The sequence below is a fragment of the Myripristis murdjan genome, chromosome 14 (genome assembly GCF_902150065.1).
Source record: "Myripristis murdjan chromosome 14, fMyrMur1.1, whole genome shotgun sequence".
Lineage (NCBI taxonomy): Eukaryota > Metazoa > Chordata > Actinopteri > Holocentriformes > Holocentridae > Myripristis > Myripristis murdjan.
The window spans coordinates 13088645-13149592 of NC_043993.1; the positions used below are offsets into that span (position 1 = coordinate 13088645).

Here is a 60948-nt window from a genome sequence, read left to right on the forward strand (position 1 = left end):
ATCTGTGATTGACAGAGATAAGTGTAACACAAGTCAAATATGTCATTCCTATGAAAAATGTATGTAAACTTTGGACCAATCAGTAATAAGATGCATCATCTCTCAGGTTTCAGCAAAATCAAACAGGCGGTAAAGCAGTTACATTCAAATTTTTAAAAACTGACATGTAATTTTTGTATTTCTAAATTGACTGCACCTAGCCATGCAGTCTACCTTTACAAACATTTGAGAAAGAATGGGTCATTCTAAAGAGCTCAATAAATTCCAGTGTGGTACTATAATAGTAATTCATGAAACTTCTTCCCTCTTAGATACTCCACCAACTGCATAGGCGGAGTTTGAAATTTGCGCTGGCAAACATTTTTTTTTATTATTATTATTTTATTTATTACAATACCAAACATAATGTAATTCAGATTTATTTCTGAAAATAATCTTATTTTATTGCATTGCTTAAATGTTTATAGATATGTATACAGAAAAAAAAAATATTGGACCTATTTTTGACTCAATGTAGTGACACATTTCAGACACTAGGGGGGGCAATGCCCCCCCTGCAGAGCTCCAAACCTCCTCTGGCATTAACATCAGCACAGAAACTGTGAGCCGGGAGCTTCATGGCATGGGTTTCCATGGCTGAGCAGTCGCATACAATCCTCACATCACCAAGCACAATTCCAAGCTGCAGATGGAGCGGTGTAAAGCACGCCGCTGCCGGACTCTGGAGTGGTGGAAACATGTTCCGTGAAGTGACGAATCACACGTCTCTATCTGGCGGTCTGATGGATGAGTCTGGGTTTGGTGAATGCCAGGAGAACGTTCCCTGCCTGACTGCATTGTGTCAACTGTGAAGTTTGGTGGAGGAGGAATAATGCTATGGGCTTGTTTTTCTGGGGTCGGCCTCGGCTCCTTAGTTCCAGTGAAGAGAAATCTTAATGCTTCAGCTCAACAAGACATTTTGGACATTTGTATGCTTCAACTTTAATAATAATAACTTGTGGAAACAGTTTGGGGAAGACCCTTTTCTGTTCCAGCAGGACTGTGCCCCAGTGCACAAAGCAAGCTCCATAAAGGCATGGCTGGCCAAGTTTGGTGTGGAAGAACTTGACTGGCTCGCACAGAGCCCTGACCATAACACCATCTGTGGTGACTATCAAAAAACAAACTTAATTAATCATGAGGTGGCATGAGGAATGTCTTTACTTTGACTCCAGGAAAATAAACACTTTTCAAAAATGGCTTCCTTTGGGTGATGTTCCCATTTATTGCAACAAAAATAGATAATAATAATAATAATAATAATAATAATAATAATAATAATAATAATTACAAAAAAGAACAAAACTTTTACCGCAAAAGTAGATGTTGGCTGCAGGGGCGCCGCGAGGAATTTTGGGCCCCATGAAAAAAAAATACATATATATTTACTCGATGGTTTAATAATTTTATATTAGTTTTAACCTATTTTTTGGGGCCCCTGTATTCCCCCATATACGGCGCTCCTGGTTGACTGCAACACAAAGGCGGTGGATTGTGGCTGGATTTTGGCTGGAGGTCAGTAAAAACTGTGTGCTTCCCACTACCATTCAACTCAAAGTGATTTCAGCTTCATTTAAAGCACCTGTGTCTGGGCGGCTACCAATTAACCCAAATAAACAGAACTAAACAGAACTAGAGTACACCCTTGTGGTCAAAATAAATCACTAACACCTACACTCAATAAAACGGCTCCTATACACCATCCAACACCTTTGGGACGAACTAGAACAGAAATTGCAAGCCAGCCCCTGTCTTCCAACATCAGCGTCTGTCCTCACAAATGCTCCTCTGGATGAATCAACAAAAATTCCCACAGACACACTCCAAAATCTTGTAGAAAGCCTTCCCAGAACAGTGGAAGCAAAGGGGGGACCAACTCCATATTAATGCCTATGGTTTTAGAGTGGGACATCATAAAAGCTCCTGTAGGTGTAATGTGTAGGTGGCCCAATACTTATGTCCATACAGTGTACATTTGAGGTATAAGTTTGAAATTGTGACCTTTACTTACTAATCTTATTAGGCCATTTGGTGTGATTTTTCAAACTCTGTCCAAGTTTCATCAAAATCAGAGCAGTGGTGTCTGAATATCACCTGAGTTACATTATCATGTCTGGACAGACACTAACCTCCCTATAGTGTCCCCAGGTTGTGGCACTGTCTTCTTTTGTCTTCAGTGTATTTCTAATATTATCAGCCCAGCTTTCAGTGAATAATTTCCAATGAGAAACACACTGTCTTCATTTGAAAACTATAGACTATAGACCATAGAAACTGTAGAGACAGAGGAGTACAGAGGACTGATAATCACCTGAAGCTCGAAATCAGCAAAACAGGAGGCCTCCTTTCATGGTTGTGATTCAGGGAGAGGAAGTGAAGTGAAAATGCTGAGCTATGGCATTGAATAATGGCCAGAAAAGTGTTTTTTGCATACCATTATGATGTCACCAAAATCTAATCAGTTCATCCTTCAGTACATGTGGGCATTAGAAATTCCCTTCAGGCATTCCTGAGATATCATGTTAACAAAAATGTGCCATGACCTTGTCCTTTGACCACCAAATTCTAACCAGTTCATCCTTGAGTCCAAGTGGACAAAAGTTGTGCCAAATTTGAAGAAATTCCCTCAAGGCTCTCTTCAGATATCATGCTCACAAGAATGGGACATACGTACGTAAGGGAGGGACGGACAAACAAGAAAAAGTATTGAAGCCGAGATAAACTGAACACACAACTTCAAATGCTCTTTCATGGGGACTTTATTATCGTTTCTACTGGTGTGTGGAATCTTCAGTTTTTTCCCCAATTATCACTTCAAAGAAATATTTACTTCAACTAAGGTTTTCAAAGTTACAAAATAAACATGTAACAAACAAAACAAAACAAAACAAAAAACTGGGATAAACTGGCACAAATGTGGCATAAATATGACATAAATACAGCAGTGGAACCTCTATAAACAAGAGAGAGCAAATACATTCACTACACTGCCATGTAAACTCTCTTAAGTGTCTGTGCTACTATAGTATAAAATTTAGCATGAATTTCAGTTCACAGAGAATAACACCCATTCTGCTTTACATCTTTGACAAACAAAACTATAAAACAGCATAACAAAAATTAGCATCAAAGTGTTCCATACAGACTTTGCCAATAGCAAACTGGGCACATGAGGTTTTCAGTCCACAATCATTGGCAATCCTGCCAACACAATCGCACAAAATGTGGTCTTATACAACTACATAAAATCACACTGAACCTCTAGGTTTTAGTATTGTACAGAGTAATCTCAAAACAACATAAAAATCTTGGTAAATGTTCGCACCATTGGAACCAGTAGCCATGACCAGGGAAAAATAGCCTAATATTTTGTACTTTTCCCTGAGTTCCCTGACAACTCAAACAGGTATACCGCTCCTAAAAATAGTGAATACACACCCCCTGCTGTCCAATGTAAGAATCCCCAGCCAGGTTGCAGCCAAAGAGAACTTCATCCACATCAACTTTATTTCTCAGCAATATTATTATTTTACCACCTAGTTACATTCTCATCTGCTTAACTGTCAATGTCCTCGGTGACTGGGTAACTATTTTTGACAACACTAGGTGCTCCTCTGAAAAACACAGTTCCTAAACTTGCAATAATATGAGATACCATTCCAGGGCTGAGAGACAGAGACTCTAGAACTTATCTGGGCTCATGATGTGGGTTTGGGTGAGTTCCTGCATTTACTCTTTTACTCCTGCAACGGGCATGTATAGAGGTTTGGACTCCTGACACAGAATTCACGTTTTTGGTTCTGCTGAAATTTTTTTGCAGGAGCCTGCAGACTGGATTGCTGATCTGCCCTGGACTCTATCTCTCAATGACTCAGCACAGGAACCTCAACTTCCCTCAGTTCAGATTCAGACTTTACTGAAACACAGTCTCTGCCAGTGGACCTCACAGTATCCCAATTAGGATTTACACTACAGGAAACCTCCTCAATTTTAACTCCCTTCTCTGTCTCATCATCAGACCTGTCTGACTCAGTTTCCACATCAGGTTAACTAGCTGGTTTTGTCGTGTGCCTCTTTCAATTTTTGCTGATGACCTGGAAGCCAGTTAACTTTCTTGTCTCCAGGATGTTCACTTGCAAGATATGCATCGACTGGAAGATGTGGTTCCACCCCATAAAGTAAATAATATGGGGAACACCTGTTTTTGAATGTGGGGTCACATTGTAGGTATGCACCAATTCTGGTGAATTCTCAGGCCAAGATCTTTTTTTATCAGTAGGAAGTGTGTGAAAACATCCACATGGACTTTATTTGTCAATGATATTATTATTTCACCACCTGGTTTCAATAATGGCTCTGGCCACGGCTATCACCAGCACAGAGTCCTAAAATGCAAAAAAAAAAAAAAAAAAAAAAAGCGTTTCTTTAGGAACACCTGCTTATCCATGTGTATATTTATTAGTATCAACTGGGCTCAATCCCACTCTTGTCCATTCAAGGCTTTGTTCAGACTTAAGGCAAATCAGATTTGTTTCTACAAACAGATCTTTAAGATTGTCCACACTGTTACTGCAAAGTGATCAGATAGGATTTGTGTGTCCAGACATCTCAAGCCTATCCATATGGGTTGCTGTGGTAACAATGTAGACATCAGTAACTATGTATGTTGGTGAGGTGGCTTGCCAATGTGGAAGCATGAGATATACATAAACAATAGATTGCGTAGCACAGCAAATGCTTTTCCGTCTCCTCCTCCCATCTCACCATAGTAACCACATGACCTCTGGTAAATCTTATAAGATATAGCTTTGGGACAATACTTCATTCATCTCTCCGTCCCTGCTCAAGATGCGTCCATACCAGTGCAGATTATTGCAGCACTAAAGAGCAGATGGTTTTTTATTCGTAACAACATTTTTCTGTAACATATTGGGACTGTGCATTTAGGTGTTTAGTCTCTCACTGTGTCCAGATGCTTGAGGATGTCTTTTGAGAATTTTTCCAGGCAGAACGTGGCAGAGTTCACCATCACAGGATTTGACCATCTGTCTCACCAAAAGGTTCTGGGCTGCCTCATTTTGCTATGTTACTTTTGTGTTCTCCTCAGCAGCGGCACCAACATTTGCATTATTGTCACAGACAGGCGGCTGCATCGTCCCATGTACCTGCTGATCTGCAACTTAGCTGTGGTAGATATCATGTTCACCACCAGTGCCAGTACTACCATGATCTCAGTACTGCTAGTTAAGGACAGAGGGATTTCCTACTACTCCTGCATCTCACGTATGTACATCTACCACCTGGGGGACATCACTGAGTGTCTGGCTCTGTCGCTCATGGCACTAGACCGCACCTTTGCCATCAGCCAGCCACTCAGATACGCCAGTATCCTGACTAACCCTCGGATCTTTATTTTGATCATATTGTCCTGGTTAATAGGCATAGGCTTCATGGCAAAAGTGGCTACTGTGGCTGACAATCTGCCATACTGCCAGCCAATTATCAAATATGTCTTTTGTGACTATCCTTCTTTAATTAGGGCTGCCTGTGTGAACCCTGAGCCTTATTTTGTTATTGCCATCATTGTGGGTTTGTGGCTAATTGCTCAGTTTCCCTTAATCTTACTGTCATATATGAAGCTCATCTACACTGTGCTGAGACTGCCCAACAATGAGAACAGGCGTCAGCTGTTCAGCACAGTTGTAAGCCATTTAATCCCTGTGGTTGCTTATTATGCTCCAAAGCTGGTCTCTGTGCTGTTGACCAGAATAGGAGTGAAACTGAACCTGACTGAGAGGAATGCATTGCTGATTATCTCTACACTCTTACCCTCTCTCATCAACCCCACAGTCTACTTTCTACGGACTAAAGAAATAAGGTCTAGATTTCTACAGATATTGCACAAAAACAGTGTTGCAAGTGATATTAGTAAGGCAAGAAAGCACTGAATTTTTAAAGGTATAGCAGGTAAAATGTCATGGCAAATGAGAGGAGATGAGATTGTAAATGCAGGATTGCATGTAATGTTTTCAGATACCAAGATCAACAATATTAATATTAAAGTTGATGACCTGTGATTCAGTACATTCATTCACAGTATTATCAAGCTGTTGGAGGATTGAGGATGGAGGATTCACAATATGTTATAGTAAAATCAACACCCATGCAATAAGTAAATATCTAACTGACAAAACATAATGTGACAACATAATAAATACAAAAAAACAAAGTTCTCTAAGCATGATCATACAGGAATAAAATTTCATCACTCTGCGTAGAAACATTATACTTCTGCCATGAATACATCAGTGTAGTGAGAAATGCGCAGATTTTTAGTATATAAACATTGTGCATGGGCAGTTGTGTAAAAGGTTTGACTGGACTTTGACACACTTAGAATCTACAGGGTGATTTTAAGATTGAGGAGCTCAGCTGACTTCCCCTGACACTGGCAGCAAGGAATGTTATGAATGCAGATGCATGAGAGAAGAGATATGCAGGATTTTAAAGTAAGAAATGTAACTCTAGGTCTAGGCATGAGCATAAGCTAGTCCTCTTGACTGAATTTCTGCTAAAGCCTCATTTAAAATGAGGCTCACCCTCTTGTGCTGGTTTATGAGCACAAAATGGAAATGGGATTTCTTTCAGTAAACTGTGTGTGATATGATTTCCCCCTTCACCGGAGGTCAGTTCTTTCATTATGAATGGAAATCACCTCAATTTGTTAGAGAAATTGAATAGAATAATTGGAGAAACAAAGTGTATTTCATTTCAGTGATGCACTTCCACAGTAGACTACATGGTCATTATCAGTTTTGTACATATGCATGCAGACAAAAATATGAAATTTGCATTGAGTGGATTGATGTTTTTTTTTTTTTTTTTTCTGTAAAAAAAATAAATGTATATGTTCAGCTTAAGAATGACAAGCTGATGTTTGATGTGGTCTCAAGTTTTGCTGCTGCAGTTGTATATTTTTGATGGTACTGAAGTCAAGTACAATTTAAAAAACAATTCTACACACTTACTGTGTTAATTGTTTTTGTTTGTTTGTTCATCTTTGTTTCATTAATCATGTTTATATATTACAGCTGAAAAAAAAATGATATCTGGTTTCCCATTTAGCACTAATAATTTGCATTGAAATACACTGTCAGTTTCAGATTCCTTTATTGTCATTCAGACATTACATCAGAGATGCACTGCAGCACAAAATTACGATGCATTGGTAACGATAAAAAATTGGATAAACACCACAAAAATTTAATATTGTAGTTTAGATGTGGAACATCCGTGCTTAATGAGACTGTCCTGGCCTGTCAAATGGAAAATTTGGTCTCCCCAAACCACTAGGATGAGATCATCTTTCAGCCAGGTGGTCCCAAGCTGGTGTTGCCTGTGAACACGTTACTACAGTCATCTCAGAATTCATTTACAATATATTTGATGAATACAATGGCAAAGCACTGTTTCTCTTTTTACATTGGGGCAGTCATTTAATTTTAGACAACTAAATACTGCAGTATATTTTTGATAATGAAATTTCAAGCGCATTTCTAGAGAGGGCAAAAGTGTAGATTATATTTCAGTTGTCATGTTGACACCATTATTCCATAGTCACATAGCATGTATTAATGCAGATTCGGAAAGACCGGTTTATAAACAAATGCAGATATTACTGTAATGTTGGGACATCAAAAACAAGGCCGGAGTGTAGAACAAAAATGCTGTTTACTTAGCAGACTAGCAGTATAGCAAGCATAACTTCATCAGCAGACCATAACAGTATCATACGCTTCAGTAGTCGCCATCTTGGTTCACACTTTCTCTGTATTACATTTCGTCTCAACAGTATCTGCTTTACAACACTGCCACCTAGCGGTATAGACTAGTAATAATTCGGGAACACAACATCTCCTCTCTCTGTAAAAGAATATGCTCTCAATATAAAGTGAATGCCAGTAGAAGAAACAAACGAAATAAATAAATCCTTCTGTAATAAGGTAAGGCTGTAGTTGTCCTGTGGAATAAACACAAATAACCAAATACTCTTATTTTACCATTAGCATAGGTATCAGGAATATGGTAACTTTGCATAAGGCACATTAAACATGTAACAGTGCACATTTTTTCTGTAGCAACAATAATTACTCTGAACTTCAATACTGCCTAGTGCATAACCAGTAACACACTGAACCTTGTAAGCTGTCTTAGCTGCAATAACAAGTTACTTCAATCATCTCAGTTTACTTTTGGTCAACTATGGCATGACATAGTCCTTATGCCACTTGGGCTTGTATTTAACACGTGGCGGTTTGTGAGAGGGGGAATGCTTAACACCTGTATGTAGCAGTCCAGATGTGTCACAGTCTTGTCCAGCCACAGGAGGAGTGTGGGCAAGATGAGAGGCATTCCAAGTCTTCCCATCACTCAGTAAGAAAGAGTTTGGACCGATTCTCTTTCTCACAGTTGCAGGAGAAGTGAATCTGGGGTGAGCTTTAGGAACATGGTGAGGCTTCCTTATCCTCACTCTCTCTCCAGGTCGGAAAGAAGGCATGCGTGCGCCACGTTTAGCATCAGTGTAACGCTGCATTTTATCCTGATGTCTCTGAACTGCATGACGAGCAGAAACATCCAGCGGAGAGATTGCAGACGGCAGGGGAAGAATATCCAGTTTGGTGCGCATTTTTCTGCCGTAAAGGAGTTCATATGGTGAGGTAGAAGTTGCAGCATGTGGTGTTGCACGATACACCTGGAGCCAGTTCATTACAGTCTCTTTCCATGGTTGTGACTGTTGAATGGCAGTTTGAATGCAGCCTCTCAGGGTGCGATGAAACCTCTCGACAGCTCCATTCGCAGCTGGATAGTAGACAGATGTTCTACTATAGCAGATACCTTGGGTGTGCAGGAATGAGGCAAAAACTGCAGAAGACTGTGGACCATTGTCCGTGACAATGTTCTCTGGGTTACCATGATGGCTGAAAACAGATATCAGGAAGTGAATAACATCCTCAGTAGTGGCAGTATGTGAAAAGGCAAGCTCAGGCCACTTAGAATAATAGTCTGTCAGCGTGATAGCGTACCTGCAGGCAGAAACTGCTGTATCAAAGGGTCCAACAATATCAAGACCAAGTTTCTTCCACGGCCCGTGAGGTAGTGGGACTGGTTGCAGAGGAGCAGGGCAAGTACGGGCTGTTTTATCATTAGCCTGACAGAGTAGGCATGAAGAGATGCACGACTGCACCTGTGAGTCCATCTTTGGCCACCAGTAGAGGTCACGCAGGCGTTGCTTTGTGCGGACGATCCCTTGGTGACTCTCATGTGCAAGTGTGATCAGTGTGTGACGTAAAGAGAGTGGTGCGATGAGTCTTGAGCCTCTGAGGATGTAGTTATCTTTGACTGAGAACTCATCTCTGATTTTGTAGTATGGAGCCAGTACATCACTTACTGATTTAATGGAGGAAGGCCAACCACTTTCCATTTGTGAGCGCAGGGCTGACAGTTCAGGACAAGAAGAACAAGCAGAGTCAAAGTCAGCCACTGGAAGGGAGCTCAGGATAGCAGAAATCTGTGCCACCATCTCAGGTTCTGCGTCTGTAATAGAGTTAGCAGGCACAGGCAAGGGAAGACGTGAGAGACAATCAGCTGTGTAGTTCTGGGAGCCTGGTCGATAGACAACATCGTAGTCGAAACAGAGCAGGCGTGCGGACCAGCGGGCGATGCGCATTCCAGCCCGACCGATTCCTTTTGTGGTGAGTAGTGTCGTCAATGCCTGGTGATCTGTGCGGAGAGTAAAACAACGTCCCCACAGGTATGTTCTCCATTTCTCCGTAGCCCACACACAGGCGAGTGCTTCTTTTTCAACGGTTGAATAGCGTCTCTCCGTTTCAGTCAGTGTGCGGGAAGCAAAAGCCACTGCCTTCTCTGTGCCATCAGGCTGTACTTGTGCAAAGACAGCGCCAAGTCCATAGTCACTTGCATCTGTGGAAATCACAGGTCGCAGAGAAGGGTTGAAAAGAGCAAGTGCAGGACTGTTCACAAGGAGTTGCTTGACTTCCTCAAAGCTGCTTTGTGCTGCAGGAGTCCACGTAAATGTGTCTTTGTCACTGGCACATGCACGCATAGGAGACACAACTGTTGCAAAGTTGGGCAAGAACTTTGAGTACCAGGATACTAGGCCCAGAAAGGATCTTAAGGCAGCAGCATCAGATGGGGGAGGTGCTTTCAGGACGGCATCGATGTGTTCTTGGTCAGGGAAAATGCCATCTGCAGTAACTGTATGACCTAGGAAACGTAGGGAGGTCTTCCTGAAGTGACATTTGTTCTCATTGAGTACCAGTCCAGCCTCCTTAAGCTTTTGGAGGACAGTGGTGAGGTTCTGGTCATGCTCAGTAGGGGTGTTGCCATAGACGATGAGGTCATCCAAATAATTTTGGACACCTGGGAGACCTTTGAGGATGTCAGCCATCATTTTCTGGAAGGCTGAGGGAGCAGACGCAAGGCCATAGGGAACTCTGCAAAATCTGAACAAACCATCATGTGTGATGAATGCTGTGAGGTCTCTGCTATCTTCATGGAGAGGCAGCTGGTAGTATGCATTAGCTAGATCGATTGTAGAAAACAGCTGTGCACCTTGTAAGTTTGCAAACAGTTCATCCACATGTGGTAGGGGGTAGCAGTCTGTGACCACAGCTTTGTTGGTTCACGGAGATCTGCGCACATCCGTATTCCGCCAGTTTTTCGTCCTGTGACCACAATAGGTGAAACCCAGGGTGATGCATCGATTCTTTCAACCACGCCAGCTTTCAGCAAACGGTCCAGTTCTGCTGAGACAGAAGCTCTTACAGAAAAAGGCAGGCGTCGTAGTTTCTGGCGTACTGGTGTAACAGTGGGGTCAATCTTTACCTTATGCACAAAGTTTTGTGCGCAGCCGATGTCTGGTGCAGCAGGGATGGAAGCAGGTGTAGAGTTTGTGGTCAACACAGGAGCAGGTGAAGCAGTCACACAGCTGACAGCAGGAGCAGCAGAGATGCAAGCAGTAGATGCAGAGTTTGTGGTGGACACTGGAGGAAGGACAGTGTTACCTTTGATGCAGATGCTCAAGGCGTCCAGAAGATCTCTTCCTAAGAGAGGGGTGCCCTTTTTCACCACATAGAATGTAGCTGAGGCAGTGAGAACTCCTCTACTCACTTTGGTATGTAGGCAGCCAAGCACAGGGATTCTCTTTCCTGTGTAGGTCACCAGCCGACGAACAGGTGGAAGCAGTGGTATGTCTTGTAGGTACTGAACATACATGTAGTGTGGCAAAATAGACACTGCAGATCCTGTGTCAACAACCAGCTCATGCTCTTTGATAAGAGAAGCAGGTGCACTGATATTGATTTTGCACTTAAGTGTGTCTGGTGCACGGCAAGGGTTGTTTAAGTAAAGCACAGTCAGTTTAGGTAGCTGTACATCACTGGTCTTGGGTGAGCTGGATGAGCGACAAACACGGGCAAAATGTCCAACTTTATGACAAGACTTGCAAGTTGCTTTGGCTGCAGGACACTGGGGAGAATTAGCCAGATGTTTGTCAGAACCACATCTGAAACAGCTGCGGGAAGATGTAGTAGTGGCATTAGATGGCTTATTTGGACGAGTGTGCTGTTTGTATTTCTTTCTAGTGAGCTGTGGACGGGGCTGTACAGCTTGCACTGAGGCACTGTCCTTTGCTGCAATTGCTTTGGCTTGTTGAACAGCGGATTCTACTTGTGATGCAATTGTTAGGGCTTTGTCCAGTGTCAGATCTGGCTCAAGCAGGAGCCTTTCCCTTATGTTGGAGTTAGTCACATGTTCAATCAACTGATCACGGATCATTTCATCTGTTTTATCGTCAAAGCCGCATTTTGAAGCAAGATCACGCAGCACGGTCACATACTGTGCGATAGTTTCATGGGGTGCTTGTCTTCGCTGTCTAAAAGCATGTCGTTCCACAACAACATTAACTTTGGGTGTGTAGTGTTTCTCTAGAGCAGCGACAGCAGAGGCAAAGGTGTCACCTGTATCTGGTAGTGAGTAGAAAGTCCGTTGTCCCTCGGCTCCGAGACAGTGGAGTAATGTAGCTCTCCTGCGAGCTTCAGGCCAAGCATTTCCCGTTGCGTTAATTACCAGCAGATAATTGTTGAAAATCCGCAGCCACATGTCGAAGGGTATCGCCGGCTCTCCCGGGCACGGCAAAAACATCGGAGGCGCAGGCACACTTCCAGACATGTTGGGTCAGCAAAAAAATGCCCAAAAAAACACGTAACGTGAGGTTCACTCGTCGCCAAAATGTAATGTTGGTTGTGTAGAACAAAAATGCTGTTTACTTTGCAGACTAGCAGTATAGCAAGCATAACTTCATCAGCAGACCATAACAGTATCATACGCTTCAGTAGTCGCCATCTTGGTTCACACTTTCTCTGTATTACGTTTCGTCTCAACAGTATCTGCTTTACAACACTGCCACCTAGCGGTATAGACTAGTAATAATTCGGGAACACAACAATTACTTAATTTTAAATTTTATTTTGAGTCAATATCTGATAAGGGGCATATTTAATATTAAATGTAGAATTAAACTGTCATTGTACACATTACATTAACAATTCTATTGTCTAAGAGATGTGCCCCAAAAGACAAGGATGAGTTGAAAGGTAATGAAAAAAAAAAAAAAAAGATGAACTTAAGGTTATGATCCATAACTTTGATTAATATTAATTTCAGTGTCTCACTATGGGAAGCAAGCCTCACTGCGACCCTCAGAGGCTTTTATCTCATTCCGCCAGTCCTGATTGGCTGGTGAATGTGTCTGTCCGCATCAGTTGGACTGATGCTACCTACTATAAATGATGCATGCAGACGGCACCTCTTCTCATCCGCCCAACCACGAGGGGTTTTTTGGTCAGCCTTCTCGCTCATATTAATCAGTGAACCATAGTTTTGGATCATGACCTTAAGTTCTTTTTAATAATATTCATTTCAATATCTTACAATGTGGCAGTTCCTTAATTGCCAGACAAACTTATTAGGTGTCCACCAACCTACAGGGGAGAGACTCTCTGTTCCAGTTAGGACTCCAAGACCATATGTGCCACAGATCGGGCTGAGATGTGCAACATGTAAAAGTGGACAAAAGCAAGCAGTGAGGACCAGCTTGCTACAGCAAAAATGAGCTGAACAGAAACTCCCCTGAGTAAAGTTGAGGATGCAGCCAAGCCACGAGTCAAGTGTGCCCGCACACTTGTGGGGGACTACAGACCCTGATTCGTATAAGCTAAAGCAATAGGGTCCACTGCCCAGTGGGAGAGGCACTGCTTTGTGAGGCACTGCTAGGTTTCCCTTTATGCAGATTAGCCCACGCAATGAACAGCTGTTACATCTGCCTGAGGCCCCTCATTTCATCTATGTAAATGTGCACAGCACAAACTGGACATAGTGGGTATGACCACTGCCCTCCAAGGGAGGCCACAAAAACCACAAGATCAGTAGGAGAACACGAACCAACCACTTTGGGTACAAAGGCCAGGTTAGGCACCAGTGTGATCCGAACATCACCCAGGACAAACTGAATAAAGGGTGCACAGAGAGCACATGGATATTACTAAGCCATTTTGCTGAGGCCACAGCAAGAAACAACAGTCTTCAGACACAAATGTTTCAAGCCTGCTTCCTAAAGCAGTTCAAAAGGGTGGCCTTTTTGAACCTGGTTTTCCCCCCAAATCCCACGTGGAAGGTGGGATTTGGCTTTCTCTTTGTCAATCAGGCCCTGCAAGAATGACAATATCACTCCCACCGAACACTGATAAGGAATGTGTCTCTCTTTGTGTCACCATTCCTCAAACACTTTCCACTTGCAGTCATACAGAGACCTAGTGGAGGAGGCTCTAGCATTTGGAATAGTGGCAATGACTCCTGAGGGACTCCCACAGTGGTCAGATTGGGCCACTCACAGGCCAAGCCCACAGTGCCAGGCACTCTGGGTGTGGGTGGAACAGCATACCTCCCCACTGCAATAGTAGGTCCCTGCCCTGCAAGAGTTGCCAAGGCTGAGCATGCAGCATCTGATGAATCTCCACTAACCAGTACATGGCAGGCCAGTGAGGAGCTGTCAGAATCACTGCATGGCTGTGTTGTCTCACTCTGGATAAAGTGGAGAGGTGTTAGGGCCAGGGGAGGGAATGCATAACAGAGTTTGTGTGGCCTGGGATGCGCTAGTGCGTCAATGCCCAGGTGGGCATTCAGACAGCACAGGGAGAAAAACATTGTTTTCTCTTGACACAAACAGATTGACCATGGTCCAACCATAGTGCATTCAAATTTGTCCCATGACTTCCATTCCCTGTATATTGGTCTGGACAGCAGGTCCACATCTGTGTTCAGGGCCCCTGGGATGTGCATCACCCTCAGCAAGAGAAGATGCTTGTTACTTCAGAGGATCAGTGTGTGTGCCAGTCAGAGGTCGCGTTAACCGAATATTTTCCGTCATTGACGTTTTTTTTTAAATGGTGACGGAAAAATCTGAAGGCCATCGGTCATTTTGACAGATTGCAATTCACACCCCTGACCACTTGGTGGCAATGCGCATATTAATTGGCTATTGTCTCTCTTGATGCATGACCTCTTGGCTTCACTCAGAAGAAAAATGTCGCGGCAGCTGACTGTCATAAATTTCTTTAAAAAGCCCAATAACGATGTTGATAAAAGAGGTGAAAAAAGAGGGACAGATGCGATTGAAGATGAAGGACAAACTCAGCCCTCGGCCTCGGCGGAGCGAGCAAGTGGCAGTAAGGAGGTTAGGCGGGAGTACAGAGTTCAGTGGGAGCAGGAGTTTCCCTGGCTGAGGAGGGAGGATGGAAAAATGTTCTGTGACACATGTAAAAAAGCTAACATGAGCAACGGATTTGTCCGAGGTTGCACAAACATGCAGAAATCAGCATTAACCGACCACAAAAGTAGCCACAGCCACATTGAGGCTTCGAGGGTGCTCAACCAGAGGGTGGCTATGATTAAGCATGTGGAAAAATCACAGGTTGCCTGCAACGAGGCATTAAAAACACAACTTAAGGTTGTGCTACATATGGCTAAAACAAACACCCCGAGCCACCTGTATCCTGACCTGATAAACCTCTTACAGTCTGCCGGCTGTCCAAACCTCAACAGCGAACACACATACACACACCATGAGACTGTGAGTCAGATGGAGGAAGCCTTAGCTAAAACCATAACCAGCGACAATGATGATCGCATCTCCAAAAGCAAATATGTTGGTATAATAATTGATGAAACAACTAATATTACGGTGGAGAAAATGCTCATCACCTACCTTACACTACAGCAGAAAGGGGAGCCTGAAACTGTGTTTATCGGCAACCACACAGTTCCCTCTGGCACTGCTGAGTGCATCACAGGAAAAATAAAAGATGTGCTGTCGGGCCGTGGGGTCGCTATGGCTCGGGTTGTTGGACTTGGAAGTGACGGAGCCAATGTCATGGTGGGTCGAAAGGCCGGAGTTGCACAGCAGTTGCGCCAGAATGACTGTCCCTTCCTCGTTAATATTCACTGTGGTGTGCACAGGACAGCGCTTGCTGCGCGTGATGCCTCCACGGCTGTGCGTAAAGTGAGTGCATATGTCACCACTGTTAATAACATTTACACACACTACAAAAATTCCCCCACACGAACACATAGACTTCATGAACTGCAAAAAGAAATGGGGGAACACGACCTGCTGAGTCTAAAGCAGCCATCGGCCACACGCTGGCAGTTAAGGGCATGCGTGCCAACTGGGCTGCTGTGGTGTCGGAGCTGAGGGAGGAGGAAGAAGAGAAAAACTGCCCAGTGGCTAAGGGCATCAGAAAGCGTATTCAAACATACACATTCCCTGCTTTGACTCACTTGCTGACAGACGTTTTGGCCGTGGTGAACCGCATGAACCTCATCTTCCAAAAAGAGGACGTAAATATCTCGTCCATCTCACCTGTCGTGCGCATGACTCTGGCCAGTCTGGAAGACTTGATGAATGGGCCGGGTGAGGCGGAGAAAAAATTCAACGAGGCCTCACAAGACGGCAACTTCTGTGGCGTCACACTCGCACATGTAGACGCGCAGACATTTTCAACTTTACGCACAGAGTACATTGCGGAGGTAACCAAATCAATCAAAAAAAGATTCCCATCGGAGCATCTGAACATCATCTCTGACCTGGACACCGTACTCAATGCATCTCACTATCCGGGTGGTGCTGGCAGCGCGTTCAAGAGTTATGGACAGGAGGCTTTGGAGCGCGTCTGTGACCACTATGGGTCACAGACCGGTGCAGCTGATCCACTGGTGCAGAAGGAGCGCATGTTGCGGGATTTCCTACCGCTGAAGCGGGTTCTTGCAGGATCAGGAAACCCCTCGTTCAAAGAGTCTTGCCGACTTCTGATCACTTCTCTTGGAGAAATGTTTCCTGATTTCAAAACTTTGGCTGAAGAGGCGCTTGTAATTCCAGTCTCCACTGTGGCAGCAGAGCGCGGATTCAGCCTCCAGAACAACATAAAAACAGCCACGAGAAGTCGTCTGTCAGAGACAAAAGTCCAAAACCTCATGACAATAGCCTCTGCAGCAATCCCACTTGAGACATTTGATTACGCGCAAGTGGGCGCGCGATTCAAGTCCATGCGGACCAGGAGGAAGGTGTGAAACGGTGCGTTTAGGCCACAGCCGGTGAACTGTTCATATTTCACTGTTGATTGTTCATATGTAGCTACTGAGGCCACAGTCTTTTTTTTTTTTTTTTTTTTGGTCACTGCGTGCAGAGAAAAAGTTAAATATTCATCTGCTTGATACGGTTCGGATTTTTGGTTCACTTAACTTTGGACTGAATATATGAATATGAATTAAAAATGAATGAAAATGAGTCAGTCAAAATGACCGACAACGAAAAACTCTAGCGCGACCTCTGGTGCCAGTGTGTAACTGACCGGAGTGCATACCCACTTGACCATTGATATGCACCAAGGTCATTGTTTTCTGTGTCTTCACTAAAACATGATAACCTGCAAGTAACAGTAGAAAACATTTCAGGGAGAGAAATACCGCTGAGAGCCCCAAAAAATCCAAGTGGGACCCCTGGAGACTGACACTCCAGTGCTGTTTCCCAGACCGGCCCTTGTGTACCCCCACCCAGCCCAACAGACTTGCATCTGTAGTTACGACTTTCCTGGGTAGGACGGAGCCAGAGCTTCTCCTGGCCAAATTGGGGCCGTAAGCACACCATAAAAAAGATGAGGCTCACCCTCTTGTGTCCTAAGCTGGTGTTGTCATCTTTTCAGCCTTATATGATAATTGAACTGGGCTGTAGTTTGACCTGATTACAATAAGTTTTTGACTAGCTACAAACTAGGGCTGCCAGAATATCAGATTTGCATTACACAATTATTATTGTGGCCAAAATAATTCACAATGTAGAATTACTATGGACATTTGTGGAAGAATCACAGCGATAAGATGGTGCCATTGTCATTTTTTATGAATATTTGTATATTTTGGATATTTGTGGGAAGATCTGAGCCGCAGGATTTTACCAAATGCCACACAATGCTGTTGTTGTATTTGTCAAACATGCTCTCTTTCTTTGTGAAGTATGATTTGAAGCATTATGTATGAGAAATGTATTCTTTTTTCTTGATAGGCGCATTTTGTATTTGCAAAACAGTTTGTGTTTTTTAATGAAGTTATTATTATAACTAAGTTCAGGAACAGGACCACACCTCGCTCCTTCTCACTAATTCACAACACCTGTGCCTTGTTAACCCAAATCACCTGTGCCACTCCCAGCCACATACCTGCACGTACATATAAGCACGCCTAACCTCCACCTCTCCCGTTTGTCTCAGTTCTCTCAGACGACTCAAAAAAAAAAAAAAAAATTAACGAGTAAACTAAGATCGCTCACCAAAAAAAAAAAAAGGATTACGAGTTGATCCTCGACGCTTCGGACAGTGACCTGTTCGATGACCATTCCGTGGTCACCGAATCTCCTCCACCTCTGGTCAATCCCGCCCCGATGCAGTCAACTCTCCAACCATCTCGACCGCGCTCCATAGTCCGCATTCCGCGGCACAACATTGTCCACTACTCATCCTCCACCTCCATCTCCACCACCGCCCCAGAGCAGAGGCCGCAGTTGCCATCGCCACCGTTCTGGAGACAGTCGCTCGTCGAAACGGAGGTCGCCCGACCAACCCGTCTCCCGGCCGTCGACCCGCCGTCGCAGCGCGGCCCCCGCACATATCCCGGTATCGGCTCCTTCCCGTCCTGTCATCTCGGATTGGACAGTCGCTCATCTCCAGCGTGCCCTCAAGGACAGACACATTCCGTTTCGCCGAACCGACAACAAGGCGAAGCTTTTCCAACTTCCCTCTGCTTCCACCTCCACTACCGCTCCGGATGGCCGCTCTCTTCCGGGTTCCCCGCCCAGCGTCACCTGTACACGAGACGCCGATGACGTCACGACGCAGCCGACCGCTCCAGCACTCTCGCAGGGCCAGGTCGTATCTCCCCCTGTGCCTGCTCCCTCTGTGTCCAATCTGTCTCGTATATTTTCATCCTTTCTTTCATCCCTGTGTCCGCAGGCTGCACATTCGACCCTTGCACATGCATCCCCTCATCCCCACATCCTTTCCTCTTCCCTTCCTTCACCTGCAGCTACCTCCACACTTCCAGCTCCAACCGCTCCAGCAGCTCTTTCCTCTCTCTCTGGCTCCACAACCACCTCCGGTCCCGCCGTTAACTCGGCCACAGTCATTCAGAGCCAAGGTGCTCCTTCTAATGGACCCAGCCAATTTCCCACTGTTCTAACCCTGTTCCCCTCCCTTCCCCCTCCCTCCCCCTCCCTTCCCCAACACCCAAATGTTTTTTCTGTGTCCTCAGCTCTCCCCGTCGCCGGTCCTCTCGCTCCGCCTGTCTCTAACACTGCACCCGCAAGCACCTTCACTCTGGCCTCCGCCATTCCACCTGCTCACCCCCTTCCACCGGCACGCCCCTCCCCTGTTTCACCCTCCCTCCGCCAACAGATTCTGTCAGGTAACTACGTCGACCTTGCTCAGCTCCTTCAGCCTTCCGCCTCTAACTTCGCTAATCCCAGGGTGCTTTCCACATCTCTCGGTGCAGCCCAGCTCAGGCACCCTTCTCCATCCCGCGCCAAGGAACTCACGGCAGCAGAATTCGCCTTATACCGAGACACCATCTGTTCTGTCTTCCCCGTCCGCAGGGCTGAGCTCGACGACTATCTGTCCATCATCTTGGATCCGGCCCTGCGGTTTGGTGGCACTGGTTTCTACACATACCACTTTCTCTTCGCATCCCAGGCTGCAGGTCACCTCCAGCAATTTAACCAGGGCACTTACTGGGGCGTCCTCGACACCAAACTGTACTGTCGCATCTTTGCCGCCTGCTCTTGCCTGTCTTGTGATTTGTGCGGGGCACCTTCACATCCAGCTTCTGAATGCATAGTAGCTGCTCCATTTCCCCGCCCTCCCGCCCCGCCCCCACATCCTCCTTCAGTTTTTTCAAGACTCGGCCCCACTGCACCTCCACCCTCCATCACTCCCAAACTTCCCAACCCTCTTCCTGCCGCCATGCCACTACCAGGAGTTAGTTTGATTCCCCGCGGAGTCGACAAGAAGGGAAGGCCCGTCCTCTATCAGGGCGGCAGGATGATTTGCAATAATTTCAATGACCTGGGCTGCAACTCGTCCAGCTGCCGCTTTCTCTATACATGCTCCTTTTGCGGTGGCGCCCATGCTAGGCATACCTGCCCTCATAACCCCACTTCACATGCCTACTGACTACGCCAGTACCTCAAAACTCCCATACATATCCACACGCTAGAGTCTGCCCTGAAGGACCACCCTGACCGTCAGTTCGTCCATTTCCTCATCCATGGTCTCACTTTTGGCTTCCACCCTGGCATGGAAACCCTCCCCGAATCGTCCTTCACTTGCCATAACCTCCAGTCCGCCCTCACAGAACCCGCCACAGTTGACAAGCTCTTAGCCAAAGAAGTCTCAGATGGCTTCATGATTGGTCCATTTTCCAGCCCTCCTTTTCCCATCCACCGCATTAGCCCTCTTGGCATTGCCACAAGAAAATACTCCGGAAAAAAGAGACTCATTATTGATCTTTCTTCTCCTCACGGTACTGCTACTCCTAGCATCAACAGCCTCATCCCCAGCCCGGACTTTTCCATGCACTACTCAACCATCACACACGCCACCAATCTCATCCGTCGCGCCGGCCGTGGCGTCTGGCTGGCCAAGGCAGACATCACTAGCGCATTCAAAGTGCTACCCATCCGCCCAGATTATTGGGGATTCTTCGGAGTCCACTGGAAAGGCCGGTACTACTCTGCTGGATCCTGCTGAATAACTACAAACTCCCATACGTCATCCACCTTCTAGACGACTTCCTCACAGTTACCCCACCAGCCTCACCCCCGTCACACGGCCTCTCCACCCTCAAGTCAGCCTTCCACCAGCTCGGTGTCCCCCTTTCCCCAGAGAAAACGGCAGGACCCAGTACATCCCTCGAGTTTCTCGGTATCTAACTCGATTCACTCACCTTCCAAGCCGCCCTGCCAATCGAGAAACTCCACCGTATCTCCTTGTACATATCTAACTACCTCCTAGCCTCCCGCTGTACAAAGCGCCAGCTTCTCTCCCTCCTGGGCCACCTTAACTTTGCCATCCGCATCATTCCCCAAGGGCGCTCCTTCATTTCCCAACTTTTAGCCATATCTGCCACCATTCCTTCACTCCACGATTTTGTCACCCTGGACGCCGCCTGTAAGATGGAGCTCCACATGTGGCGGGACTTCCTCTCTTCTTGGAACGGCATGTCCTTTTTCTATGACGACCACCTGACCCAACCCGAAGACATTCAGTTATACACGGACGCCGCTCCCTCCATCAGTTTTGGCGGTTACTATGGCGGTAAATGGTTCGCCTCCAAGTGGCCGCCGGAAATGTCCTCACTTTCTCACTCTTCAGCCCTCTACGAGCTGTACCCCATTGTCATCGCAGCACTTCTTTGGGGGCATGAGTGGTCTTCTAAGGTCATCCTCATTCACTCAGACAACCAACCCACCGTTGACATCATAAACAAAAGCCGCTCCCAATCTCTGGACGTCATGAAATTCGTATGCAGACTGACCCTAACTTCCGCCCAACATCAATTCATCATCCGCGCCGCCCACATTCCCGGTTATAAAAACACTATTGCTGACTCCCTTTCTCGTTTTTCTTTTCAGAAATTCAGAACCTTGGCACCCAATTCGGACCTTCATCCAACACCAGTCCCTCCATTTTCAACCACAATCTTCCCCTAAACCATCAGCTTCGCCACCTGGTCAATACATCAAAACAAACAATCCTAAACAGCCTAGCCCTCAGCACTCTCTCATCTTATTACTCAGGATGGAGCTGTTTCAAATCTTTTCATAATGTACACAGGCTACCATTTCCATCCATCGACATCGTAACCATAACCAGCTTCATCACTTACTCCCATTCCGTTCTCAAGATCAGAGCATCCACCATCCAAACATACCTTAGTGGTATAAACTTCTTCGCCAATTTATTTCCCGGAACTCCAGCCCCTTCCATTACTCATACCCACGTCAACATGCTAATAAAAGGCTTAAAAAAGACAGAGCGTCCACTAGCACCGAAACATCTGCCCCTGACTGCAGACCTCCTCACCCGATGCATCCAAACCCTCCGCGCAGGTTATCTATCTCCAACCATTGACTCAACCCTCGAAGCCATGTTCCTCCTTGCCTTTTTCGGTTTTCTTTGCTGCTCTGAATTCACCACCTCCACATTCAATTACGACCCTTCACGGCATGCCAGCCTCTCCGACATCTCCATCCCCTCATCGAACATCCTCAGGTTCAACCTCAAACGAAGCAAAACCGACCAGCTCGGTCTCTCTCATCCCATTTTTCTATTCCGATTAAACTCGTACCTGAGCCCTTTTGAACCCATCCAAACATACGTTAACCATAGATTAGCACACCATGCCTCACCCCAAGACCCACTCTTCATCACTGAATCCTGCCGAGTCGCCACACGCTTCTGGTTTCACCACCACTTTCGTCAAGTTCTTTTAAAGTCAGGCATTTCACCCCATCTTTACTCCGATCACATAAAGTTGTATCGTATCGTATCGTACTCCTTTCGCGTGGGAGCCGCTTCAACTGCATCCAGTCAGGGAATCCCGGACCATACCATTAAAATCCTCGGCCGCTGGTCTTCTCAAGCATACCAGAGTTACATCCATAGCCACCTCCAAGATATCCACAGAGCCCATGCACGCTTAGTCCAGTGAAGTACTTTTGGGGATGATGAAGCAGAAAAAACTGCTCATTGAGACGTGCCCCCACCCTGAGTCTCCTCCCCCGGGTTCCCAGACGCTCCAGCCTTGATTTCTTCTTCTCTCCGCACACGCCATCCACCCTCATCAAGATTCCATCACTCCCCCCGACACTAACATCCATTGTCAACGACCCTCATCTTATCCCTTCCTGAATCTTCTTGTTGATCAAATAAACTATTTAAACTTTACACAATGGCGTGGTCCTAGTTAGTGAATGGTGTTTTGGATTTGGATTTGTATGCAAACTATAGGTCATTTTCTATAATGTGTTTTGTTTGATGGTTATGTTTTGGCACTACATCAGCTCCATGTAATCCCTTAAACACTCTGACTTGCATTTTATATGTACACTAGAAGTATTTATCATTACAGTTATGTAAATGCACTCTAGGACAATGACAAGGAGCAGAACCAAGCAGAACTGTCAAATTCCAAGATGCAGGACAACACTTGGCCAATCATCCCTCTCAGTGCAAAGTACACACCTATGGAATTACTTACCATCAGAAAATTAAATCCCAAACAGACCTAAAGAGGTTTAGTGTGAAAGTTAAACACTGGCTCAAGCAGCAGCAGAAATGTGAACATTAATTTCCTACGAAGTCATTGTCAACATAACAGCACTTTCCTAATGTTTAACGTTTTATTTATTTATTTTTTTATTGATTCAGTATATCTCATTGTATTCCAAAAGCCTGACCAGGGACAAAGACTGCAAATTAGCTGAGGCTAGACATCTTATATGTATCACATTTTCCCTTTTTTTTGTGGCAATGTTGTATCGCCCCTGTCAAAAAACATTAAAATAAAATAAAATAAAATACATAAGAAATACAATCACACAAAACATGACCTGATCCTATGATCCTATTCTGTCTCCTCCTCCCATCTCACCATAGTAACCACATGACCTCTGGTAAATCTTATAAGATATAGCTTTGGGACAGTACTTCATTCATCTCTCCATCCCTGCTCAAGATGCGCCCACACCAGTGCAGATTATTGCAGCACTAAAGAGCAGATGGTTTTTTATTCATAACAACATTTTTCTGTAACATATTGGGACTGTGCATTTAGGTGTTTAGTCTCTCACTGTGTCCAGATGCTTAAGGATGTCTTTTGAGAATTTTTCCAGGCAGTACGTGGCAGAGTTCACCATCACAGGATTTGACCACCTGCCTCACCAAAAGGTTCTGGGCTGCCTCATTTTGCTATGTTACTTTTGCGTTCTTCTCGGCAGCGGCACCAACATTTGTGTTATTGTCACAGACAGGCGGCTGCATCGTCCCATGTACCTGCTGATCTGCAACTTAGCTGTGGTAGATATCATGTTCACCACCAGTGCCAGTACTACCATGATCTCAGTACTGCTAGTTGAGGACAGAAGGATTTCCTACTACTCCTGCATCTCACGTATGTACATCTACCACCTGGGGGACATCACTTGGTGTCTGACTCTGTCCCTCATGGCAATGGACCGCACCATTGCCATCAGCCAGCCACTCAGATACGCCAGTATCCTGACTAACCCTCGGATCTTTATTTTGATCATATTGTCCTGGTTAATAGGCATAGGCTTCATGGCAAAAATGGCTTCTGTGGCTGACAATCTTCCATACTGCCAGCCAATTATCAAATATGTCTTTTGTGACTATCCTTCTTTAATTAGGGCTGCCTGTGTGAACCCTGAGCCTTATTTTCTTGTCGGCATCATCGTGGGTTTGTGGCTAATTGCTCAGTTTCCCTTAATCTTACTGTCATATATGAAGCTCATCCACACAGTGCTAAAACTGCCCAACAATGAGAACAGGCATCAGCTGTTCAGCACAGTTGTAAGCCATTTAATCCCTGTGGTTGCTTATTTTACTCCAAAGCTGGTCTCTGTGCTGTTGACCAGAATAGGAGTGAAACTGAACCTGACTGAGAGGAATGCATTGCTGATTATCTCTACACTCATACCCTCTCTCATCAACCCCACAGTCTACTTTCTACGGACTAAAGAAATAAGGTCTAGATTGCTACAGATATTGCAATGAGAGGAGATGAGATTGCAAATGCAGGATTGCTTGTAATGTTTTCAGATACCAAGATCAACAATATTAATATTAAAGCTGATGACCTGTGATTCAGTACATTCATTCACAGTATTATCAAGCTGTTGGAGGACTGAGGATGGAGGATTCACAATATGTTATAGTAAAATCAACACCCATGCAATAAGTAAATATCTAACTGACAAAACATAATGTGACAACATAATAAATACAAAAAAACAAAGTTCTCTAAGCATGACCACACAGGAATAAAATTTCATCACTCTGCGTAGAAACATCATGCTTCTGCCATGAATACATCAGTGTAGTGAGAAATGCGCAGATTTTTAGTATATAAACATTGTGCATGGGCAGTTGTGTAAAAGGTTTGACAGGACTTTGACACACACATTGTGTTTTCTTGAACTATTCTGAATGCTGACATATGAAACACTTCAATCAGGAGAGACAAGTGAATGGGAAAAGATGAGTTTGTATTACAACAGATAAGTGATGATAAAGTCTTATCATCATAAAGTCTTTGGCTCTTAGAATCTACAGGGTGATTTTAAGATTGAGGAGCTCAGCTGACTTCCCCTGACACTGGCAGCAAGGAATGTTATGAATGCGCATGCACGAGAAAAGAGAAATCCAGGATTTTAAAGTAAGAAATGTAACTCTAGGCCTAGGCATGAGGATAAGCTAGGCCTCTTGACTGAATTTCTGCTAAAGCCTCATTTAAAATGAGGCTCACCCTCTTGTGTTGGTTTATGAGCACAAAATGGAAATGGGATTTCTTACAGTAAACTATGTGTGATATGATTTCCCCCCTCACTTGGAGGTTAGTTCTTTTATTATGAATGGAAATCATTTCAATGTATTTCATTTCAGTGATGCACTTCCACAGTAGACTACATGGTCATTATCAGTTTTGTACATATGCATGCAGACAAAAATATGAAATTTGCATTGAGTGGATTGATGTTTTTTTTTTTTTTCTGTTAAAAAAAAATAAATGTAAGAATTACATTTAGAACAAGCCTGTGTTTGATGTGGTCTCAAGTTTTGCTGCTGCAGTTGTATATTGTTGATGATACTGAAGTACAACTCAAGTACAACTTTAAAACACAATTTTACACACTTTTACTGTGTAAATTGTTTTTGTTTGTTCATCTTTGTTTCATTAATCATGTTTATATATTACAGCCGAAAAAAAATATATCTGGTTTCCCATTTAGCACTAATAATTTGCATTAAAATACACTGATCTGAAAAAAAAAAAAAATCCACAGCTATTTTCCAAATGGAAAAGGATACCCCCTCTATTTGTACTGTCAGTGTCCTGAAGTAACACAAAGAAATTATGTCCATAGAAACATAGACATTTTTTTTTTTAATTACTGATTTTGTGGTGCACACCAGTAAACCTAACCTGAAGCTGTTTGCCCCGTTTAGTCCCTGTGAGTGAGAATTTAACAGCTTAACTATTGTAGTTTAGATGTGCTTAATGAGACTGTCCTGGCCTGTCAAATGGAAAATTTGGTCTCCCCAAACCACTAGGATGAGATCATCTTTCAGCCAGGTGGAGGCTTGTGAACACATTACTACAGTCATCTCAGAATTCATTTACAATATATTTGATGAATACAATAAATGGCAAAGCACTATTTCTCTTTTTACATTGGGGCAGTGATTTTAAACAACTAAATACTGTAGTAAATTTTTGATAATGAAATTTCAAGTGCGTTTCTAGAGAGGGCAAAAGTGTAGATTATATTTCAGTTGTCATGCTGACACCATTATTCCATAGTCACATAGCATATATTAATGCAGATTCGGAAAGACCGGTTTATAAACAAATGCAGATGATATTACTTAATTTGAAATTTTATTTTGAGTCAAAATCTGATAAGGGGCATATTTAATATTAAATGTAGAATTAAACTGTCATTGTACATATTACATTAACAATTCTATTGTCTAATGCCCCTTTTCCACCAGAAAGAACCTGGTGCTAGTTCGGAGCTGGTGCTAGAGCCAGTGCTTAACTGGTGCCAACAAAGAACCGGTTTGCTTTTCCACCGGCCAACAGCCAAGCGGCGCCAAGTCAGAGCCACGTCATTACGTCATCGTAAAACGTGATCACGTGGGTGTGCGAGACACTCGCTTGGAATCACAACAACAAACATGGACGACCCACCGTAGTGATGCAAATACTGCTCGTGTGTTTACAAGCCTACATTGCGGCCCAGAGGTGAAAAACGCAATTATATTCGTATTCGTGGTCGGAACGAACGGTGAGTATGTTTAGCTTTACGTTTATAGCGATTGCTGCTCCCGTTTGAGTCTACTCCGCCCACCAATGACGCGGTGGGCCGCGTCATCGGTTCTTCCTCTGGCTCCTGTTTAGCCCCTGCTCGGAGTCGGTGCTTGCCTAGCACCACTTTGGAACCAGTTTGGCACCAGTTTGGCCCCTGCTTGGGCAGTGGAAAACCAAAAAACTGGTGCTAAGTAAGGGTTTTTTTGGTCAGCCTTCGCGCTCAAATTAATCAATGAACCACAGTTTTGGATCATGACCTTAAGTTCTTTTTAATAATATTCATTTCAGTGTCTTACAGTGTGGTAGTTTCTTAATTGAAGCTATCTAGCGTAGTTTCAGGAGCAGGACCACACCACAACCACTCCTCTTCCGGCATTGCTTAAATTCTCCTAACCCACTCCTCCTCTGTCACTCTCATATTCTGCGCAAGAACTGAGACCCCACAACTTTGTGTCCTAAACTCAAAGCAATCTGCACCTTAATTTAACCTTAGAACCTTACTCGGCAGCCACTCACCTCACTCCAGCATGGACTTTGTTTCCCTCTCCCTATCTAATGACAACTTGTTTGACCGGGATCAGGATGATCAGGCCCAGAGTTTTTATCAGCCCTTCTCCACAGTTCCAGCACCAGACAAAAAGCATATCTTCGCTGCTTCGGTGCCTGAGACCCCGCTTTCCGCCATCCAAAATCCGTCGATCATCATTGTCGGACGATTCCTCCACGTGCCCAAGCCTTCCTCCTCCAGCAAACAGAGGCAGAAGCAAATAACATCAGGCCATCGCCGCCGCCACTCTCCCACTCCATCGCCCCCGAAGACATCTCAAATTCCCCGCCATCAAGACGACAACTCCGGCCTCACAACACAGCCTCAATCGTGACGTAACCATGTTCCAGCAAGGTCCCCCGATGGCCAGTTTCCCTTAAAAATTCCTTCTTCCCTTCCGGATGACGTCACCACGCCCACCACAGTTAAAGGAACAGTGCACCGACACCCTTCAGCTTAAAGTCAGCAGAAAGAGGCACTACTGAAGAAACCACCAGGATGCCAGGGCCCTCCACAGCTCTATTCCAGCAACAACAGCAGCTTCCTCCAGCAAGAGGCTTCTGGCACAGGATGCCAACACCCTCCACAGCTCTAATACAGAAACAGCAGCAGTTTCCTCAATTCGGGGCTCCTGGCACTGGGATGCCAGCACCTTCCATAGCTCTAATTCAGCAACAACAGCAGTTTCCTCCATTTGGGGATCCTGGAACCGGGATGCCAGTACCCTCCCCAGCTCTAATTCAGCAAAAACAGCAGTTGCTGCCATTCGGGACTCCTGGCACCGGGATGCCAGCGCCACCTGCCACTCACATCCAGCAGTCACAGCAGCTTGCAGTAGCTAAGGATTATGGCATTGTGACGCCAGCACCCCCTGCTGGCTACCAGCATTCTCACGTGAGAATTATCGTGATATTCTTTAATATCACGTCCATTTTGCTTCCAAAGCAGCCCAACTTCATCAATTCAACGAAGATACTGGGGCACACTCGATAATGAAATCTATTGCCGCATCTTAGCCGCTGTGCAGCCCTTACATGCTCCCCGTATGGAGCGTCTTCCCACCCAGTCTCCTCCTGCTCTATCCCCGTCCATGCCAAGTAATTTCATCCATTCCAGAGCCAAAGAAGAGCTTCTGCTTTCTAATCACAAAATTCCGTATCTTGTCCATCTCTTGGACGATTTTCTCATAATTTCCCCACCCTCGTCACCACCAGCTTCGGGTTTGGCTACACTCACTGCAGTCTTCTCTGACCAAGGAGTGCCTCCGTCTGCCAAGAAAACAGAGGGCCCCTTCACATCTCTGGAAATTCTCAGTGTCACTCTGGACACAAATCGGCTGCAAGCTTCTCTTCGAGTCATGAAGCTCAATCAAATCAGCCTCCCGAATTCGAACGTCCTCCTCGCACCTCACTGCACCAAATGTCAACTTCTCTCTCTCTCTTAGGCCACCTCAACTTTACCACGCGTATCATTCCTCAGGGGCAGGCCTTCAACTCCCACTTGCTATCCATTGCCGCTTCTGTTCATACACATACACACATACACTGGAGGAGAAAAACAGCATGCTCCCTGTGTGCATGCTATAATCCTCACAACCACTATTATAAACCGCATCATAGACAGTGAGAGAATAAAAGACTGAGAGGGAGAGAGTGTGGGCACACTGTGTGAAAGAGAGAAAAACAAGATTCTCAGACAGGCAGGGACCAGTGTTGAAATGAATTTCAGCAAAAAATTTGCTGGAAACAAAGCTAGCGACCCATTGTCAAGCCATCTCCAGTGATTTCAACCTAGCTCTCGCAGCCCTCGAGACAAAACTCGACAACATCAAAACCACCGTGACTTTCAACTCACTCAAACTCACTGATCTCAAGACGTGTGTGAACGACCAAGAAGTCTGTCTGAAAGTTCTCAAAACCAAATGCACCATGCTAACAACCAGCAATGCTAAGTTGGCCACCAAGGTCCTCGACCTTGAATCACGCAGCCATCCGAACAACATTAGAGTTATCGGCCTACCTGAAGCAATCGAAGGCTCCCATCCAACTCCCTTTTTCATCAATCCATCCATCCCTGTGAAAATGGTCAAATGCCGCACTACCGTCTCAAATCCCTGGATCATAAAGGGGATCTTAAAATCAATCAAACACAAAAACAAGCTCTACAAAAGTTATCTAAAAAATCCTAGCATTGACAACAAAAACAAATACTCCACTTACAGGAATAAGCTCACCCACATAATTAGAAAGAGCTAGAGCAGCCACTACACTGATCAACTCAACTCATCACAGGGGGATTGCAGGAGACTGTCGAAGGTGTTAAATGAAATCCTGAACAAAGGCCACAAACCCACCATCCTTCCAGATACTGAAGATATTAAAGGTGATTTACCCAACAATTTTAATTCCTATTTTGCCTCCACTGGTAAAAATCTCTCTGCTAACATCAACCAACCCCAGGGGGCCTCCTTCCACCACTATTTAGCTGGTAACTACCTGCACTCTTTCTTTCTGAGTCCAACAGACAGCAATGAACTTTTTAAGATCATAATGGACTTAAAAAGCTCTAACACTGCTGGCATAGATGGGATAAGCAGCAAAATTTTACAAGCCATTGTTAATGCAATTATTGAGCCACTCACTCATTGCATTAATCTCTCTACATCCACCGGCATTGTGCTGAAAATGGCCAAAATCGCAAAAGTCATACCAATTTTCAAATCGGGTGAGCAATTATTGTCTCATATCACTATTGCCAACTATCTCCAAAGTAATGGAAAAAGTAGTTTATAACAGACTACTTAGCTATCTTGATAAACTAAATATCCTTGCTCCATCTCAGTTTGGATTCAGGAAAAAGAGCACAACCAGTATGGCTATTCTCGATCTTGTTGAAAAAAGTCAATGATTGTATAGAAGAGGGTAACTATGGAATAGGTATTTTTCTCGATCTATCCAAGGCTTTCGATAACATTAATTTTGATATTTTACTGCACAAACTCCATCATTATGGCATCAGAGGCCTCGCCCTCAATTGGTTCAGAAGTTACCTTTATGACAGACAACAATATGTCTACATAAATGATTGCAACTCATCCTGTAAGAACATAAATTTTGGGATCCCCCAGGGTTCCATACAGGGCCTCTCCTATTTATCCTGTACATTAATGACATTGTCAATTCCTCCAGCTTATTCCATAAGGTAATTTTTGCTGATGACACCAATCTATTCACATCACACCGAAACCCATTCGTCCTTCAAGACATTGTCAGCACAGAGCTCACCAAAGTAGACATTTGGTTTAAATGTAATACATTATCACTCAGTGTTAGCAAAACAAATTACATTCTATTCCGCTCAAACAGAAAGGATAACATTACCGATCCGCTAAACATTAATATAAATGGTCAGTTGATCAAAAGAGTGGTATCTACAAAATTCTTGGGTGTCCTCATAGATGAATTTGTCAACTTTGAGTTTCACATAGAACATCTGACCAAAAAATTATCAAAATATGTTGGTTTATTCTATAAACTCAGACACTCTCTTCCACTACCAGCTTTACTTACCTTGTATAGAACCCTCTTTGAACCTCACCTGAACTACTGCAACATAATTTGGTCTAATACATTTCCTAGTTACCTTCAAAAACTCGCTAGCTTACAAAAGAAAGCCATACGGGCCCTATCTTGGTGTGCCCCCAATGCCACTTGCCCTTTTTTCCAAAGATATGGACTGCTAAGACTTTCTGAGCTAAATCTATTCCACAGTGCTTGTCTCATGTTTCAAGTTGTCTATGGCCTTAACCCCCGACTCAGCAACTTGGTCCCTATCTGCCGCCCCCAGTACCAACACCAAACTAGGTACAAACACCTTCTAATGGGTAAACATCGACATCTGAAATGTACTAGTCTGAGTGTTGTCTGCAGGGGCCCCCAGATATGGAACAGTCTTGATGACAATCTGAAGATATTGTGCTCCATCTCCACCTTCAAAAGAAACTTAAATGCTAAATTACTATCTACCTATATATAACTTGCTACACGATAGATGTTCTGGGATGACTGTATGTATGATTGACTGTATGATTGTTTATGTCATATGTATTGTTGGTTATTGTGATTATTAATGTATGTGCATCATTATGATGCTGCAGCACTGCACACTGCATTATCTAATTTTCTCTTTTTTTTTTCTTTTTTTTCTTTTCATAATTCAGGGCCCCCACCTATAAACTTTATCTAGCTTCCATGGGGACCCGTTCATGCATTTTCTTAATGTTTCGTCTACAGATGTGTGTACTGTCACATTCCTGTAATAACTTTAAGAATGTGTGAATAAATTTGAAACTTTGCAACTTTGAAACTGTTCCTTCTCTGCTGGACTTCATCTCACAGTTCCAGTCAGGCCGAACTCCGTCTGTGGCACAACCTCCTCTCAAACTGGAATGGGATTACCTTCTTTTATGACGACCATCTGGCTCACCCTCATGACATTAACTCGTATACCGATGCTCCATCGGCCGGTTTTGGGGGTTTCTGCGATGGAAGATCGTTGGCAGCAGAATGGCCCCCAGAGCTCGCTAGTGAGTGCGAGACGACATCTTCAGCACTCTTCGAAATATACCCCATCATAGTCGCTGCCATCCTTCGGGGCCATGAATGGTCTCGCAAGTCTGTCCTCCTCTACTCCGATAACCTGGCATTTGTTGACATCATCAACAAAGGTCGTTCCAATTCCTTATCCATCATGCCGTTCATGCGTCATCTAAGCTGGCACTCTGTCACTCACCAGTACATCCTCCAAGCTGCTCATGTCCCCAGTCACTTGAATACCATTGCAGACTCTCTCCCGTTTTTCGTTACAGAAGTTCAGAAGCTGACCCCTTCTGCAGACAACTACCCAACAACGGTCCCTCCAAGTGCTTCAATCTCTTCCACTATCACTACAACTTAATCTTCCCATCATTCAACCTCGTCACCTTGACCAGTTTCATCACCTATACCCACTCTTCTTTGGCTATCAGAACTCTCACCATTAAAATATACCTAAGCGACATAAGCTTTTCTCCAAGCTCCTAACCGGCTCCCCAGGTCTAGCCTCCAGCCATCCTCAAATATCATCCCTCCTTAGAGGCCTCTGACGTCAGGAGCCAGCGCAAAACCCTCGTCGTCTTCCCCTTACCACTGACCTTGTATTCATCAGTATCCAGACCATTCAATCTGGATACAGTTCTCCCAGCATGGTCTGAACCCTGGAAGCCATGTTCTTGCATGCCTTTTTCGGGTTCCTCAGATGCTCCGAATTCACCATCTCCTCCCTATACTTCGACCCTCGCCGCCATGCTTGCATCTCCGACTTATTGTATTTCTCAGACGACACCACAGTGTACTACCTTAAGTGAACCAAAACCAATCAATCCAGACAGCCGACACCAGTCTTTTTCTTCAAAGTCCAGTCACCTCTGAATCCTTTTGAGTCTATTTCGAACTACCAGGAATTTCATAAAGCCCAGAGCCTTTCATCGTCAGATCCCCTGTTTGTCTCCAAATCTGGACACATAGCCACTCGCTTCTGGTTCCACCAGCACTTTCACTAAATCCTCTCTATTTCTGGCATATCTGCAGTCCTCTACCCTGGACACTCTTTCCGCATTGGAGCAGCCTCCTCAGCCTCCCATAATGGCATTCTGAACATCTAATTCAAATCATGGGCCACTGGTCATCTCAAGCATATTACCGCTACATTCATTCAGATCTCAAAGATCTCAGATCCACTCAGTCCTGTCTCACATGAAGCTTTTGGGGGGGTTTGTCATGACTGGGAGCTACGGCAGATTCCCTAAGAAGCTTCCCCACACGCAACTGAACTACAAAACCTTCAATCAAGATCACAATTCACTTCGCAATAAATCGTTAAATCGTATCTTGTTGTTGGTGTGGTCCTTACTAGTGAATTGAAGATATCTAGCATAGTTTCAGGAGCAGGACCACACCACAAACACGCCTCTTCCGGCATTGCTTAAATTCTCCTAACCCACTCCTCCTCTGTGGGAGAGGCACTGCTTTGTGAGAGAGGCACTGCTTTGTGAGAGGCACTGCTAGGTTCCCCTTTATGCAGATTAGCCCAGGAAATGAACAGCTGTTACCTCCGCCTGAAGCCCCTCATTTCATCTATGTAAATGTGCACAGCACAAACTGGACATAGTGGGTATGACCGCTACCCTCCAAGGGAGGCCACAAAAGCCACTAGGTCAGCAGGAGAACACGAACCAACCACTTTGGGCATGAAGGCCGGGTTGGGCACCAGTGTGATCCGAACATCACCCAGGACAAACTGAAAAAAGGGTGCACAGAGAGCACATGGATACTACTAAGCCATTTTGCTGAGGCCAGAGCAAGAAACAACACTGTCTTCAGACACAGATGTTTCAAGCCTGCTTCCTACAGCGGTTCAAAAGGGCGGCCCTTTTGAACCTGGTTTTCCCCCCAAATCCCACGTGGAAGGTGGTGATTGCTGCCAAATACAGTGTGGTGAAGGCTTTCTCTTTGTCAATCAGGCCCTGCAAGAATGACAATATCACTCCCACCAAATACCGATAAGGAATGTGTCTCTCTTTGTGTCACCATTCCTTAAACACTCTGCACTTGCAGTCATACAGAGACCTAGTGGAGGAGGCTCTAGCATTTGGAATGGTGGCCATGACTCCTGAGGGACTCCCACAGTGGTCAGATTGGGCCACTCACAGGCCATGCCCACAGTGCCAAGTTTTTGACTAGCTACAAACTAGGGCTGCCAGAATATCAGATTTGCATTACACAATTATTATTGTGGCCAAAATAATTCACAATGTAGAATTACTATGGACATTTGTGCAAGAATCATAGCAACAACATGGTGCCATTGTCATTTTTTATGAATATTTGTAGATTTTGGATATTTGTGGGAAGATCTGAGCCGCAGGATTTTACCAAATGCCATACAATGCTTTTTTGTATTTGTCAAACATGCTCTCTTTCATTGTTAAGTATGATTTGAAGCATTATATATGAGAAATGTATTCTTTTTTCTTGATAGGCGCATTTTGTATTTGCAAAACAGTTTGTGTTTTTTATGGTGTTTTGGATTTGGATTTGTATGCAAACTATAGGACATTTTCTATAATGTGTTTTGTTTGATGGTTATGTTTTGGCACTACATCAGCTTCATGTAATCCCTTAAACACTCTGACTTGCATTTTATATGTACAATGCAGGAAGAAAACCTGCATGTGGAGGACTGGGAGGTGAACATACCACTACTGGATGACCCTATCACAATAGCAGAGGTCAAACATGTGATTGACCATCAGTTGAAGCCAAGGAAAGGAGCAGGCCCTGATGGGGTAAGCCCAGGACTGTTCAGACTACTACCAGGTGAATGGCTAATGTTCCTATGTACACTCCTAAACACCATCTTTGTAACGGGCTATCCAATGAGTTTGGACCCCTGCCAGACTAATCATGCTATTTAAGAAAGGTAACCCTCTGAACTGTGATAATTACCGGGGAATAAGTGTGATCAAAAGTGCAGCAAAACTGTATGACTATGTGTTGAACAATAGACTAATGGCCTGGTATAAGCCATCCAGGGAACAAGCAGGAGCCCAACATAAAAGAGGCTGTACTGAACACATTGTAACACTAAGACTCCTTATAGAATACAGTGTCAGAAATAAAGTGAAGATGTACATTGCTTGTGTAGATTTCTCGAAAGCCTATGATAGAGTTCCCAGAGGAAAACTGTTTAAAATCCTTAAGGGTTTGGGGTGTGGAGCTACTATGGTTTTGGCTCTAATGTCAATGTACAGGGTGACAACCAGTATCCTGGGCTCTACCACAATTACTGCCTCCATAGGGCTGAGACAAGGATCCCAAACATCCTGTTTTCTGTTTGTATTGTTTGTTGACATGCTTATTAGAAAACTAAAACAATGTGGTGAGGATGGTCCATTGGCATGGCTTCACGCACTTATGCTAATGGATGACACTGTTCTTTTAGCACCATCAAGAGACGGGTTAAGTGAAAAGCTGAGATGTTTACAGGAATACTGCAATGAGTATGGCATGGTCGTTAATGAAGATAAAACAAAGTTTATGGCTATACTGGGATCAGATCAAGACAGGCAGCCTATTCAGCTGGGTTCCTTTGTTGTAAAGCACTGTGACAGTTACACATATCTTGGAGCTATTTTCACTGCTGATGGAAAGGCTAGAACATCACTTGCTTTGCATGTAAAAGAGAAAACAAAACATTTAAACAAGCTGATCATTTTCCTGTCTACTAACTATGCTGCCCCGTTTAGTGTGAAACTAAAGGTCTTTGAGGCTGCCTTTTCATCAGCAGTTCTGTATGGCTGTGAATCATGGCTCAATGTCCCCCTAAAGCCAGTTGAGTCTCTCTACATGACTGCGGTGAAGTCTCTACTAGGGGTAAGAACAACTACACCGAACCTAACCTGTCTGATAGAGGCAGGACATGATTTCACATATAAATAACATTATAGAAAAACAAGATCACATTGAATGTGACCGTAGAGAAATGGTCAGAAAGCTGCGGGCACAGGAGGGGACAAGGTACAAGACTTACCAAGCCATCAACCCAGATATGACCATCCACCCACTCTATTGCAGAAATGCCCCTTATATAGAAGACCATCTGAGAATAACCTTCACCCGATTCAGGTTTTCTGCTCATAGGTTACAAGTGGAAATGGGGAGATGGAGCCGTACCCCACCGGAACACCGGGTGTGCTGCTGCGGGACTGGTATACAGAATGAGGAACACATACTTGTGTGTCCTCTTACACAGGAGATCCAGACAAAATATGGACATTACTCTACCCAACTGAAGTCACTCTTCATGAACACTGATAAGAAACTTCTAATGATGTTACACGCCTGCTTGGCAGAGTTAGAGCATCAGCAAGTGGATTAATGTTCTAAGCCTGTATTGTTTTATTGCTGTTATTACTCTATGAATGTCATGATTGTACAGTATCTGACTTTTGGAAATGATCAAAAATTGATATTTTAATGTTTGGACGCAAATATTTTATATTGTTGTCATTAAAATTAACTAACTAACTAAGTACACTAGAAGTATTTATCATTAAAGTTATGTAAATACATAAGAAATACAATCACACAAAACATAGCATATCCTATTCTGTCTACTCCTCCCATGTCACCATAGTAACCACATGACCTTTGGTAAATCTTATAAGATATAGTTTTGGGACAGTACTTCATTCATCTCTCCATCCCTGCTCAAGATGCGCCCACACCAGTGCAGATTATTGCAGCACTAAAGAGCAGATGGTTTTTTATTTGTAACAACATTTTTCTGTAACATATTGGGACTGTGCATTTAGGTGTTTAGTCTCTCACTGTGTCCAGATGCTTGAGGATGTCTTTTGAGAATTTTTCCAGGCAGAACGTGGCAGAGTTCACCATCACAGGATTTGACCATCTGCCTCACCAAAAGGTTCTGGGCTGCCTCATTTTGCTATGTTACTTTTGTGTTCTCCTCAGCAGCGGCACCAACATTTGCATTATTGTCACAGACAGGCGGCTGCATCGTCCCATGTACCTGCTGATCTGCAACTTAGCTGTGGTAGATATCATGTTCACCACTAGTGCCAGTACTACCATGATCTCAGTACTGCTAGTTGAGGACAGAAGGATTTCCTACTACTCCTGCATCTCACGTATGTACATCTATCACCTGGGGGACATCACTGGGTGTCTGGCTCTGTCCCTCATGGCACTAGACCGCACCATTGCCATCAGCCAGCCACTCAGATACGCCAGTATCCTGACTAACCCTCGGATCTTTATTTTGATCATATTGTCCTGGTTGATAGGCATAGGCTGCATAGCAAAAGTGGCTACTGTGGCTGACAATCTGCCATACTGCCAGCCAATTATCAAATATGTCTTTTGTGACTATCCTTCTTTAATTAGGGCTGCCTGTGTGAACCCTGAGCCTTATTTTGTTATTGCCATCATCCTGGGTTTATGGCTACTTGTGGGTCAATTTCCCTGTATCTTACTGTCATATATGAAGCTCATCTACACTGTGCTGAGACTGCCCAACAATGAGAACAGGCATCAGCTGTTCAGCACAGTTGTAAGCCATTTAATCCCTGTGGTTGCTTATTATGCTCCAAAGCTGGTCTCTGTGCTGTTGACCAGATTAGGAGTGAAATTAAACCTGACTGAGAGGAATGCATTGCTGATTATCTCTACACTCTTACCCTCTCTCATCAACCCCACAGTCTACTTTCTACGGACTAAAGAAATAAGGTCTAGATTGCTACAGATATTGCAAAAAAAACAGTGTTGCATCATGTAAGTGATATTAGTAAGGCAATCACATCATTTGTGGTTTACTTGGGTTCTTCTCTGACACACTGCCACAAAGCAATGAATTTTTAAATGCATGCAATGATTCAATACATTCATTCACATAGTATTATTAAGCTATTATTTAGATTCTAATCCTCATAATGGAGCATTCACAATATAGTAAAATCAGTACCCATGCAATAAGGATTATTCTGAATGATGATATACAAAACATTTCAATCAGGAGAGACAAGTGATTGGGAAAAGATCAGTGTGTATTACAACAGATAAGTGAAGTCTTATCATCATAAAGTCTTTGGCTCTTAGACTCTACAGGATGATTTTAAGATTGAGGAGCTCAGTTGACTGCCCCTGACACTGGCAGCAAGAAATGTTATAAATGAGCATTCATGAGAGAAGAGAAATGCAGGATTATAAAGTGAGAAATGTAACTATAGGCCTAGGCGTGAGCATAAGCTAGTCCTCTTGACTTTTTGGAATTTGTGTGTTTGTATAAAGAGTACACAAACATGGTGTATGGACATCTGTGCAGTACTGTGAATGACTGTTTTGAATGTTATCCCCTGGTGGATGTTTAATAGCACAACATGAACCTGGGATTCATGACAATAAAATATGTGTGATTTTCCGTTTCATTGGATTTATTTCGGTCAAACTTTAAGAAGGGAAATTATATCACTCAAGTTTAGAAAATTAGAAGAATAATTGGCAAAACCGATGTGAAACTTTATTTCAGTGTTCCGCCTCAGTATCTGATCATTACTGAGTTTGTAAATGTACATACTGACGTACACCACACAAACCCAGCATTTCTATATATTTTGATATAGCTTGATGTATGATGATTTTTGAGCTAGACTACCACTTATCTCAAGTTAAGATATAGAAGGACAGGCTTATCTTTGGTCTCAAGTTTCACTACTGTAATTATGTTTGATGAGACTGAAATGAACAGATTCTGCTATGATCAATTATTTTTCAGTGACAAGGAAATATTGAAAATGGAAACCAATGCAACTATCCCACGAGGACTTGTAGCAACACCATGAATGTTTTAAAAATAAGTATGTATTGAAAGAGAGTAATACTTAACTACATTAAGCTATCATGAATTATATCATATGAAAGCCTTGTAATCCTTAACCAAAACTGATCAGGTCTTTATCATACATGCACCTTTGTTTGTAGTAGCTTAGGCTGGTGACATCATACCCAAGTTATTCATTATGGCTTATAATAAATACAGAATTCAAAAAGGCTTGTGATTTACTTCAATTTAAAAAATTAATAACTGAGCCTTAAACAATATCAAAGCTTACAAGAGACAGTTGAATCCACAGGACCCTGAGGCCTCTGTTCATCCCCAGCTTTATATCTGAGGGTTTCTCCAAACTTGACAAGACATGCAGTGTTATCCTTAGGGATCCATTACTATCAAGACACTGTCTCCAAATTAATGAAAGGTCACATTAGCTCCCTGGGTATGTTACATCTGTTCAGATCTTCCCACAGAGATTTGTTGCCTCCAGGAGAAAAAAATAATAAAGGGCAAAATGAGAGGCTGAGCACTGGCGGTCCCAGTTCTGCGGGGTTTAATTCATTTTAGCATTCTACATTCTGCAGGCAAAATGGCAAACAGGACTCTAGAGGGGTTTGAACACTGGTCCATCTGTCTTACCCTGTAATAGACTTTTTGCTCTGTCACCACTAAGAGAACAGCAGCGAGCCTCATATTCCTTAAGCATGAAGAATACAGTGAAAAGACTGCAGATTGGTATAATTTCGTCTTCTGTTGTGTAGGTAGGGTACATGACATGATGACAGTGAGGGGGTTCTGGGATGCTACTTTTTGTGCCTGCGTGTATTTGTATTTGTTCCCCATCCAAATTATTTCTGTTGCATTTGGATAAATCTGGGCAAGAGCTTAAAAAGGAAGTGGGTGTGGTTTAGATCAAAATGTTAAAAATATCCCAAATTCTTAGTTTTGTAGCCCATCATTGCCATTGTTATAGTAACAAATTATTCTCATGATTTCATAACTACATGCATAAAATGTAGTATAATAAGGCAACCTTGGCATTAACCATTAACATACACATTTATAAGCACAGCCAAAAATGATCATAGTCATAAAAAAAATAATAATAATAAATTGGAAAAAAATCTGAACTTACACTATGCCAGAAAGAAACTCCTGAACACTAGGGGACACTAAATGCACCTTCATTATGTCATCCAGCCATGCATTTTCAAGCCATTTGTCCTTTAGGGACGTGGTGGCAGCAGGGCTAAGGTGAAGCCCAGGCCTCTTTTTCCCCAGCAAACCTCCAACACCACTTCTTGGAGGATCCCAAGGCACTCCCAGGACAGGCGAGAGATATAATCCTCCAGCATGTTCTAGGTCTGCCCAAGACCTCCTTTGGTCATCCTTATCAGCTGTCCAAATCAGGCTCAGTTCACCTGACAGAGAAGCAGTGGCTTCTCCATCAGGTCAAGGGTCCTTAGATAGAGTGAAGTCCTTAGATACTACAAAACCTGTCACCTCAGTAGTGTTGGGCAAGCTACTTGGAAAATGTGGTGAGCTAAGCTACCAGATACTCTGCATTAAATGAAGCTTCACTACACTGAAGCTACCCTTCAAATAATGTAGAAAGCTAAGCTACAGTACAGTGACAAAATGTAGCTTAACTACATCAAAGCTACTTTTTTTTTTTTTTTTTTTTTTTAACATCGAACCAACTTCATTCCAAGTCATCGCTATCCTAGTGATCAATAAAACTGTCAGTCAAACAGAAAGTCTGGCAAACAATGTTCAGTTCAATAGTTGATGAAACTGCTCTCTGCTTTTACTGCTATAAAACATGGCAACAAAAACAAACAACATGCTTCACATAATAACAAAAAGCAGGTAGTGCGTATATACTAATGTGGGGGAAGTGTGCATATATGTTAGTGTGTATGTGTGCACACCTGTGTTTGCATGTAGTTTCTGGTGTTCCAAAGTTTTTTCCTTATCAGTGGATACAGAGGCCAGATTTTTCTTACAGCAGCTGCTTGTTCACGCGACACACATGCCTGTGTCCTGCTGCAGCAGACAGGTAGGACAGGTACGCGACGTTAAACAGAAGAGCGGCTGTCGGCTACACGTACAGGTCCGTGAGCGGCGCTGACGTCAGCCACTGCTCCTGATCTATGTCAGATGTCAAACCGCAGCAAAAGCTCCGTTGCGTTTAAGGTTGAGAAATGCCTGGGAAAATGTAGCTTCTGCGGACACTACTGCTCTATTTGATCAGTAAAATAGTTTCACTACTTAAAAGCTATTTGATTTAGAAAATAGCGACGTTACGACCACGCTACTGACAAATGTAGTTAAACTGCACCTCAGTGAGTTGCAACTTGCCTGGAGCAGACTTGTAGTACTAGACTAGGATCCTTTTTTCATGATTTGGGACTCAACTTGAACTTGAGGACTGATGACTCAGACTCAGACAGGTGACATGGGATCATGTACTGGTAATGTGGACTGGACTTGGTCTCAAAATTGGTGATTCAGGCTCGGACATTTGACTTGGAGTCAACTTGAGAAATGAGGACTTGTGCCTCAACTCAGACATGATTTCTAGTGACTTGACAACAGCACTGGCCTGAAGTCAATTTATACAGAAGCTAGCTCGGTACCATGGCAATAGCACACACTATCCTATACCTATCCTATACCTATCCTATATCCTATTTCAAGTGTGTTCACCCTATCATGAAGGATGAGGCCTGCAACCTGTCAAAGAGGACAGCTGCAGCTTGAAACCACAATCTCATTCTTCCAGTCACTACCCAAAGGGTTAACCTGAAGACCCACAGTAACAGGTAGGCCCTTTGGCATTCAGAGTGCAGGAAACATACATTGTATGAAAAGAAACCCAAACAATATACAAGATAGGCCAAAAACCAGTAGCCTACAGAAACAGGGAATAATACTGGCAGTAATTTTCCCCATCATGTCATTGTAATGAACGAGGGCAGCTAAACACATCAGCTTACTTGGTAAAAAGACAATGTCATCAACAGTTGAAGTTATAAGAAATTTTGATATCTTTTGACTGTAGGAGGCAACTCTTAATTATTCTAATTAGTTAACACAAGTTAACCCCTCCATACACCAGGCCTGTCAGCCCACTGACAGGTTGTTTTTCTCTCTAGTTTTCTCTTCCAGGCTGTCTCCCCCATAGGACAGCTGTCTTGAACCTGTTACAGTCAACCTGACTAATTGTTCCTCAGGGACAACTTCCGCTGACTCACTTCCACAAGTGAGTGCACATTCAGTCCCAGTGTTGTTTTCATGGCACACAAAAAAGCATGTTTATGCTTACATGAGTGTGCACACACACACACACACACACACACACACACACAAACATATAACTACACTATTTTTTTTGTTCTATATTCAACACATTGGAGAGCTCTACTAAAGTGTGTCATTAAGACTTAAGCTGGTGTTTACAACTGCATAATTTATTCCTAATCTCAACTGAAACAGAATTACCCATAATTCTTATGTGTACTAATGGCAAATCAGTCGTTCTTTACCCAACAAATAGGGAAAAAATGCACATTTCTGAACTGATTACAACTGACCTTACATGGAAGAACAAGTCCAGGGGTTGAGGTCAACACCCCTCTGTGGGGCTGAGGGGCATGCACCTACATAATCTGTTTTTGGCAAAACTATTATCGAATGTCTATTTCCTCTAATATTTGAAGAGGAATTAAACCCAACACATTCTCCAAACTAAAGAGATCATTTCAATTTGTATTACTTTTAATAGCTGGTATAATAATTCCAACCATGGCACATTACTTCACTTTCCTGGGTCTGCATTTTGCAGTTGTGACATCTAAAATAATTAAAATTTCCCCCAGTTCATTTCTTTCATTTTCATTCCCCCCAAGAATCAAACAGATCTCAAAAATCTGGGGAAACTAGATTTACATTTTAAGTCCAGAATAAGCAAAACATCTTGGCACATAAATATTTGACCTTATTTGACGTTATTTGACTGAAGATTTCGTGTGCTTCTGCTTACTTAAACTCCCCACTTTGATTTGCCTGTAACAATACTTTCTTCCAGTCCTCAACAGTGAAAGTTTGGTAGGCCTACTGTCTGACCATACTAAATATTGACTATTGTTCTGTCATCGAAGAAACTGTGGCTGCGTTACAAATCACATACTTCTACTTTTTACTTTTGGTATGTGCTGCAGCTGCCCTTACAAAGTATGTAGTGTAGTATGCAGTATGCATGCGTATGCATACTATTGGGACACACTACATATGTCATCCCTGAACTCCAACCCTCTTGCTCACTTCCGCCGCTGTCCGTAGCGCCACATTTGAATTTTGTTATCAAAATGCTGGTGCTATTTCATACTTCAGAGATGCAGCAAATCGCCTCTCGCCGAGCTCGCCAGAGACGTGCACATGCTTGTCATGCATGTCTGCTGTCAATGACCGAGGTGAGTGCGATATGTGTGTCGTGTTGTCTTCCGTGTTTATATGTGGGCATGGGTTGTACACGCAGCTCAGTCAGTGCGACGTAACTCCCGCTGTGCAAAGGATTGTGGGTCAGAATGGCCAGAGAAGCATGCTGACATGCATAATGCGAAATCTGACCGGATGTAGTAGAACATCCTATTTTTTCAGCACTTGGAAGAGCATCTTGCCCTAAGTTAAAGCACTGGTGGAAGATCTATTTGTATCAATTCTGAGCAAAGAGAATGTCATAGTTTTTGAGCAGTAGTGAAAACAACTATTTGATACTTGAGAGTGTTTGAGACTTCCATGTTTGAGAGCACCGGGCCAATTAGCATTTGACTGCTATTATTACACTATAGGAGATGCATTAAAAAACTATCAATATCGTCAGATAAGAGGCCATGCAAGCTAGAGTAGTTCAAAGAATTTAGGACTGAGTTCCAAAAGTGTTCAAAAAATATTGGTGCTTGTAAATTGCATGAATGAGCATTTTAGCTATGTATCCCATCCCATCTCATCATGATCCTGTGTTAACACCATATAGAGTGGCAAATGTCCTCCTTTTGTTAGAGAGCCTCTGTCATTTCTCTATAACCTTATAGAGCACTTCTGTAACCTCTATAGCCAAGCGCTCACCTGCAGCCAGGGTCTGCTGTCTGTAGTGTAGGTATTGTGGCCCTCGAGTGCCCTCTGTTGACTGGATGCCGTTGTTTGTGAAAGACATTCACTTGTGACAATGTGGCGTCAACAAGCATCATCTTGGCCAATTAGCCATTCTGTCAGTCAAAAAGACCTGCTGACTGTTAAGCTGACATTCATTTCTCTATGGTACTGCATGTCGGGGGGTAAGAAGCCACACAGACTATCTCTTAATTCTGATGTTTCAAAATGTACACACACACAGACGCACCACCTTCTCTCATCTGCCAAACTCTGATTTCAGAATGTTTCAGGTGGATGAAAATTACATGTGTGTGTCAGAGTTTGTTGCTGTGGGCTTCCCCAGTCTGCAGCCCGAGTATTTTCACTTGGTGGCCTGGCTCTTCTTCTTCCTGTATGTGACCACACTGGTGGGAAACTTCCTGCTGGTGCTGGTGTTTGCTCTGGAGCGCAGTCTTCAGAAGTCCATGCATATCACCATGGTCAGCCTGGCCCTCTCAGACGAAGAGGAGAATCCAGCTGTCATTTGTAAAGTGGCATATTACCTTTTAATACTGTCTGCCTTTGGGAAGGTGAATGGGGGTTCTTGTCATTCTAATATGACGTTTACACTAATTTTATTCCTGTCTTTACAAGTCTGTATTGTACTGGAGGATGAAATTATGTTTTTGTTTTTTGTTTTTTTTTTGGTTTTTCCGCTTTAAGTAATGACGGGGAAAAAAATCATTCATGGCAGTCTCCCTGCTCCATGACACTTGCTCTTTTCCTTAGTATGTCTCTCTCCTTCATAGGTTTTGCCACAGTGATTCTGCTTAAAATAATTGCCCACCTCTGGTGGAATGATGGGCTCTTGGCTTCCACACCTGCCTGTTCCAAGAGAAAATGATCCACTATTTTCGCACTTTAAACTCCCTTATCTTAATGGCCATGGCCATTGACCACTATCTGGCGATCTGTTTCCCTCTCAGGTGGTATGGCATGAGGGTTTTAAATGTATTTCTAAGGCGAAGTGTACCCAATGTGTAATCATATACTGTTTAGATTTACTTAGTTAAGTGATGCTGTTTGTAGCTCCACTGGCCACACATCATATAGATGTTTTTTGAAGTTCTATTTTTTGTCTCTCTCTCTCTCTCTCTCTCTCTCTCTCTCTCTCTCTCCCTCTCTCTCTCTCTTCAGCCAACACTGTGAAAACTACAAGAAATAAGAGACAAAGGTTTTAAATATACACCTGCCAAGCTTGTATCTGATGTTAACACAACAAAAAATGTGATGAAATAAAATATGACTTCTTAACCCATATCACATTGTCCATATACCTTTACATTAACTAAATAATGCACAAATGTAAACAAATGAAAAACAGTTACCGAATGTGCCATCTTAGACCACGTGTAGAATAAAATCACTCTGGAGGTCTCTGTCCTTGGCATCCATGTTGCATCTTACCCACAATGCAACAGCCATGACCCGATGAAAATAATCTTGCCCAAAAAACACCTGATTTTTCCACTCATTCTTTTACTATTGTACACTATAGATACACAGATACCTTTTTAACCAACGTCACCACCTTTAGCTTCTTATTTATTGTTTTTTAATCATTTTTAATGATTTAATGAATTCACACAACCATGAATATGCAACAAAAAAACATATAAAATAAACATCCTAATTAAACCTGTCTCGTAGACAGTTACACTGTTCATTGAGTTCTCTTTCACTCACGTGTTCATATAATTTCAAATGCTGGCATCAAGAACGTACTCTCAAGTTTGATCATTATTACATGCCGTCAATCCCATGCCGTCAAGCTACATACTACAGCTGAGTGCAATCAGTATTTATTGACATATATTTCTTTCTCATTAGTGAAACTCTACTGCAAATATCAAATCAGTTAAATGACACCAGTATCCAGCCGTTATTCACTCAATAGGCATTAAAATGGAGAATGACTTTCTCAGTTTGTAAAACATTTGCTTGAACTTTTATTGTTTATTGTTAAAAGGATCCCCATTAGCTGTCACAAAAGTAGGACGAGCTAGTCTTCCTGGGGTCCAAAATACCCCAAATAATATTTAATTACCAGTACTCCACCAGAAACTCCCTCATTGCTACTTTCTCTTTGTTTCTCAAGTCCCTCTCTCAAACTGGGTGATCTGTCTATGAGCACAACAGTGAGATACATCGGATGATTTTAAAGCTGTTATGCAAAGACACTACTTGTTTCCATTTTTAGTTAAATGTTCTCTCATTCCTAACTTGCTCTTTCCTCTTATAATGTATTTGTTGCATGCTGTGTTTTGTTTTATGTTGAATAATTTGGCCAGCACTCATGTGTGATGGCAAACCAGCAGATAGTCAAGGCTTGCAGAGGGCCATAGTGACTAATGTTCCTTTTGAGAGATCTCGTAGTGTTGGAGAAATTGAAAACTGTCTGACTAACGGGTATTTATGTACTCGGGCTCTCAAGCATTGTTTCTCTGCCTGTCGTACAACAGTCACTGTTGTTCTCTCTATCTGTTGGATAGAATCTCATCTGTTTTTACCTGAGTGAAAAACCTTTTTGAGCTCGGCCTTGTATGAGTGAACCATTTCCTCCATGGCCTGACACTGATTTTTCATGATTTAAAAGAAGAAGTTAGTAGCGATTTTATTAGTTGGCTGGCCGATTTCTATCTTCAATTTACAGCATTTAGGGGGCTAAGGACCTTTCATGTTTGAAGTTGTCAGTGGACTTTAGTGATAATGAAATAGAAGCCAAGCCTGAAACTGTGGAAGTTGACACTAAAGTTGCCACAACATTGTAAAGGAATGTCACTTCATTCCACGTGCGCTGTAGAAGAGAACGTGAACAAAAAAAAATCGTCTGAGTGTCTTCAGAGGCCGCCACAATGACCTTCTTGGCAGAATGGACTTGCTTTGTCCTGTGTGCTGCATGGATGCTGGGCCCCTTTCATTGCAGCTAAATTCTACTGCATATTATTCCTTTCCATTGCATCAATTTATAAGGAAATTTTTTTCAAGGATGAAAAGTTATCGTTTTCTTATCAGAAAGATCAGCAGCAGTTGCAAAAAAAATGCAACTGCTGCTGATCTTAGCTGTAAATAGCTGTAAAAATGCTATGCTGTTTTGGATTACTAAAGTGTGTTTTATACTTGTTTATATTGGTTGATTTACTTTTCAATTTTTTCTAACATGACAACTGTACTTTCATTTTCCAACAACTCTTTTTGCCTCCCCCTTCCTCTCTCTCTGTGCCTCACATCTTCATTCATCTGCCTCTCCCCTCCTCTACTTGGTCCATGTCTGTCTTTGTCCTCCTCTGTTTCTCCCTATCTTTTTCTTTTCCCTCCCCCTGATACCCAGTGCTTATGACAAATCAGACAATGACAGGCATGGTGCTCTTCACCTGAGTATCAGCCCAGATCTTCCCTGGCGTTGGCACCATCAACTTCATCACGATGTCGTTGTGTGGACCCAGCTGGATCATGGCTTCTGTGTCACGGGGTCCCTGATGCCCCTAGTCTGCGGGGACACCACAGGTTGCTTCTACATTTGCAAAGATAAATATCCCCACAAATGTGGATTCAGCTTTTTGGAAACTTTTTAAATATTCTGTGTGGATATGTTTCAGTGTGAATACATGATGTGAAAGTATTATAGTTTTGTAGTATTTTACCATTACTGAAAGTTGTTTGTAAGTGTGTCACGACCCCTTCTCCCCAGGGCTGGGCGAAGACCTTCTCCACCTGTGCCACTCAAGGATGCATCATTTCTATTTACTACATTCCACATTTCGTCATCTATTCTACACTGTATTTTCCTAACCTGAAATGACCCCTGACAAGCGTATAGCCACCACTCTGTTCTACAGTCTTTTCCCCCCACTCATCAACCCTTCATTTACTGTCTGAGAACCAAGGAGATCAAGCAGATACTGAAATTCTGGGTCCAGCGAAGGAGGGACATTACTCCTCTCAAACCTGTCCTAGTTGCCACGGTGACTGAGTGATATATATTATCTTCCTCTACTGTGTGGGTTAGGGTTGTATGAAGCAATGATACACATATACTGCAGTGTTTTTTTTCAAAATCAGCGCTGAGTCAAACTTGGGTTACTGAGAAAAAGTGAACTGGTGCCTTAAATTATCCTGTAGAAATTTGTTTATTCACTCGGTTTTGATGGGGCAGTTGTAATAGTAGTCCTTATAGTTGCAGTAAGATAGTCTAAATAAAATGTCTTCGTTTAGTTCACATAATTTTACCATTTTTTAAAAAAAGCAATTTTGAAAATATAAATTATTACATCATTTTTATTACAAGCTCATAAAGGCTCAGAATATTTTGAAAATATACATCTAAACAAGGCGTAATGTTGATCTCGAGGCCCTGTAAGTCAGTTGTGATTTGCTGTATTTAATTTGAATGGGAAAAAACTCCTCTCCATTCAACTTCTGTGTTATAAGCACTTCCATCAAACTCTCTCTTTTCTCTGATAATAGTTACTGAAGGAGTGACGTTTCCCACCTAACCACCCTTTCCCCTTTCCTTTGTTTTTGTTTTTTTTAAAAATAAACTACATCCTCATTTTTTTTGCAAAGATACTTTTGCTGTGTTCCTCTATATTACTTCCATGTCTGGGTCTTAACATAATCTATTGTATCTATTAACAAAACTAAAGTTATGTATTTTCAGTGCTTTCACAAAGTATTCAAGCCCCCCCTTATTTTTTTCCCCACATGAATTGTTAGTGATCTTTACAACAAACCATAATTTGAAAGCATGTTCAGTAGACATTTAAAAATAAAAAATACACATAAAAAAATAAAAATGAAAAGGTGAAATATTTTGATCGATGAAGTATTCATTCCAAATTAACCTAAACTGCATTCAGATTACATTAAACGGTCTCCTTGAGACCAGATAAAAGTGAGAGTTGATAACCGAGAGAGCATTTGAATGGGGACATTTTAGTGGCTGAGGTTGGAAGAGAGTTGTAGGCACTGCACCCCCAGTGGAGCTGGCAGGTCCATGACCAAGGCTTGAACCCAAAGCAGCATAGGATGGTTTCCAACTCCTGGTTAACTCATTCACCTTGACCGCTAGTTTGTGGATGGAACCATGAAGATACACTGAGGCCCCCAGACCTTGAGCAGAAATTATGTCTTGTGGCAACACAGTGATGTGGGTGATATGTTATATCATATCATTCACAGTCTCCTGAGCTGAGGCCAGTGTTTTTGCAAGTCTATGAAGTGGGCTGCCTTAAAGAACCTGCCTTCAACAGTCAAAATCACTGCATTTCCATCAAAGTGGGGCGTCCTGCGTCAAAGTCAAGAGAGAGATGTAACCACGGGGAATGAATTTCAAAAAAGGTAAGGTAGACCTAGGGGGATTAGGTCCATTTCAAACGATGTAACCGTCACTGCCCACATACTTTCATGCATTCTCTGTGTTGGCATGGATGTTAAGCAATAAGTCCACTAGAGGGCAGCTCAGAGTCAAAAGTTTCTTACAGCAAGAAGGTGCAAGAGGTCATAATTATGTACCTGCTACGAAGAGGCAAAAGTGGAGGCAGCATTGTAGACAGCGGTGGTCTGTGAGGTCATTAAACACATCACTACAGGAGGACAGAGAATTCTTTTCTGTGATATTATCATTTTTAAAAATGTCATGTACTCTCATTTTGGATGCTTATTCCGGACACAAACAAAGAGAACAAAGAAAAAGGAGTGAGAGGGCTTTTCTATGGAGGGAAACTAAAACCACTGACAGAGGAAGGTGAGGGTTTAGCTGACACCTGGGGATGTCATGTCTGGAGGAGTGTGAACAAAAAGACAATTGATCAGCCCAACTTCAGGGTCAGGTTGGTGTCTGAGAATAGACTCAAATATCCCAGGTGACAAAAACTACAGTAAAAGACATAGAAAGGATGTGCTCAGGAACCTGTATAGCACCCTTTGGATGAAACTGTCAGAATAATACTGACTGAATAATAGGCCCTCCTATCGCCTTGAAAGTTAAGCTGCCTGGCCGAGTGAATGTAGAACACTTTTTTATAATTGGCCCATACAAGTAAAGGTTATTCAACAATCTCCAACCAGTGCTTTCACCATTTCTCCAATGTCAATTTAACAGGTAGGGGCTGCTTGTTGCCAATGTCATAATTCCTTTCAGAGGAAGTTAGCTGGCAAAAGAAGAAGGTACAGGAGTTTTTCACTAGTGAGCATCAAGAACGACTGCTACTACACCCAGTGTTGTACGCATCCACCTCCACAATGAATTGACAAGACAGGCTGGGCTGAACCAGGATGAGATGGGATGAGAAGCCGCGTGTAAGATCAAGGAGGCACATTCTTCTTCACCTGTCCAGGTGAAATGCATGGAAATGGATGTGAGGTTATTTCTGAGAGATGAGAGAATTTCATATGAAGCAGTGATATAAATTGGCAAAGCCCAGGAAGCACTTTCTGCCACTGCTTTCACCTTGGTGGGGCCATCTGGATCTGACCCCCAGGGATGATATAGCCAGAAATCACACCTGTCAACCTTCACAAACAATTTATTCTAAAAGTAACCTCTGGAGGACCTTTACAATGTGGCAGATATGTTCCTGGACTGACTCGGAAAATCACTGGAGCATCATTAATGAGGCACTGGGAGCATTAGCAAGGCTGAAGGGCATGGCCAGGCACTCAAAATGCCCCAGGGCCATAATGAGGGATGTTTTCCCTTTCTGTTTTCTCTTGCTGATATGAACCAGGTGGTAGGCATTTCAGAGGTCGAGCTTAGTGAACACCAAGGCTGCATGTAATGGTTTAAAAGCTGATTTGATGAGAGGAAGAGGGTAGTGGTTCTTTACAGCGATGTTACTCAGTCCCTGGTAGTTGATACATAGGTGAAGCATCTTGTCCTTCTCACCAACAAAGAAGACAGTGGCCCCAACAGCAGACAAGAGGGACAAATCATACCAGCTGCCAAGAATTCTTGGAAATACTTCTCCATGGCTTCCCTCTCTGGCCAACTTGATTGTGTTGGTGCCACACTGGAAAGCTATAGATGAGTCTGTAAAACTCTTCTAAACCAAGGCCAGGAGGGAAGTGGATGGGCTTTCCCACAGGAGAGTAGCATGCAGTTGTGTGCAGTCTGGGAAAATGGCACATCAGTATTCTTCTGTCCACTGGTTAGCCCCTGCTTTTCACCTCTTTCACCTCTTCTCACCTCTTATTTTTTGCTGTTATGTTCCCAAACTGAAGTCACCTGGATATAGACCTCCATACTGTCCCTAAGAAGTTGCGCTCTCTTTGTGTGCAATGTGCTTTATTTAACTGGTAGGTCACATTTGGGCTCTACAGTGTCTTTACCATCCACTAGATAATATTTCTAATTCTATATATGAAATGGTCATTGTCATGTTTCGCTGTGGATCGCAGGTTGTTTGTCCACATCTTCAACAGTTACTGTAGCTTAGGAAAATCTTGGCATCCATTCAAAAACAAACTGCCAAACAGTGTAAAGAAGGTAAAACCAGCAAAAAGTTATTCTCCAAGTGAAGTCTTCATCAACCTGGCAGCAAAATTACACACAATAAAAATTTGCTATGGTCTGACATTTGAAACAGGTTGATAAGTTATCACAGTAGTCAAACTGAGATGAAATCACACTATAATAGAATAGCCGTTCTTCTTCCTGGATGTCACAGTCGAGTTTTTTTTTTTTTTTTTTTTTTTTTTTTTTTTCGCCAAGTTCGCCAAGGTTTGAAAGACCACAGAGGTACCTGAAACCCCCTGAGCTGCAGCTGGCAAACAGTGTGTCACATATAAACAATAGTTCATGGCTATTCTCTACAGTACAAGAAAAAAAAAAAAAAAAAAAAAAAACTTCATTTACATGACAACATGACAAGGGATTTCTCCAAACAGGAACGCTGCTTCTTTTTTCAAACATTGGTGGTCGTAGATGCTACAAAGTAACCAACAACAAAACAGAGGTTAGAGAGATTATAAACAGAGATTATAGTTGCCATGTGGCTTTAATGAAAAAGAGTAGAGATTGAATCCTTACCTTTGTTGGCCTAATCAACAAGAAGTAAATCTGTCATATATGGATGGCCAGTCCGTTTTCATCTTTTTGGGACCAATATGAACAGTGAGTGTTTTCCATTCTAAAGATGGCAGAGATAAGAATTGATTTTCTAATTTCTACTCATATCTATTAATATTTTCCCATACTTAAGTTGTTTGTTAAATATGATCAGGCGTTAATTAAGTTGAGCTTCACTTGGACAACCAAGGAGCATTTCACTGCCAGTGCCTCCTCTGGGACAAAGTTGTATCAAAGTACTCTGCACCACCTGCCTGTTTCTCTTTATAAAATGAGGTGTTGAGCTCCTGCCCTCTGTTGTCATACAATCCAGGGTGTGAGGTAAGTACCAAAGTGAGTCTCAATAACTCCTCATGTTAACACATTCACAGGCAGAATTTCATTCAATAATGTACTATACTGAATGCAGTTAAGTTGTACTTTCCTCTGTGAACTTTGATTTCAGAATGTTTCAGGTGGATGAGAACTACACCCGTGTGTCAGAGTTTGTTATCGTGGGCTTCCCCAGTCTGCAGCCTGAGTATTTTCACCTGGTGGCCTGGTTCTTCTTCTTCCTCTACTTGACGACAGTTGTGGGCAACTTCCTGCTGGTGGTGGTGTTTGCTCTGGAGTGCAGCCTCCAGAAGCCCATGTACATCATCATGGTCAGCCTGGCCCTTGCAGACATCGGTAAGGGTTGTCCAGAAGATACTGCTTCTACCCTCAATGTTAAATTTTCGGTGCAGCATTACATTCATTCAACTTACAGTCACAGTTGGTCATCATTCGTCATATGAAGCAGTTTGACAGACATCATTGGATTCAAGTGAACAATTTAATAATAGAAAGGGCAAAACAATTAACCTAAGTGGCTTTGAGCATGATATTGCTGTCAGTGGCAGGAATGCTGGTTCAGCAGTCTCCTTTGCCTTGTTCTTGTTTTCACTCTCTCTCTCGGAGGCATGGCCACAGTTATCCTGCCTAAAATAATTGCTGGCTACGGGTGGAATGATGAGGCTCTTAGCTGCCACACCTGCCTGGAAATGATTCACTATTTTGGCGGCAACTGCCATGGTGACCTTTCAAGACCTGATAATAGTCCGTTCAAGTGTCTACAATTTAACAGGCATTAGAGATGGACAAGAAAATGTTTATTCAATTGTATCCCATCTAGTTTGTGAGAGAAATTGAAGGAAAGTAGATCAGGTGGGTCAGAATGAACCAAATATTGGTTTGAACATGGACTGACATTCTTGGTGAACCCTTCCAGCAATAAACTTTATGATTAGACTTTATGACTTTTGTTCTTCAATTAACTTAAATTAGTAATAGACATTATAGACATTAAAAACTCTTTCTCTCTCTCTCTCTCCCTCTCTCTCCCTCTCTCTTTCTCTCTCTCCCTCTCTCAGGTTTTGCCACAGTGGCCCTGCCTAAACTAATTGCTCGTTACTGGTGGAATGATGGGGCTCTTGGCTTCCACACCTGCCTATTCCAAGAGCAAATGATCCACTATTTTGGCTCCTTGAGTTCCCTTATTTTAATGACCATGGCCTTGGACCGTTATCTGGCTATCTGTTTCCCTCTCAGGTGGCATTTCATAAAGATTCATAGTCATTTATTATACATTTTACAACATTTATGGCAGTTCTAGCACTAAGCCCTGCAATGAAATGAGCCATTTTCCTCCCCCTTTTCTCCACTCTGTTCTAGTCTCCATGGTTATACCTCTTTCTCTCTCTCTCTCTCGCTCTCTCTCTCTGCCACTTCTCCTCCTCAGATACCCAGTGTGGATGACAAACCGGACCATGACAGGCCTCACACTCTTCTGCTGGGTGGTGGCTCACATCTTTGCTGGCATTAGCACTGTCAACTTTACCATGATGCCATTTTGTGGACCTAATAAAATTGTGCATGCCTTCTGTGACACCATGTCTCTCACATCCCTAGTCTGTGGGGACACCACCCGACAGTTCAGTGAAGCCTTCGCTGGGGCAATGTTTGTTCTCTATGTCCCTTTATCTTTCATCATCTTCTCTTACATCTGCATCATCATCATGGTGTTGCGCATGGCCAGTCGACAGGTCAGGTTCACCTCTCTTTCCCCTCTGACGTTTGTGTATTTTTAATGTAGACTGTCCTCATGTCCTTTGTCTGTGTTTGAAATGAGGTATCTTTGCTATTTATATTACAAATTCATGTTACAGATATATTAAGCCGGCATACTATAAGTTATAGTTATCACCAAGATGCCTGGATGTTTTGTCAATATACACAAAAAAGCTTTCATCCCTCAGTTCACTAACTCTTCAAAGACATCAGAGCAAAGCTGTGTAAAGATGGAAAGTGAATATTTTCATATGGTGAGTTGTTCATATTTGTGTTCCTTCTAACTCTAAGCTACTATTCTCCCCAGGGCAGAGCGAAGACCTTCTCCACCTGTGCCACTCAAGGATGCATCATTTCTATCTACTATATTCCACGTTTCTTTGTCTATTCTACACCGTATTTTCCTAACCTGAAAATGACCCCTGACAAGCGTATAGCCACCACTCTGTTCTACAGTCTTTTACCCCCGCTCATCAACCCCTTCATTTACTGTCTGAGAACCAAGGAGATCAAGCAGATACTGAAACACTGGGTCCAACGAAGGAGGGACATTACTCCTCTCAAACCTGCCCTAGTTGCCACGGTGACCAAGTGAAATACAGGACCTGCCTCCACTGTGTGGGTTTGCGTTGTAAGGGGACATAATACATCTATACTTAAGTGTTTTTTTTTTTGTTTTTTTTTAAACTGTGTGGAGCCGAACTTGTGTGATGGATTTAAGGTGAAGTGGTGCCTTCAATTATTCTATAGAAATTGTTTATAGGTTTTGACAGGGCAGATCTAATTTTGTATTGTTACGACTCGCCTAACTCCTCCTAAGGTACTAGTCTAAATAAATAGTCGTAAAATAAAATCATACTCTAATTTTTTTTGTGTATTATTGCTTAGGATTGGTCATCCACAAACTGACAGTGTCATTCAGTTTGAGAACAAGTCGCATTCAGCTCATGTAAAAGTCATATTTTATGAAGTTATGTCACTTATAATATCTTGTAGAATTTCCTCTTATTTGATTAATTTCAAGAGTTTTTACTTTTATTAATATATGGCTATGGCTTTTTGTGTGGTGAAGGTCTGACATATGAAAACCAAGTCTTTTACCTAAGTCTGCTTTTCATATCATGGAGGCTTTGCAGTTACATCACAAATCTCCCAGCCAACACGGTGACATCAACATGCATAAGCACCTCTAGTTATAGATAGATAGATAGATAGATAGATAGATAGATAGATAGATAGATAGATAGATAGATAAGCATCAATAAATAGAATAAAAATAAATAAATCAGTATAAATAAAACCAGGTCCTGGTCCTGAAACGTTGTTAAGAGGAGTGCCAGTAATGCCACAGTTCATTGTTTGATTGCTAGTTTGTGATTTTTGTGGTTGTGAATAGCAACTCCTCCACCTCTTTATCATTCACACCTGCTGACGATGTCAGACCTCTGCTTTTAATCCATTTGCATGCCCTGATGAAGTTCAAAAATGTGGCATTGTAACAATAAAAACAATAAACTTTGCATCAGACTGGTGTGTGCAAGTCATTTTGTCACTTGTTACTTCCAACAATGGAGTTTGATGTGTGTTATATTCTCACCCCATTCCATCTGTTTATGTGCCTGTTTGTTGGTGAGACAGATTTCCCCAAAAATTATGAATGAATTTGTACAAAGCATTGTGGAATGCTTACTCATGAGCCAAGAAAGAGCTGATTAACCTTTCACACCAAGTGGCAAAAGGGAGTGTGGTGGTTAGTGTGGCCTATCATGAAGAGATGCATAACTTCAACAACAAATACTCCCTAAATCACTCACACACATAAATGTTTAACATTTGAATTTATTAGATAAAACCATTACCCTAACTTAAGAGCATGGAAAGTAAGAAAACTTTCATTTGGACAACTGTGTGGCCTGGAAATTGTTTATGGATAGTGTAGGGATGTGTACTCTACTGAGTGCCAATTTTTTAGTTTATAATGTATGTTTACATTTTTCTGGAATCAGCACTTCACTAATCTCAGTGTGCACTGCTCCCCTACACCTAAGGTCTAGGCTTCAAACTGAAGGTAATTTGAGCCTGTTCATTAGGACTCCTGGGCCTTGGAGCAACTTGTATTAGAAGTCAGGCTATCTCCCTCATTATCCTCTTTTAAATCACTTCAGATGCATTATTTACCTGTCATTACAGGGACAGTTCACCCAAAAATACAAAACATGTTTCCATTTTACCACAACATCTTTTTCCCAAAGGCAGTCACCTCAACTACCCAGGCATGTGGATCAGAGCTGGCTGATTCGACAACTGTGGCACAATGTTGACATGGTTCTCAAGATGGGAATCCTACTGAAAACAGTACACGGGCATTGTGTCCATCATTCATTAAGTGTTCAGTCTGATGTCTTGGGTCAGGAAATAATGGGTGTTCAATTAATCCTCCATTGTACAATCACAGAATGACAGTGTTGCATTACACTATAAAACATTACATCTTCCTCTGATACACCTGTTATGGAAAGTTAATTTGACAACCCAGGAGGTACAACTCGAGTGCCTCTTCTGAGACAAAGTTGTATCAACATACTAGGCACTTCCTGCCTATTGCAAAATCTTTATAAAACTGAGCTGCTGCTCTTTGTTGTCACACAATCCAGGGTGAGGTAAGTACCGAAGTGAGTCTCAATCACTCCTCAGCTTAACACATTCACAGGCACAGGTTCATTCAATAATGTACTGCACTGTATGCAGTTAAGTTGTACTTTCCTCTGTGAATTTTAATTTCAGAATGTTTCAGGTGGATGAGAACTACACCCGTGTGTCAGAGTTTGTTATCGTGGGCTTCCCCAGTCTGCAGCCTGAGTATTTTCACCTGGTGGCCTGGTTCTTCTTCTTCCTCTACTTGACGACAGTTGTGGGCAACTTCCTGCTGGTGGTGGTGTTTGCTCTGGAGCGCAGCCTCCAGAAGCCCATGTACATCATCATGGTCAGCCTGGCCCTTGCAGACATTGGTAAGAGTGGTGTCTTTTGCGTAGGTAGGTTACCATACTGCTTCTACCTTCAATGTTAAATTCAGTGCACCACTGCATTCATTCAAATAGAATACTCCTAGAATCACAATAGGTCATGGTTTGTTATCTGAATCAGTTAGACAGACATCAATGGATTAGAATGAATAATTTGATATTGGAAAGGGCAAAACAAGTAACCTAAGTGGCTTTGAGCATGTTATTGCTGTCAGTGGCAGGAATGCTGGTTTCAGCAGTCTCCTTTGTGTTGTTCTTGTTTTCACTCTCTCTCTCTTTCAAAGGCATGGCCACAGTGATCCTGCCTAAAATAATTGCTCGTTACTGGTGGAATGATGGGGCTCTTGGCTTCCACACCTGCTTATTCCAAGTGCAAATGATCCACTATTTTGGCGCCTTGAGTTCCCTCATCTCAATGTTCATGGCCCTGGATCGCTATCTGGCAGTCTGTTTCCCTCTCAGGTGGCAATTCATAGAGATTCATATTCATTTACTGAACATTTTACCGCATTTATGTCATTCCAAGCACTGTGATGAGAGGACTAAAAGCAATCTCTCTCTCTCTCTCTCTCTCTCTCTCTCTCTCTCCCTCTCCTCCTCCTCCTCAGATACCCAATATTGATGACCAACCAGACCATAATAGGTCTCTTAGTCTTCTGCTGGGTGGTGGCTCACATCTTTTCTGGCATCAGCACAGTCAACTTTAGCATAATGCCATTTTGTGGATCCAGCCAGATCATACATGCCTTCTGTGATACCATGTCTGTCATACCTCTAGTCTGTGGTGATCCCTCCAGACAAATCAGAGACGCCTTTACCTCAGCAATGACTGTTCTCTTTGTTCCTTTATCTTTCATCATCTTCTCTTACATCTGCATCATCATCACTGTATTGCGCATGGCCAGTCGACAGGTCAGGTTCACCTCTCTTTCCCCTCTGACTTTTGTGTATTTTCACACAGACTGTCCTCATGTCCTGTTAATTATGTTTAAATTAGCTGTCCTCCTCATGTAGATAATGAAGCCACCATCATTAAACGATTATCTATTACATTCTGATTCTTTGTCAGTATACATAAAAGGGCCTCAAATATCTCCAAGGCAACCAACCTTGCCAAGGTTATCAGCATGTTATCTCTTTTTTTTATGGAAAGCAATTATGCCCTTTTATTGTATGTTGTTCATATGTGTGTTCCTTGTAACCCTAAGCTACTATTCTCCCCAGGGCAGAGCGAAGACCTTCTCCACCTGTGCCACTCAAGGATGCATCATTTCTATCTACTACATACCACGTTTCATCGTCTTCTCCACGCCTTATATTCCTAACCTGAAAATGACCCCCGACAAGCATATAGTCACCACTCTGTTCTACAGTCTTTTACCCCCACTCATCAACCCCTTCATTTACTGTCTGAGAACCAAGGAGATCAAGCAGATACTGAAACGCTGGGTCCAACGAAGGAGGGACATTACTCCTACCAAGCCTGCCGTAGCTGTCACTGTGACAAAGTGAAACTCATGCTGCTTGGATTATGGTTTGGATACAATAGAATAAAATATGTGTATATATTTTATTCATTTATTTATGGCCCTGTGTGGGACAGTGTATTTTCAAAGCAATAAGGTGCTAGAAAGATACACAAGGGCCATCCAGGCACTTGTGAGATGCACTGAATATATTAGTGCTGCAACTCTAGCCTTTTTTACCCATAAACAATTATAGCAGTTATATATCACACAACTGAATTCATAAAATAATAATGCACAACAGATGTTTACAGTTGGTTTAGTGAGTATGCAAAAATAATTCAGGTGGGAATCTATGGGTATGTGTACCGCCAGCACACACAGCTTTTTTCCAGTGTTTTCCTCCCACCTACCACCATGTCTCTAATCCACTGACAGTACCCTAAAATTTCAAATCTTATAATTCACACTATAATTAGTAGAACAATATGTTCTCTCTAATAGTCCCATGGTACCTGCTAAAATAGCACCAAACTGATGAATCCTGTGTGTAATCTAAACTGCCACTCGTCCTTTGGTAAAGCATTAAAGTGAACCTGCTGCAGACTGGAATCTTAACCTGTGCACTGTCATGGCAATAACCTAAAGTCAAGGTTTTGGGTGCCGACTTCATAACCACAAGGATCACTGATGTTCATAAAACCTGCGGTCAGAAGAGTCTATTGCCTGTGTTATCTTTACACAACAAAACAAAGCTGCTGTGATATTTTCCGCTGTAAATCGGGGCAGCTATAAAGAACACTGCCTGTCAAAAGTAAATGATAAAGACGGTAGATTTATTATCATTGAGCAAAGAGAGATGGAGGGCACTGTTGTTAAGTCATTTAAGGTGTACAGTGACAAACAAAGTCAAAACCCAAACTACTTTGGTAATGAAACAGAGAAAATGACTTCAAAGGTGATATGCCTTTGAAGTCAATTTTTGCTGGTACAGAACTGGACTGTATGCCATTTAACAGCTTTTCAGCTTTTTTTTTTGTCATCCAGAAAGGAGAGCAGGTCAGAAGTGAGCGTTCAGCAGCTGGCGAAGCGATCAGTGAGTCACTGGTACTGATGTTGTGCTCTGGTGGAGTAAAGGTTGTTCCTTTAAACGAGGATTCAAGTCAGGGTTACTTTATTATTTTAAGTGGGAGAAACTGTCTTAGATCAGGGACTTAGAAAGCATAAAAACAATACACATCACAGCAAGAAAGAGCATTCCACTATTAGTGAATACAAACTTTTTTTTTTAAAGATTATTTTTTCAGCTTTATTTGACAGTCACAGTGGAGACGGACAGGAAAGGCAGGGGAGAGAGAGGGGATGACATGCAGCAAAGGACCTGAGATCGGATTTGGTCGCTACGATTGGGATTAAGCCCTGGCACATGGTACACGCTCTTTACTGATAAGCCACCAGTGCGCCTTACTGATTACAAACTTGAATACATCAAGTACAAATATCTCTATAATTAAATATATTTCAAGCAATCATATCTATCTTACTCTATACATTTCGGACTGTATACAAGCACCAGCAGTGAATAAATTAATATGCCTACAGCCTTACTGAGTTAGTACTTCATGCCAAACTGTGTCAGTTTATCTGACAGTCTCCCTGTCCCTTCATCTATCCTAAGTTTGCTGAGAGAATGAGAAATGAATGTTGAAATGGCCGTTATTCCATAGACGAGCCCTGTACCTCTTCCCAGAATCCAATAACTTATACTCAGGGTATGTACAGTGTGGTGATCTCTGATGGACCTGTGATCTGAGACAATTTCCTCCCTTTTCTGGACATTAATCTTCAAATGATGGTCTGAGACTGGGCATGATAGTATCCTCAGAAAAACATGGCGACAGTTTGGTTTGGTAACAAAGGCATTTTTGCATGAGAGGGTGAATGAGAGGGGTGAACTAACACACATCGCCACCCTGTTTAAATGGCAGAGCATGAGTTAACACATCTGCTGAAACTCACTGACAGTTGTTATGTGTGAAAATGTAAATGTCTGAACACCAAGGTTTGTAATTCTCAACTTGAACCCTGTCAGGCGCGACTCAATCATGTTGGCTCAGGCTCAGGTTATTTAATTAGAGAGGGTCGGGTTCTCCACTATAGAGAAAACGAATTGAACCTGAAGCTGAATTTGAATGTTTTGATATGCAGGTGGGTGGGGACTCCTCTGCCGTCACAGCTCTGATGTGTCCCAGAAATTACAGACAGGGTGAAAAAAAAAAA

The 60948-nt window shown here is 42.8% G+C and overlaps 4 protein-coding genes across 4 annotated transcripts; all 4 read left to right on the forward strand.

Annotated features, from left to right (window-relative positions):
- The first annotated feature begins 5021 nt into the window (after positions 1-5021).
- LOC115371646 (olfactory receptor 6N1-like) lies at positions 5022-7271 on the forward strand. Its single transcript, XM_030069108.1, has 2 exons — positions 5022-5917; positions 7235-7271. Exons 1-2 carry the CDS (start codon positions 5022-5024, stop codon positions 7269-7271), a joined length of 933 nt encoding a protein of 310 aa, XP_029924968.1.
- Positions 7272-23591: 16320 nt separating this feature from the next.
- On the forward strand, positions 23592-24515 carry LOC115371752 (olfactory receptor 10G7-like). Its single transcript, XM_030069265.1, has one exon. The coding sequence runs from the start codon at positions 23592-23594 to the stop codon at positions 24513-24515; it is 924 nt and encodes a 307-aa protein (XP_029925125.1).
- A 12311-nt stretch (positions 24516-36826) lies between these two features.
- Positions 36827-54774, forward strand: LOC115371650 (uncharacterized). The gene is made up of 7 exons (XM_030069115.1): positions 36827-37770; positions 44265-44463; positions 52405-52412; positions 52537-52760; positions 53483-53660; positions 53851-54154; positions 54487-54774. The coding sequence occupies exons 1-7, from the start codon at positions 36827-36829 to the stop codon at positions 54772-54774; spliced, it is 2145 nt and encodes a 714-aa protein (XP_029924975.1).
- A 2190-nt stretch (positions 54775-56964) lies between these two features.
- Positions 56965-58714, forward strand: or30bu1 (odorant receptor, family 30, subfamily BU, member 1). Its single transcript, XM_030069117.1, has 4 exons — positions 56965-57187; positions 57487-57664; positions 57811-58114; positions 58427-58714. Exons 1-4 carry the CDS (start codon positions 56965-56967, stop codon positions 58712-58714), a joined length of 993 nt encoding a protein of 330 aa, XP_029924977.1.
- The last annotated feature ends 2234 nt before the right edge of the window (positions 58715-60948 follow it).

What these genes read in the sequence shown, in the direction of transcription:
- LOC115371646 (XM_030069108.1), top strand. Translation starts at nt 5,022, where the DNA reads ATGTCTTTTGAGAATTTTTCCAGGCAGAACGTGGCAGAGTTCACCATC. An exon ending in CTACGGACTAAAGAAATAAG is followed by an intron (nt 5,918 to 7,234) that starts GTCTAGATTTCT and finishes ACATTACATCAG; the next exon opens with AGATGCACTGCAGCACAAAA.
- LOC115371650 (XM_030069115.1), top strand. Translation starts at nt 36,827, where the DNA reads ATGTCTTTTGAGAATTTTTCCAGGCAGAACGTGGCAGAGTTCACCATC. An exon ending in AAAAAACAGTGTTGCATCAT is followed by an intron (nt 37,771 to 44,264) that starts GTAAGTGATATT and finishes CTCTGATTTCAG; the next exon opens with AATGTTTCAGGTGGATGAAA. An exon ending in CCTGGCCCTTGCAGACATCG is followed by an intron (nt 52,761 to 53,482) that starts GTAAGGGTTGTC and finishes TCCCTCTCTCAG; the next exon opens with GTTTTGCCACAGTGGCCCTG.
- or30bu1 (XM_030069117.1), top strand. Translation starts at nt 56,965, where the DNA reads ATGTTTCAGGTGGATGAGAACTACACCCGTGTGTCAGAGTTTGTTATC. An exon ending in CCTGGCCCTTGCAGACATTG is followed by an intron (nt 57,188 to 57,486) that starts GTAAGAGTGGTG and finishes TCTCTTTCAAAG; the next exon opens with GCATGGCCACAGTGATCCTG. An exon ending in GCAGTCTGTTTCCCTCTCAG is followed by an intron (nt 57,665 to 57,810) that starts GTGGCAATTCAT and finishes CCTCCTCCTCAG; the next exon opens with ATACCCAATATTGATGACCA.
- LOC115371752 (XM_030069265.1), top strand. Translation starts at nt 23,592, where the DNA reads ATGTCTTTTGAGAATTTTTCCAGGCAGTACGTGGCAGAGTTCACCATC.